Raw genomic sequence first — 72,089 nt, forward strand, 5'->3', positions numbered from 1 at the left:
TTCCATCATACTTCCTGGTCGGTGGTCCAGAAGTGCTGTGCTGACTGTAATGTGGAAATGACACATTTGTCGTTAAGGTTTGAGTTTTATCTCTGGCACGTCTCTTGCATGTTTTCAGCGAAGTTCCTTGCTTGGCTTCAGACCCGTCTGGAGTTGCTGTTCTGAACACTTGCTGTAACAGTATCCTCAGAAGCCACATGGTGTCACTAAAACAGTGCTTAGGCAGCTGGCTGGGAATTCGCAGCCTGAAACTGGAGTTGGAATCAGTTTGGGGGAAGGAAGACAGCACCTTTAATTGAAAAGAGGTCATGAGATGAGCTCTCACTCTCAGGTGTAGCTCCTTCTGTCCTCTCAGCTGGGTGAGCAGTGATTGAAAAGAATTATGAGCTCTCCTCCCTCTCTCCGGCTCTAGTTTTGGAAGTGTGGCTGCAAGTTCTCACCTCTCCTTTTCTTTTTCCTCCCCACTGGTGTAGCCTTGTCTCCAGACTCACCTGGGAGTAGCCATTAGGCTCATGTGTGGCTCAGGCTCCCCTTGGGCTGGAGCTGGCAGAAAGCAGCGTGCTGGTGCCTGGGCTCGTGAGTGCCCGGGGGAACTTTCCTGTGGGAAGAGCCTGGCAGTGCTGGGCCCTTGCAAGAGGCTGGAGCTTGCAGCACTGACAGCCATAGCAGCTTGCACTGTTGCCATAGCAGGAACATGCTAAAAATTCTGCTTAAATAGCACAGAATAAAGCACAGAATAAAGGCTGGTGCAGCAATCTGCACACTTCTAAGAAGGGGGTTTTGCCCCAGGCCTTGCTTTGGCGATGGAAACAGTTTTGTACTTTTAAACCAGTGCAGATTAATTCAATGTAATTGTTAAGTTTTCAGTGTCAGATACCCCATTGGTGGTGTTACAGCCCAAAGCCATCCTGCCAGAGCAGGGACGTGCCAGTGGAGACTGGGCTTGGCTCCTTTCTCTGTGCTGCTGTTACACAGCGGCTGCATGCACACCCAAGGGAGGGTGTCTGAAGGCTGCAGTGATGCTACTGCCCATAAATAACTGGGGAAAAGCACGAGATGGCACTGGCAGCTGAGGTGAGTACCTTGCCCCTGACCTGCAGAGCTCTTGGTGGCCCCTCCCCAGCCCAGCAAGTGACATCCCTCAAGGGGACACCTTCTCCTCTGACTGCCACTGGGGCACACGTCCTATTAGACTTAGGAGACCAGAGCCAGGAATACTGCGGTTAGGCCACAGCCACGTACATGTCAGTTGTGGCTGCATTTAAAGCTACAGTGTTTAGGGGCAGGCATCAGCAGTGAGAATGTAGCTCAGCTGAAAGCCCAGTCCATCCTCCTGGGCAGTGCTGACACCCACGTGCACCAGGCAGGGAGTGCTGCCTTCTGTTGTCCCAGGCTGGCTTCACAAGTGCTGTGTGTTCCCACCCACTTACCTTCAGGGAGAGGTCAGCAGTGAGTCAGGCTGCAAGTGAATGTCGCCAGGCGTGCAGGACGAGCAGCAGAGTGTGAGTGCTGGTGAGGAGCACAGGGAGCAGCCCGCGGCAGTGACACCTGCAAACTCCCAGCCCACGGGTCCCAGGGAGCTCCTGCTCTACTATGAGATGATGTGTGACCACAGCTGTTGCCAGCAGCTGTTTGGCAATGATACCAACACCCTGCCCAAGCACTTTCGGTCACCCTGTTCATCCCAGCACTAGAGAATCCCACTCCTTTGGGTGGCTCCATTGCACTGATCCTGTTCTGTAACAGGTGATCTGAGCTCATCTGTAGAAGGATGTGTTTGGCATGCATCCCTGAGGAGTGGGGCAATGCACTAATAGTCTCCTGAGAAATTCACTCGCTCTAGGGAGTGGGTCCAAGCCACAGGGGAGTGACCAAGTAAGACACAACCATGCTGTGACACTGAGAAACCATCCCTGAAACATGTGCAAGAGAACAAGCTTTTCTGAAATGCCATTGTAGCCAAGGTAATGTTTGACTGATATTAAGATACATAGCTGACTACACAGGGATCTGTGTTACCCAGTTCTTTTCAGTGCAAAATTCAAGCCAAAGAGCATTTTTATCTCAGGGACTAACCCTGTTTGGGATTCTCTCATTACTGTAGGTTTTTCTGAGCAAGAATGTGAATGGCATTATAAAAACTAGAAATCCCAGCTGTAATGAGCTGACCTTACTGCTTCCCCTTGACTTCACTGGAGGTGTGTTTACCTCAGTGCTGAATTTGTTCTCCTGGCTTCCATCCCAGTGTTTGGATCCAGCCTAGCAATTACATAATGGGGCTGTGATCCTTGCAGTGTTTGCTGCCTTCTGTTTCTGTTCTGTTCTGAAGACCAGTAGTACATGGTTTACAGGAATGCCTAAAAGTGAGACATGCAGCATATTTAAACTGTGAAAGGCGTAAGCTTTTCAAACATTGTTAAACAACAGAACTGCCACCAGAATGGGTACTGGAAAACAGGTTTAAAAATATCAGGAGGAAGAGAAACTTTGTTTTTCAGGACTTAACCTCTAACTAATCTAATTCAATTAAGATTAAAAACAGCCTTCTCTTTGGGGAGAATACTTTATGAATACTTAGGGCAGAGCACAGATTGAGATGATACCACAGACTGCTCAAAATACCTTTTCCCATATTCTTCTAGCTGCATTACACTAAATTAAATTAGTGTAAATGGAACACCCTACTCAAAAAAGAGACTTTGTAGAGTTTTTTAAAGCATGTTTATGTGACTGCACATAAATGTTTGTGTAAAAAGGGAGTTATGACAGTTTATACCACAAAGGTTACAGTAAGAAAAAGCACTTCTTTATGACAATAATTCACAAATTCACAAGAATCACTTTAATATACAAAGCAATTACTACCATTCTGAAACACAAAGCAGCTAATATGTACATAGTGTTAATAAAATGCATTATAACCCAGTACAATTCCTTTTAAACACAGATAAAGCAAAAAAAAAAAAAAAAAAAACAAAACAAAACAAAACAAAAAAAAAAAAAAAAACACAACAGGGATGTTTCTAGATTTTTGGGGAGATGTAAAAAAGCCTTTATTTTCCCCCAGTGATGGATTTTCATTTAGTCTTTTTAACTTCCACAAGTATGTGGGAGTCAAGCTCAAATACCCTGTTCTGTGCTGACATGGTTTGGGTAAAGAATCAGAAATGCAGATGAGGTGAACATACTCTTTCCAGCTTACACTACAAAGGGAGAATAATACCCTCGCTCTGGAAGCTTCCCTGAAAAACATTGTTTCAAAACAATTTCAAATTATAAATCCAGAGTAGAAACAACTAATTTCTGAAGTGAACAACCAATCTGTGGAAAAAAGTCTGTGGAGGGGCTGGCTGCCAACTAGCACCTCTTCTTGTCCTGTTCCCATCCCAAGAAGTCCATTATAAGCAGCACAGTTTCAAATCTCATTTAAACTTGAAGTTGTAGAACATTTTAAAATTAAAGTTTTAATATAAATAAATGTAATTCAACACACAAAAAATGGAGTGGCACCTGGATAAAACACAACTTGTGGAGAGCACCCAAACATCCTTAGTTGTTAAGAGTGGCCATTTCCAGATAAGCAACTGGCTCAAGGCCTGCCATCCCCATGCTCTCTCTCAGCTATCCCCTAATTTAGAGGAATATGCAGCTGAGGCTGAGTGAACTGCTCGAGTCCTGAGTGCAGTGAATGCTCAACTTATGGACTGTGCCAGCCATGGGTCATTCCAGCCTGCCCCTGGCCCTTTCCCTGCCAGCACACAGCTCCCGAGGACAGCTGCCTGCTCCTGCTCCTCCTGCTGAACTCAGCACAGAGCAAGCCACAAACCTACACTGCAGGGCCAGAAAGCAAACAGGTCACTCCCTTCAATTTGTGCTATGCCAGCTAGCCCAAGCACATCTCTCTGCAGGCCACAGCTTAAATACATTTTAAAAACACATTCCAAGGCAAAACACTTGAAGTGCAAACCCTCTTTACACCACCTGGATCTGGTCCCTTTTCCCCAAAGATTCACACACTTAAGTCTATCTGTCCACAGACCTGAACCTGCCACAAGCACACAGAAGGTGGATTTCAGCACCCTCTCTTCACCGGTCTGGCTCCTTCCAGACCAACTGAGCTTCAGGATACATTCAGGCTTTTGTAAAATCAGCTTGCAAATTAGCTCAGACAAAAGAGTTCCCAGCAGACAACAGAGAACCATCAATGTACTGTATGCTTTTTAAAACCTGCTCACAATAACAGACTTCAGGGTTAAATTATGATCATTCCTGCTAAAGAAAGCTGGTTGTGCTGTGCTTTTCTTTTCAAGCAAGGTGACACATTGTCAATGTACCTTTACTTCCTGGTGTTAAATTACTGGAAAGCCTTTCGATTTATTTTCTTGGAATGCAGCTTGTAAAATCCGCAGACAAATCTCAAATTAAGAAAAGGGGAATAAAGTGGCTGAAAAATAATTCAGCTTTCCTTCCAAATTAACCTCCCTTTCCCATATGGGATCACTGAACTAGTTCTACTCTAAAAATAATTTCACATCCATCCTCTACATACTGCTCCAGACACCACACGCCTGATTCCTGCCCCTCTGCTCTCCTGCCCTTCAGCAGCAATGCCTGCTGGGCACCAGGTGCTGATCTGCAACTTCAATTAGCCAAGGAGCCAACTGCTGTGGAGGAGTGAATTGTGTGCAGGCAGCAGGATCACAACAATTATGCCAGAAATCTTCTCAGGCAAACCAAATTTACCCTAATTTTTCTTTCTCTGTGTTTTGTTTGTTGGTTTTTTTTTTTTTTTCTTTAAAAGTGCACATTTTAATTAAACATTTACAAAGAACATAGTGTAACAAAAATAAATACATGACCTTTTGGTTGGATCATTGGCAAATGTTACATCACTAACTAGGCTTCAGGGTAAAAAAATTACAATAAAAACAAGGTCTTAGAAAATCAATTAAATCCTCTATGAACTATCATAGATTTGCAACCACTGATATCGAACTTGCTTTGATGGGTGGATTTGTCTTTAAACCACAAAAAGCACTGTCTGCCATAAATGAAAAAACAAAATAAAAAAGCAGGTGCCAGTTTTCACTAACAGATGACTAGTTGCTGCTGCAGTTTACTGGAAGCCCAGATTTAAAAAAAGCAACCTGTGGTACAAATTTAGGTCAGAAACTATCAGGGCTGTTTTTCCTTATTAAATCTTTTTTTTTTTTCCTGAGCCTCTTAATGATTCCAAACACCCCACCAATTTTCTGACCAATGTACAAGTACCAGAGAAGACAGTGATCTCCAATGCAAATGCCAGCTCCAGGCTAGCCAGAACTACAGGTGTCTGAGCAGTCCTGACGAGCACAACAGGCAAAAATTGTGCTTTCAAATACAAGCAACGGTGCCGGCAACTACCCAGTGCTGGTGAAATTGCTGCCTAAGGAAGAATGCATCACCACTACCTCAGGAGGAAAACAGAAGTCTTACCAGTGGTTCCTTTAGAAAATAACACCTTAACAACCTTTCCAAATGTTTTGCCTTTGATATATAGCTGCCAAAGAGAAAAAAAGCACAGAAGTGAATTACTCTGGGTGGTGGTGGTTGTAAAACAAACTGTTTACATAATTTCAAAAATCTTCATCAATAAAAAACAAACTTCACAAAAGCCACAAAAGATGAAATAAAATTATTGAAAATGGGTAACTGAGAGACAGCACAAAACAAATCAGTAATTAAGAGCTAGAATAACGCAGCCCAGAGCTACTGGGGTGAGGGGAAGCTTTCACACACACACGCACATCCACACACACCCAGACACACAGAAAAGTAAAAATTCTTTTTCTGACCTCCATATACTATAATACTCAGCATTCCTGACTTAAAAGCTCTCAGAGCTGTAGATTATATACTGTGTGTATATATATATATGTACATATATTATACATATGTATTTTCCAAGAATATCTAAATTAAAAGAGCACCTTTGACAATATCTTAACTGCCTGATTGGTGCTGTTGTTTTGCAAAATAATGACATTACAAAAATTATATTTCAAACCAATTCTAGTTTATTATGAACGTAACGGATCTAGCCCTTTCTAACCCTCTCTTCAGGTAAAAGAGTCTATCAGTTCCTGAAAACTCACAACCGTGAGATATAAAACTAATCCTCCCTCCCCCTTGTCAGCATCATTTCCATCCTACTTCCAAACAGCCTTAGTCTATAGAAGCTTATCACCCCAACCTCACTACTTGGTAAATAACATAGGAACTGATTCCTGTGTCATATTCTTTCCCTTTTTGGGTCAATATGAATAGTAAAGCATGTATGGGTAGCCTAGCCAGCCCTGTACTTGGTCTAATACATTTTTTATTATTGTAATCTATAATTTTCATTAAATAAATTTGTGTCCCATAATCCTCAGTGCAGCATAAATAAAAATAAAGATTCTTGCAGACCCCTATTTACTTTGAATTACATTCCTTTTCTCAGTGGAACTTTACTTGCTAATGAAGTCTAGGCTAAAACCACGACAGGCCACTTGCAGACCACACACAGACAAACGGGTAACACAGTTCTCCTCTCGCTGACACACACGTTTGCACAAACTGTGTGTTAGGAGAACCCCACCTGGGCACTGTTTTAGGCTCCCATGCCCATCCAGCCCCCAGGCTTTGTGCCCAGTGATTACCAGCAAGCTCTGAACAGTGTTCATTACCCACTAGACACAGCTCTCAGAGCAAAACCTCACAGTTTTTGCAAACAGAACAGCCTTAATGTGGGCATATACAGCTTTTTCTGTGTTCCTCAAAGCTGCAGGAACCATTCCATGTAACTGCAAATGAGGCCACCATGAGCTTCATGCTTTACAAGAATGACTCCTGTATTACAACCATTTCTACTTCAGTACTCGCTGTGGAAAATGTAACTGTTTTATGTATTTGTATTCACTGATTTTAAGAAACAGTTTTTTATAAAAGCACTGCTGAGAACTTAGGGTCTTCTTTAAATTTGCACTGCTAAACTAACAGATTCATCTCCCATTAAATAAAAACAAAAAAAATCAACTCTCTATGCCAGATAAAAATAGACCATTTATAAACACCCACAAAACTTGTGAAAGTGAATATTTCATATTTCTGATGCTTACATTTTTTTCTTGAAATGCAAGTGTAATTTGAAATTCTTGATAACTCTAGATGTAACAATAATGCTGTAAGTTTAACCCTGCCCCTTTTAAATTAAGTCTCTTGGAAACTGAATGCCCCTCAAATGAGAAATCTAGAACTTTTAATACTGCTTAGGTGTTTGAGACTCAACTGCCCAGAGTCTTCCAAGTATTTTCCTTATAACGTCACACTGATTGTACAACCTTTTAGAAGCCTGTGTATGAAATTTATCTTAAATAGATATAGAGTGAGTGGGAAAAAATATTAGCTAATACTCTGCTAGGCAAGGCATTGGTATAGACCAGAGCCTCATCCATACGTTTCTATACATAGAAGTTTGACCAGAAGCACAAAGTAAACTTACTCCATCAAATGACCCGAGTTAACACAGTGAGAGACTGGCTTCAGAGGGCCAGTACACAAACAGCACATGATTCTTTCGGACACATTCTTTTTGACAACTTCTTGATGATCTTTTTTGGTTCTTTTTGAGCATGATTCTTTTGAAGTCCTAATGCTTAGTACAGAGGTTTTTTTAAATATGAACTACCTTTTTTAACACCATAAATGTGGGAAAGACCACAGTTCCTCAGTGCACAGAAAAAAAACCTGATCTTGCAAACATCTGAGGCATGTAAGTAATTTCAGTGGCAGGAATAGATTACTCAGTAAATCTGACCCTTTCCATGAAAAAATATCCCAAACAAATTAAAAGTTTAGCTAATCTGGCCAGGTTCAAATAATCAGTATTTTCCCTTTCAAAGCAGGAGTTGGAATATTCGTGTTTGAAGTCCTCTTGAATATTTGAGGTTGTCCTAGTAGTTATACTGAAATTTAATTTATGTATAGAAGGCAGCCTCAAAGTTCAAAAAAGAATTTAGCAAACCAGGCTGATATTTCTATTGAGCACAATAATTTCCATTGCATAAGACAGTGGTAGGGAAATAAAGACAACCTCATTGCTTGAGAGGACTTGGGACACAGACCATACTGTCTTCAGGGAGTACTTAAGTGGAGTTGGCTATGCTTCAACTGCTTAGTTGTTGTGCATACAAATAGGTAGTGCTGTAATGTGCTACCCCTGTTTACAGAACATCACAACTGCATCTTTTTTAAAATTTTCTTTCCCATCCAAATATAATTCCCCAACCCATATCCTATGAAGTTGGTGTCTGTTTTCCGTGCATTCAGAATGCTGAACGCACTTGCACACATAAGCTATGAGAATCAACAACTGACCAGTGAAGCTCATTTCTCAATGCATTTGTTTCTCAAGTATGGAGAATGTTTTACTAGTCCAGGAGGGCTTAATACAGATAATAATTGCAGATCAAAGCCCCTCCTGGGCTAGTCTGAAGAAGGTGTGTTCTCTCCACACCAAGAACGTGGCAGTGAGGTGCCCTTGGTCTGGCGTGCTGCTCAGCCGTGTATTGGTACAGCTCAGCAGGAACGTGTCAAACCAGTGTGGCAACCACTGCTTCTTCATTGCACCAGGCATGCTCCACCTGTGTGGCCACTGCTCTCTGGACCAAGAGGCTGGGGTGGCTCTGTCTCTAAGGCAATGGAAAGAGCTCAGCACAAATCCTTGACATTTTACAAAAGGACCCTCCCCACAGTAACTTCCCAAGTGACCATTGTTATTCCTTGAAGAGGACTGGGAGACGAGAGAGAAGCCTGTTCTTCTTCATGCTGAGACTGATGATGAAATTCATCTTGTAAGGGGAGAAGTGGAGGCAAGTACTTGAACATTCACAGTTTGATGCAAAGCACAGATGAAGTATATCCTGTAGTTGCTTCAGGCAGTTTTGCGCATAGAAAAAAAGAAATGTTTAGAAAATAAAAAGTTTACTTTGTCCTTCTGGGTATAACCAGAACCAGTCTCTATCCCACCTGGACAAGTGAAAATGAGAATCCAAAATTAATCTGATTTGTGGCAGTAAAGGTCCTTAAGTGCTTTCAACTCCTCAATCAGTGTCTTGTTTTGGTTTTCAAGCACAGCCACTCGATTTTCTAGGCATTTCACATACTCCTTTTTCTTCCTGCGACATTCACGTGCTGCCTCTCTGCAAAGCAAAAAAGTCCATTCAAATCCAGAACAATCAACTGCACACATGGGCTACCTAACTGCTTTCAGGCAAACCTTTACTAGTACTGCCATTTTCAGAATATGGAGGTATTGCTAAGAAATGCAAGTGAGGAAAAAACACTGAGTTCATAGGAACTGCTCCTCACAAATCACACACACACAAGATCCACACATCATTTCAACACACAGATCCCAGTAAGACAGCACCAGTAAGATAATAATAATATTAATAACTATTATTATTATTAGCATAGGATCCTAATCAGGGATAAACTTTTGCATGCAGGATTCATATTGGAACTTTTAGGCTGAGTAAAATGCTGCTGCAATAATTTGACTTTATTATAATCTATTATTCTTTTACAGTCTTTAACTTTTCCCTGTGAGCAGTCCAACAAGATGGATCAACTAGTGTAAAAAAGTGCTGTATTTAGAGCATTCATGTATTTTCTCTTGAGCAATGCTTTTATTTTAATAATTATGTCTGCATCACTGCAATGATACTATTAATGACTCAAATAAAAAACAAAAAAAAAAAATCATTCTTTAGTCCCTGTCAGCTATGCCAAAAACAGACCTCAAGACAGTCAAACTTCTAAGTCTTGCTTGTAAAGAGTGAGCTGCCTGTAGGTAACTTGGTAACATACCAAGACCACCAGTGAAAAATACCAGAAGGTATTAATGTGCTGCTGAGCATCCTGAAGCAGGAACAGCAAGGCAGGAACTACCCTACACAGAAATATAATGGCACCAATGTGCAAAGCAAGCACAAGGCTAAATGCCATGGGCAGATGGGAGCCCAGGCAGAGGGCTCTGCTCCTGCAGTGCCCCTTGTCCAAGCAGCACTCTGCAGACATAGGGAAATAAACACTCATTTGCCCTGAACCTTTAGGTGCAAAGCACAACAGCTCCAAAAAGAAGAGTCTGTGTGCCCCTTCATTGCAAATACTGCACAGACTGGTGAGACAGTCAGTGTTCTGGGAAATGAGAGGACAAATCAGAACCCAGTTCCCTCCCTTATTAGATAAATAGGAGCTGTAAAAACAGAATGCATTCCAGGACCTAACTGATAAGAAGCCTCTAAAAGTAACTTCTGAAATTCAGCTCCACAAATGAGACAGGATGAAGAAAACATAGCCTGTAAGCCCTGGAAGGACTCAGGTATCCATTTGTCACTCCCACAAATACAATTTCACATGCCTGCAGTGCTTCAGTAAACCATGCGTAACATTTAGAATTTAAGTAATTTTGGGCTGTTAGCAAAAGATTAAGTACTAGGGGATCAGGAAGTGCCTCCCAGTGCAAACTACTAACAAGTCTCCTTGAGTGACAACATTTTCTTTCTGTGATTTTTTTCCCCTTTAGGCTGTGCATATTAAGCCACCTCAAGTCTGTGTGTGCTAGTTGTTTATTATGAACAGCCAGAATTTTACTGAATTACAACACAGCTTTAAAAATGTAAAATTTATACAGAAAATTTGCACAATAATATCTATGAATATTTACACTATAATCCTCCAGTAAGTACCACCTTACCATCTGCCTCGCTATCCTTTTTTCCCCACTTTGCTATGGAGCTTAGATTTGCAAATATCTATTAAGCAGACAGGCTAAAAGCACCACATGCAACATGATACTGTTGCAAAAGCTGTCAATTTAACTCAAGTGGGGTAATTCCCCATTGTTTTTCTTGGCTTTCACAAACACAAAAGCTTTCTTTTACTGAAATAAGACTGATGACTAAATGAGGGTATTCTGTGATTCTAATTAATTTTTTTTTCAAATGCAGAGCCTGAAAGAGTGATATCCACTATTCACTGGTATGAGAAAACGATATAAAAAGGGAGATGGGTGACATTCTGTACAAAAACCTTTTAAAAAAGTGACCTCTGCTGTTCAGCATTATTTATTTCATTAAAACCCCTTGTATAAGCACTGCGTCTGCTCAAATAGGTTTTCATTATGTTCACAGCACAGCAACCTACAGAAGAGGAATGAACCTGCACAACATCAGTTTTTTCAGACTGACAGATGAAGTTAATAAGGTTTTCAGGGGGCTTCCCCTGCTCAGAAGGGCGGGAAGCACTGGGTTCTCAGTGTCACAATGGAACACACAGGCTGCAATCTGTGGCCCATGTAAGAGTTCAAGCTTGGTGTGATGGGCCAGTTCAGGCACACCCCTTCCCATTCCCACAGCAACAGACTTCAGGAGCTCAACTTCTCCCTACAGCTCCCTTCCTTTGCTGCCTTCACCCACTCCCACCTCTAAGCTTACACTGGATCCTACAGGACCAAGTCTTTACCTTTCTTTTAGCCCCTCTGCTGCCACTACTGGCTCCACAGGACTTCAATCAAAGGGAATAGCTGCTCATTTAGCCTTTGCTTGAGCCTTTCAGCCCCTGGAGGAGAAAACTCAAAGCGGCTAAAAGAACAAGTGAGACAATCAAGAAAGTACTCACAAGGAGCACACGTGGGCCAGCAGCAAGGCTAAGGGAGAGAATCCAGCAAAGTAACCACATGAATGTAGTAACTCAAAAAAAGCAACTCATCTTAGCGTTTGTAAGAATATATCTGCAGTCATACAAGTATCTCACTGAGTGCTTTTCTCCTTACCGCAACAACCAAATTCACACACCTCACAGAACGAGTCTGACACTTCACTCAAGGTTTCACAGTCGCAACACACAGCATTAGTAGATGTGCATTTCTGCTTTGCATTTTTTAAAAAAGGCAAATTCTTCATAAAGCATTTCATAGCATGGCTAAGAAAGACCAGCACTCGACACTCTAGGCCAGCGCAGAGCTGTGAAGGTACGTGCCTGTTCTTCATCAGACGCACTTCCCTCTTGCGCGCGGCCTCCTCTGCCGGCTGGGTGGGCAGCGCGGGCGAGGACGCCATGACCACTCCTGGAGCGATGGTGCTGGTCGGGGCCGTGCGGATCTGGTAGGTCTGCACGTCTCCTGAGGCAGCTGCAGGGACGCACAGGAATGGGACATCAGTGTGGTGACAGCACTGTCACGCATGCTGTGGAGAGCGTCTACTCACCTCTCTAGCCTGTCCTCTCCCTGACACAGCCATCCCTCTGCGACCCAGCCATCTCTCTAAGCATGCAGCCTAGGCCACAGCTCAGCAGGGACAGCCATCATCTGGGTCACCACTGCCACCTCAGGCTCCCTTTATTCATATATGCAAGGTTTTGGGCATTCCTGCTGGAGAAGTCTTCACTTGTGCTTGGTAACTTGATTAGTCTTGCAGTTTAGCTGTGCTTCTTTCTCCCTTACTACATTTTTTGTACTGCCCTGGTTTTTGGGCAATTCTAGCATTTTTCTAGAGAAGGATGGGGGTCACTATTTCTAGCTATGCTCCAAACATCTGCCTGGAAAAGGAAGAACTGCAGGTGTAAGTATCTAACATAAAAAAAAGGTGTAAAAATGCAGCATGTACTCCCACAAGCAATGAACAGTGCACTCTGTTGCTTCTCTAGAATGAGCAAGGCCTTGGCTTTTTTTTTACTTTATTAATTTTAATCTTAGGAATGTGTTAATTTTGCCTGAGCTCACAAAAAACCACAATACCACCTAAAGAAATCATATGTCCTTAAGACCACAAAAACCCAAAGATCAATTTAACAACAGTACCCTTCTCTGCTATGCATTTTTACTGATGCCTGGTAAACTCTTCACTGGATAGCTTTCAAATCAACTACTTCACAGTCACAGAAGCAGGGGTGCACTTTTGCTATTTTCAATGAAAATTTTGTAATAATCCTCAATTTTTAATAAACCAAAGTATGTATTTTGATACAACAGGTCCCCATAACTTACTCTAAGTGCAAGTAGCTCTGCCAAGTTGCGGGCTAGACCAAACGATCACTTAAGGCACTCTCCTAAATTGTTCTGCGATTCCAAGACTCACTGATTGAGTCACTCACTCAATGACTACTTACAAAAGTCACAGTAGGAAGAAATTATGAAAAAAGGGGAAAATTACTAATAAATTAAAGTGTCCCTTTAGAAACAATCAAACATCCTTCTCTCCTGTCTTTAATGTTTGCTTGAGATTTCCTATTGTTACGCATATGGGAGAACTCAGAACTCTAAAGTGGTATTAGTTTTTGCAGAAAATAAATAAATTATATAAATATATATATATATATATATATATATATATATATAAATATAAATAAAAAGAAAATAAAAAAAATTGCATGGACAAAATGCAGGCATGGAAAAGCAAAAATAAATATATTAAACCTCAAATATCCACAGTTTTACCAATCTAAAGGGAAAGGCTCAAAAATATATGACAAACAGCTTTGTCCAGAATTTCAGTAATTTTATGGACTTATCTATGCCAAAGCTGTTAATTCTGTTTCCAGACACATTTGAAGGAGTCAGGCTGGCAACTTATACCTGCACAGAGAAAATGTTACACAGAATGAGTGGCTGTGAGGTTTCTCACCTTGTACAACAACTTGGTTGCTGGGTACAAGTATCTGCTGTCCGTCTGTGGTCTGTGCATATTGTAAAATGGTGGTGCCAGGCTGGGTTGCAGCTGCATTGGTCATTGTCAATGTCTGGAGACCTTGTACTCCATCTGTGCCATTGTTAGACAACTGGATTGCTCCTCCTTGGGTGATGGCAACTGCAGACCAAAAAAATCAACCCAGCATTTAAGACACTAATTCACTCATTAACTTATAGTATTAAACCTAGGTATGGAAGAATACTGATCTAAGCTAAATCCTTTGAACCCTTACACACCCCCAAATCAGACACATGGCTTCAATGTACGTGAAAGAAATCATCCTTTGAAAGGTAAGTTTTCAAATGTTTGTGAGGGCCAAAACCCACAGCTAAAATACAGATTAGTTTCTCTAATAAAACAGAATTACATGGAAGAGCTACAACCCACCCCCAGGGAATACTTTTTAATTTAAGATTTTCTTCTTGGTTGGTTTAGGTATTTTTCTCAGTCCTTAGTTTTTCTTGTCATCTGAAATTCCTCTCATCTTCTGCACTTTATGCCCTTCAGTCTCCTCTGCTGCTAGTGCTATCCATCTTGTGCTTCACTTTCTTTTTTAATTTGGCTTTTTTTTCCCTTCTGATTGTGTCCCCCCTTCTCCACAACTTCTTCAGACCCTTACTAGCTGTTTTATCATTCATAAAGGTACAGTTTGGTGCAGGCAGTCTTAACTTTGCTGGTTTTTTTCGTTTCTTTCCCCCAGTCCTGTCATGCAGGTATACTGGGACATCACCCCTTTTGAGTCACAGAGTTCCACTATGTTCCTATATACAGACACACCAAAACCTCAAGTGTCTGCACACACAGTTACTGTACAGTTATAACAGGAATCAGAATTAACCACATCCATTTCAATAAAATTAAGCAGGGTACAAAGCAAAGGGGTTAAGGAGTAAACAGAGATACAAAATTTTACGGAGATTTTAAGAGACAGATATAAACAAGTAGTTCTTTTTCCCTTTTGTCTGTGTTGTATGTCTCCTGCTCTATGGTTAGTGTGAGACAGCATGTGTCTTATCTCTAAGGCCATATTCTCAATCATTCTTCAAGTCAAAACACTGTATCTAACACAGAAAACACAGAAATATATACTTATGACATATATTAAGATTGTTTTTTTCTAAAAATGTAACTGCAGACCATAATGTTTTTTTCTAAGGATGAGGTTACAGCTTTGTGAACAAGTGTTAATGATCCACCAAGAAAAAAAAAGAAACTTCTGAATTCCCCCATCTAGTTCCGGAAGTGAAGAAGTTTATAATAGCATTATAGTTAGTTCCTGTTTTCCCTCAGGATGCATGAGCTGCACCAAGGGGCAAGCAGTCCCAGAATGTTAATGGAGCCTTTCAAACACTTACAATAGAAATGTGTTCAAAAGGCCTGGTTAACAGTCAAAATAAAGTGATCTTTTTTTCACCTCCTGCTTTGTCCTAGTCCAAACAACAGTTACAGAAATAATAGCTCTTCATCTTCTCATCCCCGCTTACTAGCACCACTGAGAAATGCAGACTACATACTGTACTGCCCACTGCTGGTTTGGTAAATGGGAGTTGGCACCGTGACAGTGGCGATGGCAGGTGCTGCTGTTTCCTCTTCTGACTTTTCTTCTTCGATCCTTGGCACTCCTGGGGCGTCTGAGGACAAGTCATTCAAAATTTTTCTGGCAAAGACAGTGTGTTGTAGAGATTTTAATAAAAATTGGGGGAGAAAAATAGTCTATCTGATACACAAGGCTGGGGAAAACTGTGAAGTGCAGCAAGCCAGCAAGGAAAATATGAGTGGAGAATGAAAACCACAGACTATCTCCAAACTCTTATTGGAGAGGATTGCTCAAAATGCCAAGGACTGATGAGCAAGGGAGCCAGCACAGAACAGCTGTGCTTGTCAAAACCCATGATACAGCTATTACAACCCTTCCTTTCTCTTCAGAGCATGTTTCTCTCATCCATTTTTATTTGTTTCCTGCTTTCAGATATATAAATATTTGGAAAAAATAAGTCAGAACCTGTCTCCTCACTTACACTGGGTGAACTGCTCCATTTCAAAGACTATAAACACCTCAGCCAGAGAGCTGAGTACCAAAGGAGTTAGCAGGAATACTTGCAGACAGCCAGCAGTTCATAATTTAACACCTGCCTGGGAGACAATACCCAGTGCTTGAGAACAGTCTCACAGTTATGTTCACAGGTGCTCTGCCTGAGAAAGTTCATGGGTAAAGGAAAGAACAGACTGTTTCATTATTTCCATGAGCTAATTATCCAAAGTCAAAACTTTTAAAACATCACTGCTACAGGTCCTACTGAACATGACTGTAGACTGACCACAGCAGTCACTGCAATTTGCATCACTGAGATCAAACATGTCCTTCCTCAGAGGACTGTCAGGCTCCTTTCACTGCTGGCATATTCTATTATGTCACAGCAAAATGCAGTAAATGCCCTTAGGTAAAGGGCAATATTTTTTGTAACTCTCCTCCTATGTTTTCCAGTGGACTGGCAAAGGAACTCGGTGGCAAAGCAAACACAGCTGTAGACCCCAAGTTCCAAGACAACATAACTCAGACAAGCCTCCTAATGCTGTGTGGGCCAGAACAGCTGTATGAAGCTATGTGGGGGGAAGAGCACTCATTCTGCTCAGCACCTGACAAACAGAGCTTTGCTGTTGCTGTTTTGACTTTGTGTGCATGCAAGAAACCCCAGCACTGGGCAACACTGTATGAATAACCACTTGCACAAATAAAAAATTTCCATCGCAAGAGTTTGCAGTCTAGGTGTTAGATCAGAAACTAGTGAATGAAACAGATGAAAAAATATGGAGACAGCCGGGATGATGAACAACAAAATCCAAGGAGATTAAAAAAAATCACTTTTAACCTCATGTCATTATTAAATCGTGGTTAAAACCTACCTTTGCCATCATAAAAATGGATTTAAGGTAAAGGATAAGGTGGCAGCTTTACAAATACAGGAGCTATGAACTGATGGAATACATGATGTACTTGAGTGGCAGAATCACAGAGGAGTTTTTGTGGAAGAGGTATGGCTTTCAATGCTGTGGACATTTCTGCCCCTATCTTGTTTTGGGCCAGTTACAGCAGGTTGAGTAATGCCAGATGGGAAGTCTCTAAAGACAGCAGTGGTCTGGCTCAGCCTTTCTGACCTAACCACCACCAGCCTGGAGTCTGAGCTGCATATACAAGTTCTGCAGCTAACAAATGTTGCTGTGTCACCAGGATCTGGTTTGAAGACAGAGGCTGTGCTGTGGCACCAGTGCATGCAAGAGAGTCCATCTCAATGAGAAGTCAGCATGCACAAGCACCCTCTTCTCAGTTCTGCTGCTTGTTTACTTAGCTCTGTTTTCTCACCATATACAGCCACTCTTCCATATATAGTAAAATCAAGTGTCTTGCTGCAGAAGCAGACTGAAGGGAATCTGTGGCAGCCTTGGAGTTAACACTGCTACTCACAAATAAAAATATTTTTCCAGATCTATTATGGCTAGAAATCTTCAGCAATGATTTTCACTATCTTTGGCAGAACAGCCTTGAAGGCTGCTGGACAAGGTAGACAATCTCCCAAGTGCTAAAAAAGTACCATGGTTGAGATATGCTCAGGCCCACAGCCCAACTTCTATTTCCAAGAAAAGAAAAAAGGAGCATCTGAATTTTCTAAAGCACCAGCAACTCACAGGTCATTTAAAACCTACTGAACTCCAGAGCTGTTCCTTAATGCTATTTAGCGTATTTTAAGAAAGAAAGTGGGATTTATTACAGACACAAAAAGCTGTACAAAAGCTTAATGAATAAAGTAACATGACACACCACGTGAAGGAGAACCTCAGCTGGTTTTGCCATGAGAAAGAGACACTAGATACCTTTCACTATATTCTACTCATATACTGACTTAACTTTAAACACAAACTATTTTGCTCAAGCAGAAATTTTCTCTGAGCTATGGAACATCACAGCTTCCTTAAGTCTCATGGGAGAAAGGAATTAAGTTTGATTGCTGCTAGCATTTCAGCAATAATGAAAACCAGTAGAGTTGATTTTTTGTAGACTACAGATTACACAGAAGTCCCTTTTTGCAAAGATTCAGTGTATTTTGTATATTAAGTATTCATTAAAGCTATTTCTAAGGCATCTATCACAATGATATCTCAATTTTCTGAAATGTGGAAATTACCATATTCTCAGCTCACTTCTCAGTTACACTTCAATTGAGTGTAACTGCTGAATTTTCTTCCTTCTCCTGCTTATCTCTTTGCATCCTATTCCACAGATATTTTCTATACTAAAATTGCAAGACACGATAGAAGAGAGATTTCAGTTAAATGGTAAATCTAAAAATAATAAAAATACAATCCCACTGCTTGTATCTCCATGTCAACACACCCATCCATCAAGAAATGCTTCTGCTTTAAGCTCCATACCTGTAGGAGGGTCGTCTGGACAGGATTTCTCTTCGTTTCTGTGAGTCTGTGACACTGTCTACTGATTCCTGTGAATCTTCACTTTCTGCTATAGTGGAGATCTGTAAATAAGAACAGCAGTCAAATTTAACAAGACACTTCCAATGCCTTCATTTTAAGGAAATGTTGATATCCTGTGAAAAACACTACAATGCAAGTGCTCTATCTAGATAATGAACAGAAAGTTACTGCCTAGTAATAGATCCACAAAGAATGACCACAGTCAGTGATCTACCCATCAGAATGATCTTTACAATTTCAATACTCCAGTAAGAAAACCTAAACATTAATATCATACAGTTTTTGCCTTCTGTGATGTTTTGTTCTCATCCATTGCAAGGAAATAAAGATTTTTTTAGTAAAATTTAAGGAGAGAATAAGTAAATGAAATTAAGGTAGCAGAAACATTTGGAAACAAACAATATAATAGTGAAAAAACATCAATTTATAAATAATGAGGTAGATTTGTTAAAGAGACATTGTCTTTTATGGGGGAAATTGCCAGGAAAATGTCATACATGAAGATATTAAAAAATAATGCAGTGCTGTAATTCTGGGTATCTGTGCTAAAAAAGCAGAATGTTTATGCAGGAAAGCTAAAATAAAATGATTGAAATTATTTTAATATTATTTTAAATTCAAAATGTGCATGACAAAATATATAAAAGCTAATTATGTTTATGTGAGAAACAGAGCTCATATCCTGATAATTTATGCACCGTAGAGAAGATTCTTAAAGGCTCAAAAATCTTTCTGGCACCCACATCTCATAACTGTCAGATAGAGGGCCTGAATAAGTCCAAGGCTGACTGTGAACTACTGGGCTCTGAATATCAAAACATGATGGATCTGCATTGAACCAGGTGAATTCCAAGAATGGCTTCATTGTCAGTCCCTTATCTTCTACCTCCAGGGTAGCAACTTGTGCACTCATCTCAAAACTGCTCACCTCTGATAGATTAAAACTCTGAACTTTTGACTGCAATGGCTGAGGATGGTAGAGCCAGCCACAAACTCAGCACTGAAGCTGAGAAGGAAAAAATAATGATTATTATCACAATGGTCTAGTTTTAATTTACACATGCCTTATTTTTAAAAATAATGCCCAGCTGAATATCTCTATCAAAAAGTCACATTACCTACTTTTTGAAATGAAACATTTTTGAGGTAATTGTTCTAACAGCAAATGAATAATGTGCAGTCCTTGTCCTGTGGTGTAGCTGCTGTACACCAAAGAATTTCTGCATTCAGTAACACCGAACTTCAAGTGGATAAAAAGCAAGTTAGAAGTTGTACAGATTTCAGACTACTTGTCTCCTATCTTCAGGCTACCTCACCATATTGCATTACCTGTCTTGCTTCAGAGAAGAGAAAATGCTAAGGCTTCACAAAGCACACAACACTCAACCTGCACATTTTAAAACTATTTCTATGTAAGGACTGTTAGTTTTATTTAAAAGAACCAGTAACATACAGAGACCTTTATTGTAAACCAATGCAAATATTTCTTACTGAGCAAAGGCTCTCATTCTAGGATACTGGTCTTGTTAATTATGAAAATTACAGTATTAAAAAAAAATCATCTTTTTGTTCACTTGAGAATAGTATGAACTCTTACTCAATAAAAATATATGGAAATACAGGATAGAGAAAAAGCAGAGTAATACTGTAGGAAAAACCATAAAGCTGCTAAACTCACCAAACAAATTCTAGAGGGAAATGAAACTCAGCAATGTTTGAAAATGAAAAGTGGTTAAGCCAGAAAAGAAAAAAAGTCAGAGTAGCAAATACTGTACAAATTTGCAAAAACACAACCCAGGACACAAATACAGTGCAACAACAGGCCTATTTCAAAGGCCCAATTTACATTTTAGGAATTTCTTCAGTCAGTACCTGAACTGTCTGGACCTGTGGAGACTGAATAACTGATGGCTGGGCAGCCTGAATCACTCCATGCACTTGAACCGTCTGCCCATTGGGCAGCTGAACTAAGGTCACCGTGGGGGCAGAAGATGTTGCATGAGCTGCTGGCATAGATACCTGCAAAGAAGAGACAGTGAGCATAAATTAGGTTATTGCAAAATCTCCTTAGTTCAGTGTTTGTTTTTGTGAAAGAACTATGCCTTTTCTAGACCCCAGTCAGATGACCCAAATGTTTCAGCGTCATATAAAACCCCCTGAACTGCCTGAGTCCAACACCTGACCTACTTCACAAAATAATCTAATGCAGAATTTCTGCAGGCTCAAACATAATTTGTAAAATCACTGACAAGAAGAAGAAAAACACAACTGCCTCTATTTTGAGGTAACCTGATACAAATACATCATTACCTTTCACTTACTTCACTTGGATACTGCTCAGACTCGGGTGTACTCCTACAGACACTGCTGAGTCAGAGGCAGAAACATATGGCAGTGGAGCTATTTTTGTTCTCACTCAGGAAAATGCAAAGAATTTGCCAGATGTAAGAACTTAACATTTTTAGGGAATCATACCTTTCACTTTCTACAGATAAAGCCATATGAGTAGCTGGCAAAGTGCATGTAAATGAGGAAAACTGACCATGTGTTCACACAGAAAAACCCCATGAGTTTGCAGCGGAAATAAGTATTTTGCAGGCAGTCACTGTGATTATTGTGTAACAGGTCAACACAAACTCTACTTTCAAGAGTTATTTCTATGAGGAACAATTGCCCATGTTTTAAACCCAACTGTTTCCCCAGGCAGACCTGCAGGCATGGCCATGCCAGCAGGGATACGCTGATGAGCTCAGCATGGCACATTGTGGCTCGGGCTCTGGGGACAGCAGTAGCCACACACAGCTGCTCAGGCCACAGTCTCACCCTGGCAGGCCACAGGAACTACTCTGGGTAGCTGAATGCCATGCACCAAGGCTGCTCCATGGCTGGGCACACGCCCAGCACACCCAGAACTTCCAGCTGTCTGCTGACAGGATGCCTGGCTTAGGGGCTGGGGGCTCCTGAGGGGCTGCAGGGTGCAGCACACCCTGCCCCAGCGAGTGTCCCTCCCACACCCCCTGGCCTCAGGGAAGGACTGCAGGCAAGCCTGAGCTGCTCTGGCAGACCTCAGCCAGGCCATGGCTCACTGACTCGCCAGCTCTCTTCTGGTCACCCAAGTCTGGAAAACCTAACAATGCTCCAGGGTTCAAGAGCATTTAAAAAATATTCAATCCACATAGCTGCAGTGCAAGAAAGGGCTGCACTGCTGTCCCACCTCATCTCAAAGTTTCCTGCTATGCACAGGATGCAGAAAGAAATCCTCTGCTGTCCCTGTGAACACGTGATTCTCAAAAAGCTGCAATAGCTCATCTCTGAATTTTCATAAACATCCATCACTTACAATGAAATCTTGTTTAACAACAAAATTAAAGGGAATTACATGCAGACCTCTCTCCTCCACAGCTGTCTCTCCCTAATCCACCAATCTGCATTTGCTTTTACCTTCCTTTTTCAGGAAAGCAGATGCAGCATTACATGGTGCTACTTAACTTGCATCTGAGAGAAACTGGGCTGAGATTAACATGAGAGCCCTTTCCTCTGACAAATTATATTCCTTTGCCAAGTGACCTTTCTCAATAATGCATGTCTGACTAAACAGTCCTTGGCAATGACAGCAAAGCTGATCAACTGGAGGCCACTGTGGCTGGATTAAGCCCACAGCAGAGTGTAACTTCCGCACATGTCTCTGACTCATACCTTGTGGAACTGGGACGAGTTTCCTTTTGCCTCTGAAAGCTACCCTGAACTCACTAAAAAATCAGCAATTAAACTAAGCTTGCAAGAGGGGTGACCTTACAAGAGATAATGGAAGAATTAAATTGGTATAATTAGTTATTTAGATTTGGCTAGGCCTCTGAGGGCACTCCCTAATGCCAATTACTGCCACTTCACTTATTAAAAATATCATAGTAACATCACACTGATGTGAACAACACAAGGAATTATGTTTAGACTGTTTTATCAACTCCACAAACTCTGCACAGGCTGGGGAAAAGCCAAGGTGCAGATAATATAGTGAATGACAACATGGTGGTTCATGTGGATTTTAACCATACTTGTATAGTGTTTTCTTACTTGGAAAATAAGTCTCATTCAAGCACTGGGGCAATTATGTCCAAGTAAAGTGCATGCTACCCACTACATACTTTTAAGTTCAGCTCCCTGGAGGTTAGTATGTTAACACATAAATGTAAAACACTCTTGATTCTCTGGACTAAACCTCAAAGCACATCAAGTGAGCAGCAGTTAGCTGGTTTTGCAGGAGAAATAAACTACTTCCACTCAGTTCACATTGAAGTGTTATTCACACCACCTACATCCTGTGCCTAAGTTAGACAGTGAGAAAACTGCCCAAAGAGGCAAGCTGGTGCAGGGCAGCTGGTGGCTTGTAAATTCACACTAGAGCTTCACCCAACAAAATCATCCCATGCATTTAAACAGCTACAATCCCTACACTATCACTGAATGGAAATGTACCAACTACAGAAGGCAGGACATGTTTGTCCTTGTTTGGTAGTCTCTGGAGTACCAAAAGGTGCAATGACTTTAAAAAGACACTAATCATTTATAGAAACTAAGTGATTTAACTGTGCCACTTAAAAGACACTCAATTCCATAAACTATGAGATCAAAATCACCTGTTTGGTCTTTGCAGACTACAATTAGTTTTCAAATTAAATGGTTACAGAAGAGAGCTAAACATATTCATACAATGGAGTTGCTTCTGCCAACCATCAGTGTATTAAAAAATGAAACCCAATCCCAAAATCAGAGATAGAGCTGGGATTGTGTTTCTTGTCTCTCCAAAATAATTTGGGGAAAACAAATTATCTACTTCTGTCTCTCTAACTTGCCAAAAATTCTGTGAAACTCTGGAGACAACAGGGTAACGAGCTGTCAAGTGCCAGATTGTTCCACTTGATTGTAATGCTCATAACATTAATCCCATATGATAAAATATTTTATTTGCAGCATTATTTATCTGCATATTAGGTTTGCTTTCTTCAGAATTAAACTGACTACTACAGACAAGTTTTTAACAGAAAACACAACAGCAAGACAGTAGATTACACGTATTGAAATGAATACCTTTCAGTGGTATGGTTGTGGTAAAGAATGCTAGAAATATTTTTATTCATTACTGTGTTAACATTACACAATTTACACACATACAGTTCTCCAGAACTAACACAGCCTACTACTCTACTGTACTGCTTTAAAAATGTGAAGACAAATATGATAAGAACTATACATCACATGTGTTTCAGAATGTAATCAACAAAATCTTCTCTCAGCCCCGTGAGCAGACATTATCCCTCTTAAAAATATTAACCATAAGTAAAACTATTACACCATATGATTTTTATACCTGGGCTAACGTTGCAATCTGTGGTTGTGCCTGTACTGTCATCTGTTGGGTTTCTGCCTCTGTACCGGCTGCATCTCCACTCTGCTGGTTCTCTGCTCCAGATTCCATGGTCATTTAGTTACCTACAATCACAATATTTGTTGTAAGTCTGGGTTGGTATGCAAGTCCATTACTCTTGGCGAATCTGGCAGTAATCACTGCAGCTGCATTCCCATTACTACATACTGTTTTAATTTGCTTATTAAATGTTGCCAAATTATTAGTATTCAGGCAAATTCTCTTCATGCCAGGTGTTTGCCTCAGGTTGATTTTTCTGCATGTAATGTTTCTGAAAAACAAGTCCAGTCTCCTCCAACAATGAGAACAGGAAAAAATGCATTTTGCTCATCCTAAAAAACCTGAGCAATTGCACTCTGATTACCTAGTACCTCTGCAATTTGGAATAAAGACCTGTCAGTATGTCAGGAAGGGCACTCCCTCAGTGCCAAGGTGACAACATGCCCTGTTACACCCCTCCCTCTCCCCCCAGCTGCAGATATCCAACAGCAGTTGTTCCTGTGCTGGGCACTCAGTTCTCAGTTGTCTCTGCCTCAACTAAATATGCAACATCTCCATGCAAGTTCTTTCCATCCCCATGCTGGGTGTGGCTCTACATCACAGCAACTTGGCCTCTTCCACCCAGTGAGTTTAAAGCCAGTATACAAAATGATGGAAGCCGTTTCTACTTGAACCTTACCACAAATGTTTTTATATTTAGAGGTACACATTAGTTTGCCATAACTTAAGATTTTATGATATACAGCTCCTAATACACTAATATTTCTAAACACTAACTGAGCAAACCTAGATCACCAGAACATACAACTCTATAAAAAGAGGTTGCATAACTTCCAAACCCATGCACGTAGGCAGAGTGCAATGCCTGTTAAATTCTGCACCGATCTGAGAAAATCACTTTTCAGTTCTTCTCTAAGTACTGATATGAAAATACTTGATATTAAAAAGAACTTCAAAATACAAGGAAATTATATAGCAATGCTACTGTATTATACAGAACTCCAAATACCAAATATTAAGAATTAATATTAAGAATGGATATTACCTCCATAGCCACAACACTTATTCTGTGTACCACCTCGTGCTGCCCAATCTATTCTGGCCTCTGGCTACCCCAGGGCACCACACCTCTCTTCAGAGCTGGTCCAAAACAACCATTAGAGCATTTCTGCTTTGGGAAGGGGCCTGGAGGCAGAGGATGCTCAGAGCAGAAGAAAGGTGGAAAGATGCAAAACAGCCCCTCTCCTTCCCTGGCCCCCTGAGGAAAAGATTTAGAAGCATTAAGACAGGTGGTGGTACCACATCCACACTCCAGACATTCCATTTTAAACACAAAGTCAGGGAAGCTTCCATTTCAATGCAAACTATACCTCAGTGTTACAGGAAAGAGAATACCTTTTATGCTGCCTAAAATAGCAGAGTCACACTTCAACCCTGAATATGCAATGTCTTACAGTAAGCAATTGATCATCAAGAAAGATAAACCAGCTTTTCACAATAGTAACTGCATCCTACATTGAAAGAAACCAAGTCAGTGTATATAAATCAAAATCTGTATATTTACTATTGAAAGTGACCATTCAAATGAGCTTGTGTGTGTGTCAACACTGAAATGTAAAGTATCCAATATTTAGTTCTAACATCAGTAAAGGAGAAAAAGAATTAAACCTGATTTTCCTTGAAAATTAACAATAAAAGAAAATATAGAATTTTTTTTAAAAAGCAAATTAAACTATTCTAAGCAGCGGAATTTTGTTATGCCTCTCTCTCTAGCCAAGATTTCTGTACGACAAACCAAGTCTTTCCCACGTTGCATTTCATATTTCAAAAAGCACGCAAGAAAACCCATGCACTATTAGTATCTGCAACACATTTATCCAAACAGCTTTTAAAGACTTAATTACAACAGTTTACATGGTTTTCTATCCCAACTTTAACACACAAGTCACATTTTAACACTTAGACCTCCATGCTATGTGCCCATTTTTCTTTTGAGTATTCTGTATTTTGAAAACTACAAAACAGATTACCATAGGTTTCCCTTTGATTTTTACCATTATTTTAAATATTTCTCCAAGTAAGCAAATCAACAACTCTTCCCCAATTCCATGCATGTATCATGGTGACTCCAGTCAAAGGACTACCTCACTGGAACCATTTCAGAAGCAGATCTTTCACATCAGCAACATCTCCCAGCCAAGTCTCTCCAAAGAACTTTTGAACACAACTTTCCAGCTACAAATCCAAGTATATTGCAAAACTAATAATGCTTTTGTTTGCTGACAGAAATTGTGACTCCAGCATGGAGTGAATTTGGATTAGAAATGGATGAAATGTGCAAGTATCAGGTGTTTAGCAATGATCACAGAGGTAAATGTGTTGCCAAATTCCTGCTGATAAATGCAATGTTTTCCTAGGAAGAATTTCCAATCCTCTCATACACCATTCAGCAAAGGTCCTCTGTCTTTACAGGCTTGGCTTCCACTTGCATCATCTTTTGCATATGTAATCAGCAAAAGGATTAACTGCTTGAGATACTCCCTGTTCTGCAACACCAACATTTCAGAAATCAAATTATTAACACGAATTGCAAACACCTAAGAGGAACTTCCTCATTTTGCAATGTAAGAACCAAGCAGTGCAGGAAGCTAGCTGCAAGATTTACATATTGACACATGCAGCTGAAGTGAGTTTCCAACAACCTGCAGCTTTTGACAAGCTCTCAGTCTCATGTTGTTTACAGATTCTAAGGACTCTGGTTCAATTTAACTTGTACTTATACATCACAGTATTTGAATTCTAACAGCTTTACTACTATCTTTTACATTAATTTGTGGGAAAAAAGAGGAATCAGATTTTTGAGCATTAAGGCATCATATTCCAGAGATACTGGCCACTGCATTGCTCCATGTTTGGGTATGATCCAGATTGCCCAGACGACTAGGACCATGCACACAGAACACAAACACTTACTAAGTTGCATGTATGGGTAAGGTCAGGACAGCAGAAATTAAGGTTGCCAATTCCTATTCTTGCAATTTACAGTGAAAATATGCTTGGTTTGAAAACTTAACCTCCCAACACATATAAATGAATGCCAATCTGTACATCTTTCTGAGCTTTCAAACCCCTAGTCTAGACAAGCTTTGCTGACATGTATCCCAGCATCTTTCTGTTCTTATGGGTGCCACCTCCTCCTTTTATTCCTCTGTTCACAGAGGCCCACCCTGCTCCCTGGCACTGATTTCCCTGGCAGGCACACCAGCACTTCTCAAATGAAGAGAGGGATCTGAAAAGTGTCCTAGTGGGGACAAATCTCCAGGCAGGGACAGATATGGGAGCCAAGGGAGTACACTTCTCATTTTTCCTTGCTTCCAGGCTACTTTCCAGATTGTCAGGAGAAGACACCCACATGCACATACTTTGAGGAAACATTAGTAACTGCAGTATTGCACCAAGTATTCTAAATGAAACTAACTGAAAATAATAGCTATTAACAACCAGAGTTGGAAAAACAGAGACTGCCTGCCTAAAACATCTTGGGTATGAATTCTGAACACCAGAAAGCTGAGGAGACTACCTGGTTAGAGATGGTTAACTCATGACTTTTGCAGTGCACAGCTTTCTTCTTTAGTTCAAAAGTGGCAGCAGTATTATATTTACTAATGTTTTTTCCTAATAACTTACTTACTAATGATCTCAAACTCTGGAAGCAAAGAGCCAAACAGTGAAACATTCAGCTGAAGATGGGGATTTATTTTAGCTAAACCAAGACTGGGAGAAAGGAGTTCAGCAGAGCAGAACTAACTGTCCCAGCTGAATTTACACCATGACCAAAGAAGACAGATTTTACTAAAACAAACAGTTGCAGAATGCAACTGAACTACACACACTGCAGAAAAATCCAAATAAACCTGTCTCCTTAGTTGCACAAGGCTGGAAGGGGCACTTAGCTAAGGACTGCTGCAGAGAGATCACTTCAGATTTCCCCTTGATGTGCATTTATGAGAAAAGATACAGTCAGACTGCACCAATAATAAAAAACAGGGTAATCTTGAACTACTATATTTGTGTAGCTGGACCCTACACATCACCTGGATTACAATGCAGAGACTGGGAGCCTGTATCAAAAATGGGTTCTGTGAAATTTGGGTATTCAGAGAAAACAAGGCAATGAAAACCTGTTTTGTGAAGAGACTAGATGGATTTTTACTATTTATCCCAGAAAGGAGAAAAATGTTTCAGAATCATCCAGAAAATATATATATTTAAACTATTAACAGAGTAAGTAAATTAGAAACATGCATTGCCTGATTATAAAACCAGCAAAGCTTAAAGATGCCAAATTTTAATGTATAAAAATGAGAAATAAAAAACGTATTAAAATTATGAAAATGGATACTTCATGTACTGCATAAATGGAGCAATGAAGCTACTGATAAGAAATTTATTAAGGCTTAAACATGAGTTAGGCACTTGGGTAAAAAGAATAATCAAGAATATGTTGAATTAGTACTTTTTTTCATGCCAAAAAAAGTGCTGAACCAAAAGGAAGATAAAAACCTAATGAGTCAGGATTTAAATTGATTTCTAATCTTTAAAAATTCAAATAAATGCTTTTACGAGTGGGGAAGATTACATCCCAAGTAATTTTTGCAGGTTGTAGTAGTCTTTTGAGGTACCTACTGATCTTCACTATCTTGGAGACAGGATGCTGACCAGGGTGCTACAGGTAATGCTAACTCCTGTAATCCCAGTTAATTAAAGTGACCATCAATGCTGTGCATCCAGAGCATGAGCTGTTAGTTACCTCCTCTCCTACCTGCCTCGAGTCAGGATAAAATACAATTGTCTTCCAACAGCTCTCATCTCATCTTCTTCACTCTTCAGTATCCTTCTCTTGGGATGTCTGGTCTGTCTGCTCTATTTTGCTTCCCTACATCGTCTTTTATCTCCTGTCTGATTTACCCCCATGAATTTTAGCATGTGTCCTAAAGATCAGGCTCTGCTCCTTGGTTTCCCCTTGCTCACACAAGCCGTGGAGCTTTCCTGCTCTGCAGACAGGCTGCTTTTCACCTCCCAAGGCAGACTGGAGAAAAGAAAGGTGGAGATCCTTTCCCAAACACCATCAAATCCAAGAATCAAACCACATTGTGGCTGTTAGCGCAGATAAAACTTCCCATCCACTTTCATAAGCAAAAGTCCTTAATACCCCAAAGCTTTCTATGTTTTTCAGTGGACAGCTGGCACAGTAAAACAGAGCATTTTTCCCTGCAAGCCTTTATTTTCTCTCTTTATTAGCACTGTGGTGGCAATTCACTGCTAGAAGCTCAAGCTTACACTGAAGTTAGTGCCCAGCTGACATTACTGCACCTCCAGGAAACACTGGGAGGCACTGTCCCACCTGCTGCCCAGCGAGCACAGCTTCACCAAGGGACACGCTGGGAAGAGTCCTGCTCTGACTTCTACATTTATTTTATTCAAGTATACACACAGATTAGGAAGAAAAACAAGTCTCCAGAAACAGTGCAGAGCAGAGACCCAAGAGACTCATGCCCATTCTGAGCCTGACTTGTACCACACCCTCTCATCTGCTCACCCATCACCTTCAGGTCACTCTACCGCCACATGAGGCTCCCGATCCAGGGCAATATCCACTCACCCAGCTGCTCCTGGCAGTGAAGGACCAGAGCAGCTGAGGGAAGGGAATTGAGGCAATGCCCGTTTCTCAAGCCCTGTATTCACAGCAGGTGTGCCAGCACAGTTGTTCAAGAAGCAAGCACAGCTCCGGTACCCAAAGCTGAGGAATTTGACTCATTCTGTATTTAATGCATGTGGCTTTATAAAGCCACAGATCCACCATGAAAGCACTGAGAAGACCATCAAACACCACTCTGGTACACAACTGTTTTCATGGTTCCAGCACAAAGCACTGAGAACCCTGACCTGCAATCTGCAAACATTTCCACTGTCACCTTGCAGAGCAGCAGCTCTTTTAGCCACAGCTCAACAGCCACTTTATGAACTCCATTCAGTGGCTGCCAGACTGAAAATGTTCAGAGAAAAATAATTTTATTTACAGCTAACACATGGGACTTCAAATAACCAGTAATAAATGCTTAACAGGACAAGATGGGCCCATAATTATCTCTCTTTGTCACTAATGACAAAGTGGCTTGGCACAAGAATTGCAATTTATACCACAGCTTCTTTGTCATCCCAAGCTGGCACTGCCATTGCTCCTGGGTATTTGCTCCTTGTGTCCTCTGCCTTGGGTGAGCAGTCTGTGTGTCACACTGTGAACACAACCTATGTTTGCTGCTTCATCTGAAATCCACCTTTTAGCACTCCACAGAATGGGTTCTCCACAAAGCCATTCAATGATCACATCAGCTTCTGGGTGAGGGAAGCCCAGAGGTCAGGAAAACCAAGAGGAAGTGCAAATAAAAGAATGGGTGCAACAACCAATGCCACTAAAAATGCCAGAAATGAAGAACAGTCTTCAGATTGTGTTCTGCAAATAATCTGCAATAAAGCGATCTGCCAGGCAAACTGAAGAATAAAAAGCTGGAAAAATTCTTCTTGTCACTGAAGTTAAAATATTTCATCTTGAACATACAAGAAAAATTTAATCTCACTGTAAAAATATCTCACACAAAGCAGAATCATTCCTTCACCAGAATGTGATATCTGTAGTTCCACCCTCTGTCTCCATCAATGTGACATTGAGAGCAGTGTCTAAAAACTCTCTGCTGACTGAATGCAGCCTGTAACAGCCACTGTAAGAGATGGGAACAAGGTAATATATTCATACGGGACACAGAAGAAATGCAACCAGGACCCTTAATTAAAATTAACCAACTTTTCTGGATCATGACTTTTTCAACAAAACTTACACTACTACAGTCAGTGAAAATTTCTCACACCAGATTTAAATATATGAGCGATGAAAGCATTGGAAATTATTTGTGTTGCACACTCAACTTCTGTTTTACTAAAGAAAATGCCATGGCAGATTTTAAAACAAGGGCAGAAGACCAAAAATGTAATCTCAGAGCTACAGTGGTGAGCACCCACACCAGCAATCTCCTCTAGATTTTGTTCTCTGTTGGCATAGCTCAAGCAAGCTGATATTTACCAGGCAGATGGTGAATCAGTAGGCACAGTTAAGGTGTATGAGTGAAAGTTGCTTGAACCGTCTCCACTGCTCTGTCCTCCTGATCTGACTCCATACTCCTGGCATTGTACTAGTATCTAGTATTTCTGCCTTCAAGCTTTTTCAAAGGAAAAAAGGCTCTGACAGCTATTAACTGCAATTAGTTCCTTGTACCACAAATTACACTAATAAATACAAAAGCATACAGCAAGTATTTGGTACACAAAATTTAATTCAAGTTTAACCTATACTGCCTTTTTTTGTTCAATATAAATAAATAACAAATAAACAAACCAGCCACCTCTTTTTACCAATCTTATCTAATAGCTGGGCTAGGCCTTATGTGAATACATGAGCAGAGCCCAGTAAAGCAGCCAAGGGGAGACACCAGAGCAAGCATTTCCCAAGGCATTAACAGTGAAAAGCAAACAAATGACTCTCCACTGTCTTATTCCCTCCCCTTTCCAAAATGCCCCCAAAATACTGCCAGAGTTCACTCAGACGAAACAAAATGTCAAAACAAATTCCAGGAAGGTTACAAAGGCATTAGGTAACATTATTATTGAAAACATAATCCATAAATATGTTCTATTTATAAATGCTCTGTGCTCCTATTGAAGACACTTAGGGTATTAAAATACTAATTCACATGCTTTAAGTCTGTGGTCCTCAACATGCAGAACAGAACTGTGGTAACTATTTCTAAACACCTTTATTAGCACAGTAAAAATAACCAAAACCCACCAGAAGAGATCTGCAAACTTAATTTTAGAGAACCAAGACATTTTCAAGAATGTTCTGGCCAACATATCCAATCTATTCAGAGACACTTCTAAGAACTCTGCCCATTTTGTCGTTCTTAACACATTCATTGCCAATATCATATTTATGCATTTCAGTTACTGACTGCACTTTACTACAGTTTACCATCTGTTCTCTGACATTATTTTTAGGGCATAAAACTCACCTAATTTTCAATCTAGGCAGATTTCTTGCAATTGTTACCAAGTGTAGAAACTTTCTTTTCTCAAAAATGAAACCATATGAAATTGCCAAAATACATGCCTCTTTTCTCCCTGGGACTGCTGAAAGTACTGTGGCTCACCTCACCACATGTAGCTGCTGGCTACTTAATAAAATCCATCACAACATTGTATCTGAATGGTATCCTTTGTTGGCAGGTATCTTTAGTGCAATATAAAACATAGGCACCAAATGATTTTTTATCATGCTGTTGGAGAGCTAAGGCTCCTGCTGAATACACCTCAACTCCAGGAACAGGCTCTGCAATTGGTACAGGCCCAGCAAGTCAATAATCAGCACAGCCACTTGTGATGAGCTTTAATTTCTGGCCTAATCAAATTCTCATTTTACCTTTGACTGAAACAACTGTGGGTAGGGAAGTGAGGGATCCATGATTCCATGGGATTGAAGCTGACCTCAGCCCAGATGGGGGCAGCTACCTGAAGACAGCCACTTCTCTTATTTGCTCTTCTCACTGCAGAGTTGAACTGTGACAGCACATCAGGCAATGTTAAAAGGATAACATGATTACATCTGTACCACGACAAGCGAGGGAGTTCTGCCCAGCCAGGGGGAAAGCTTGCTGGATGCAAACAGCAGCCATCTAAGAGCCTGTCAATGCAGCCTGACCCCAGGCAAGGCGAGTAGAGATGGGTACAATAAAGTAACCCCTTTCTGCTAAGGAGGCCCTGTGCCCGGGTGGAACACCCTGCTCTCAGCTGGCCTGGGCTCAGCGCCCACCGGAGCAGCTCCACCAGCCCTCGTGAGCAGGCAGGCTCTTCCTGGAGTGAGAGTTCAGAAACAGTTCTCTCCTACCAGCCAGATATCTAGATATGCCAAATAAATCATTCACCCTGCTGTACTGGTCAACCAGCAGAACATTTTGAGCCACTTCCTTTCCCCTCAAACACTGACACGTGGAGGTGTTCCAGCAGAAGAGCCAAGGCAGCCCAGTGACAGAAAGGAGAGACAATTCTGCAAGGGTCAGAGACCGTCTCCTTTCCCACTGAAAGGGAGAAAAGAGGACTGTCACTACAATAATTAAAGGAGTATTCAGAGCAGAAAATGATGCCAAGTTAGCAAGGCTAAGATGCATCTAAAAGAAGGTGCATGTGTTCCTTTCTTCCACTGAGTAGAGCTGTCAGAACTTGAGATTTCCACCTGACCTGCCAGAGTAATTCAGATGAATATTACATTTGTTCTCCTCCATATGCACTTCTATGTTTTATGGTCTTTTACTGCCTCGCCATTCATTCTGGCAGAGTAAGAACCACCTAAATGCTGCATGACATATTTTGACAACCTTGTGATATGTTGTAAGGATCTTTGTCCACTTGCCAAGCAACCATTACGCATTCCAGGTCTGAGGCACTGGCTGGAAGAACTGTTGCAATTCCAAGCCTGGGGCAGCCTGAAACTCTGTAGGGAGAGCCTCTAAAAATTTTTATCAAATAAAGGGTTATCTCTGAGGTGAGGGAGCTACTGAAACTTCTCAGCCAACAACTACAGGAGCGAGGAGCGACTGCTCAGCAGAGTCACCCTCCTGAAGTGAAGAACTAAATGTTGTTAGGACAAGGATATTTAATATATGACTGCCTCCTGCACAGGCTGCACTCTGTAGAGGTGCTAGGGAAATCCACAGGCTCAGTCCCTGGGTCTGTGACAAATGCTTATGTGAGCAAAGCTAAAGCTACTTTGAATCCATACAGATGACCCAGCTCTCTTCTGGTGCTCAGAGCAGATCAGGAACAACTTATAGAAAGATACAAATAAAAACCAGAGCATTACAAAGGCACACACCCATGGTTAACCTGAGTGCTCCAAGCCCAAGGGACAAAAACACAACATGTAGTAATCTCAGACCTGTAACAGAAAAAGGAATCACATCTATATAAGTCTTTCCTTAATTCTATTAATTTAAATTACATATCAGGTATGATTTAATGGAGTAATGTGATAGAGCCAGAGAACCAATAAACATGTTTATTATTACCTGAAATCTTTCTATTCCAAATACATGTTTTCAGAATCTCTGTTACTTTTACAGTGTGAAAATATTAATAGACACATGTAATTTATCAGAATAGAGTACTGTAAGACTGGTCCGAAGGTTCTTAAGAGATTACACTGATTAAAAATCTCTTAAAAGATTACACTGAATAAATATGACATGCTAAAGTAATATGAATGTAAATGTATATTCTGAAACCAAATCTTCTGGGAAGTCCCAGACATTCAGGGGACTTTCCCATGAATAAAGTAAATGTTTCCTTTTCCACCCTATAATGAAGGAGAGCAACTCTCAGTATTTAAAGATTTTTTTATCATCTCAAATGTTAAATTAGTGACCTGAATTCTATCATCCATTTGCAATAATATAGTAATGATAATAACAATAAGCCTGAGGTACAAATAGCATAGGTCACTTCAGCAAAATACTGTACACTGAAAAGGGTCAGACACCGGAATCCCAAAGTGACACATATCACACTTCCTTTCACATCATTCTTCTGTTGCAGAGGACTATCAAATCAGTTGGGGAACTTAGGGCAAGCATGGAGTTTCAGGTATTTATAAGCTGCACACTTAAACTCGACATGAGGATTTCAGGTAGAATTTGTTGTGTCCGTTGAGATTTTGTCTGCTGGTGAGAAGGGACAGCTCCATGGCTAATGTTTCTAACCCACTCCTGAATGTCAGTGGCTAAAGCATCAATTCATAAAAAATATCACCTGAGATATTTACACTGCAAGCTTGACAGACATGAACTATATAAACAAACAGTACTCATTCTGATTGATGCTTGGAACGTATGTAGTATTTCTAGAGTTCAACCTATAGTATAAAACCATGAAATTTTATAACTTGGTAAATATTGGAAAGTCTTGTTTAAAAAAAAAGAACGCTTCTTATGAGTTCAGAAAGAAAACACAACAAAATGGATGTTTCAGACCAATGCTTTAACAGTTTTATTAATAAGTATCTTTAGAATCGGTCACCTGAAAGTAAGACTGAGTTATTCACACAACACTGATAATTACCAAATATCAAGTCTCTGAAAAAAAAAAAACAAAAAACCCTGCAAAGCAACGTTGTTTTTTATTATCATTATTATTATTATTAAATACCTTTGTTTAATTTTTAACAGGCAGTATAGAATGTTTTTTGCTTTAATGCCCTCCAGGAAGTGAAAACCCTTGCATTCTTTCTGAGGTTGGAGTGCTAGATTACAGTATGCCCCAGTATATACAAGAAAAACAGCACTTCCTTACAAACCTTGCCCTTGTCAAATTTCTGAATGCATCCTAGTCACAAAATTAACTGCAACATTAAAACAAAACATCTACATCTTAAACCACAGCTTAGACTTGGAAATGCTTTTAAATCCTAAAATTGCTCTGGCTTTACTAGTTTTATTGAAAACATTGTTGCTTGAAGGATCATCAGACTATGTTGCTTAATGCACCAAAATTAAATCTATGACCCAGCCTCTCCCTAAAATCCAACTGAAATGCAACAGTGATCAAACTCTGTAGTAAAATAATTCTGACTAACATTATCAAGCAAGTGGATTCTAGTTTATTTTTCATGTATCTCTAAAATTTGCCTGGGCAGTGCAGGAGAGCCTTTCAAAGGAGAAAGATCACTCACATGCCTGCCAGGCAGATCTACTCTGCAAAAGCACCATCTCCGAAGAAAGAATAATGTTTTTGAAATACTTTACTGGAGTTTAAGACCTCCATTACCTGTGAGCAACATGACTGTCCCCACAGAACAGGGGTGTGATTTGCTGGTAATGCTGAAGGTCTGCAATGACCCTGATAAGCAATGGGAGCCACTGATGAACCAGAAAAGACAAGAGAAAGAAAGATAATTCATGTTTCACATCAATGTGTTGCACACAAAAGAAAATCTCCATTTTGCTTTCTGCAACTCCAGTTTTGCAAGCACTTCTGCTGGCAGCACGGCCAGCTCAGGCTCTGGTTTCCTCTAAATTCTTTCTTATTTACACCTTTACACTTGTCTGTGAAGCTGTCTAGTAAATGGGACAAGGCAACCAATTTGCACTACAGACAAGGAAACACAACTAATTCCTAGTCTGGACCAGTTCTCTGATCCAGTTCACAGGCAGTCATACTGGGAACAGAAGCAGGAACGGGGAAGGTGGAGCCAACTCTACCCTGCTGCTACCAGGCCTGTCCATGAAAGCAAAGGAAATCAAGTCATGGGTATAGGTGTCACAAGATTGTGGGAAGCCAACAAAGATGCTGAAAAAAATACCTCTATTCTGTAACTTGATTACTGTTGTGATGACTCTGGTTAGGAGTGGGAGGCTGGAAACAGGATCAGTATTTTTTATATAATCAACATTAGCTTTGTGAGGATTGGGCAGAGATGCATTTTTCAAACAGCCATGCTGCTGACAAAGCAGCTATTTGCAGCAGGTAACACACTTCTTCCTCTCCCCAGTCCAGGGTAATGTGCACTGGTTACACATCCACATTAACTTTACACTACAACTTCCAGGCCAGTAGTTTCAGTCACCATGAATTGTTTTACAATCTGGTAGACAGGCCAAGGCAGTTATCAGTTTGTAGCAGCAGTGGCACTACAGAGAGCTCTCTGCCAAGTGCCTTGGGCCCACTGACAGGATGTGCACCCAAGGGCTGGACCTGGACCCTTCTGGAGCTTTGCATCTCAACTTAGGCTTCACTACAGAGGCGTTACACATAATTCTCCCCTGCTGAATGGGCTTCTCATAATGAGAAGTACCTAAGAGGTACACTGATCTAACCTCTTGAGAAGACTGAAATCTGCCTCTGATAAGGAGCAGTTAATTCAATCACACAGGTATCACCAAGCTTTTAAAACAAGGAAACTTTCCTCCTTTGGTTCTTTTTGTTGTTGCTGTTTATTTTTCGGCTTACTGTGTTCTTAGTTTTCCTAGCTGCAAAGACAAACTCATGCGGCTCTGATCACTGAGGACAGAGTGCAACTCTTCCTTCTTTTCTCCAAGTCATGGATATGCTGCCATTCCCCAAGATGGGTCTGCTGGCACAGCTTTCAGCTGCTGTGTACCCTTCCTTCCTTCCTTCTTTCCCCTACCGCCACTGCAAACCTGCACTGGTGTTTGTGCTACCAGCACAAACAGATCTCAATCACAAACCAATTCAGCTCACTCATGCAGGAGAAAATTACCTACTAAGAAAGCACAGTTCTCTCCTGGGTTAGTGATCTGAACTGGGTTATTAGGTTTTGTATACAATCAACGCTACGGACAATGTAAAGGGATGGTCCAACACCACACAGCCAGGAGCAGGAGGAAGAGCAGGACGGTCTCCTGAGAGCCACATAAAGTTGTATCAGCTCAGACAACACCACAGCAACACATTACTTTTGTTGGTTATACTGTGGCATTAGTACCCTTTCTCACACCTTCCCTGTCTTTTATCTCCCAGAATTTTCCTATCAGTGCAAAGGGAAAAACTGGATGAGTTTCACAAAGAGGGCAGGCGTCCTACACCTACAGTAACGCACTGGGCTTTTTTTTTTTCAAGAGAAGGAAAGCTCTCTACAATTCAGAAAGGTGTAAATTTACAAAGCCTGCTCATACTGTATGCTACTTGCAGAAATGGACAGGCAGCAGTGGATTTTGCGACCAGGCCAGCTACACACAGCCAGATGCTGTGTCATCAGGGAAAAAAAGGCAAGAAAACAATGCTTCCCATCCATTATTTAATGGGGTGTAAAAGATGATGAGAGAGATTTTACAGATGAGAAGAGATTTTAACATTCAAGCCCAAGAAAAGGTGCAAGGGGAAGTAAAATCCAATTGACACTGGAATGGCATAGAGAATGAGAAATTTAGGGTAGCACCTATGAGAAAAAGTGCATGTAATACTGGGCCCAAAATGTCACAAGAGGTTGTGAAGTTTCTGAAGAGATGATTAAAATATTGCAGCAAAAAGCTGCAGTGAACAGCAACAGGTGAACTTATAATGTGAAGAATAAAAAAGGAAGTAAGGGAAGTGCACAGAGAACTTGCTAAAAAACACACACACAAAGGGTGTTTCAGACAAGTAAATAAGCAGCAGAACAAATGAGTTTAATACATGATATTGAAGTTTGGGAACAGCTGTTGCCCACGTTCATTTGCTCATGGTTAGCACATGTAATAACTTAGCTGAATGATCTAGCTCTGTGGCAAGAACCCCAGCAGGATCTGTGTCATCCAGCTTAGTTATAAACACAGCGATAATTTAAAAATTTTTACAAAGGCTGCATTTTCTCCTTTAGCAGCAGAGCTGACTGAGCTGCCCTTATCTCCCTGCTCATTCCAGCCCCATCCCTTCCCCTGATTATGCTGGTACAGCTCCTGTGCAGCCATGCAGCAGCCAGGGGAAGGGATGATCCAGGTGAAAATGGATCCACACCTCTCAAACAGCTGAACCATTTCCCCACGCAGTAGCCCAAGGATTTGTGAGAGTGCAATGGAAAAGACATGGAAGATGCTTTGGCCAGTATCATTACCAAAAAATGCTATGAGGAACTATGGTTTCAGTTCATCAGCCAGGAGATAAGCTCCAAGAATTCCCACATTTCTTAGGCTATCTGCTCTTTTGTAAGTTTCGGAATCTATCTGAAAAAGTTTCTGCCTAAAGAGGAAAATACAACCCAGCTTTAGTTCTGCCATGTGCAGGGAAAAGGAGTTTTCATGATAACCTCACTGACTAACAGGCTATCACTGAACACTTAGAAGATCAGAGATTTTTACAAATCACTTTAACTCTGCCCTCCAAAAAGTGTGAAAGCATCAAAACCAGAGATTTTTATTCTAGTTTCCTGAACCAAGGTGAATTCAAAATAGTTCACTGTAAGGCTTCCTGCAACTGTGTCCCAAGTAGCCAGTGTAGTCTGTCAGAGAACAACTGAAATGTAACAAAATCTAGAAAAGCAATTGGCAGGACACTCCTATCTTCAGAACTATTTTTCCATCTTTCACCTAATGGTCTTTTTTTTTAACAAAATATCAACTCTCACAATATTCTTAGGACAAAAATAGGATTGCTTATTATCTTAGGATAATATCCTGTACCTCTCTGCACTGTACTCAAGAATCACTGCAAGTAACTAACAAGTATCAGTGCTGCTTTAAACTTGTGTGTATGTACATGGTAGGTAAACACATACATGCATCCAAACAGGAACAGGATGTTTGGATGCATCCTCTAAATTCTTTATCCTGTCACTTTAAAGTGGCTCTTCCAACACTGAGTTTTCTATTCTTTCCACTTGACACCTAATACTATAAATCCATCACTGCCAGACAAAAACAGCAGCAGAGAATTCTTGGCTGTTTTTGAGTGCTCCTTTTACCTGAAAGCCAACTAGAGCTTGGCACATTTTCACCTCCTGTGCAGCTGACAAGGCTGTTTCAAAAATACGGAAAGCTGGAAGGTGTTGTATTTGTTCTCACTCACCTCTTTTAATTGCAGTGATCTAAAAGCTTTGAAGAACAAAATAGGTATCAATGCCTTCAATCTGGGAGATGTACATAGATGATTAATGGCAGGCTGCTCAGGTTTTCACAATCACTATGAAATATGACCTCAGACTGCAGATGAGGCAACACAATTTTTGGTTCAGTAAAAAAAAAAATCACTGCTTTTTCACGAACTTCAGCTGTATGCAGGTAGGAAGCAGAGAGAGCTCAAAGGAAATTGGGTAGGGTTGTTTCTGTAGATGAGGATTGCTGTCACGTCCCATAAAACTAACTTTAGTCAGATTAGTGGCAGAAAGCTAACACGGCCTTCTCACTGCACAAAAGCCTTGAGAGGTGTGACATGAGTAACTGATCTCCCCTTGCTTCCAGAGATCCAAAAATAGAGGTGAAGTGTGAATATCCCATTTGTTACAAAACGGTGCCAACAGAAATTCCCAGTTGGGGCCTTGTCTCCTATCAAAATATGCACCTACAGAGCTGTAGCTGCACTTAGGCAAGAAGAGGCTGCTTCTCACTGCAGCAGAACAGCTGCTCTGCAGAGTAACATCTACAGGACAGTTTGTACAGCAAGCGCTGTGCTGGTGCAGGTTTCCAAGAAACAGACAGGGAAATGATGTGACAGTCTAAATGAGATGTTTCTAAATGTTCTGTATCAGCAAACCCGTCTACCCTTTTCAGACCTTTGGAGTGTTTTTTGTGTTGGACTTTTTGTTTGACTGGTTTTTTACTATTTTTACCCAGAGTAGTAGACACACATATCACCAAACCTATGAGAAAAAAATAAATTAGATGCAGACTGTTCAGTGCAGATCCAAAGACCATATTGAGAGCACCAATCTGAATACTGGTGTTCTCTCAATTAAAGCATTAAAAATGATTACACTCTTCTTTACTACATGCAACAATTTCATTTTAGGTCACATGTAAGTGATGCTTAGCAAATACACAACCACCTCCCTGTTCCCTTTCCTCCCTGACCTGTGAGGGGACAAAGCTGGTGAGAGATCTGTGTTTGAAAACATGGATCTGAGAGTCCTCCACTCTATTATGAAATAGAATAAAATTAAATGTTTTTCTAAAACTACAAAAAACAACAAGCAAGGATTTTCTGTCCCATTTCTGTATTTACAATGTAGTGCGTATTCCATCAAACCAAGAATGAATGAAATACACCAACAATTACACTCTCTTTAATCACTATCGACAGCTACATTGCTTACTGAAGTCCTCAGACGTCTATTAACCACTTTAAAGTTTATAAACTCTCTTCTCATGTTGGTATTACACAGTGAAGTGATGTAGAGCATCTTTGGCCTTCATTTCAAAAGAGGTGGTGGAAGTGAGAGAAAACAGAAATTCACATACAAGGAAGTATACGTGAGAATTACAAAAATTCATTTTGAACAAAACCTATTTCAGTGACTTCATATTTTACTGTATAAATCCACATTTGTTGATACAAGCAAGAAAGGATGCAAGCAGAGTCTCAAAATTCCTGTATTCTAAAATCGTGTTTAGTGGTGGTCAGCAGGGGACTAAACAGGGATACATGATATTTCTAAGAAGTCTCTGGTCTTTTATTTAAGAAATAGGAAACATGTTTCTAACCCCAGGGGGGAAAAAAGAAAAAAAAAAAAGAAAAGAAAAAGACAGGTGTTATTCCAGAAGCAGACTGTGAGCCAGCATTCCAATATTCAAGAGAAAGAAACAAAAATTTTAAAAATGTTTCATGGAAAAAAAAAATCATATGACCATTTAAAACTTTTTATCCCTGTATACATTTAAGAGGTGTAACAACCTTTGCTTAAAAAGTCTGCCAGGTTGTTTTTGCTTAATACTGTAAAACAAAAAAACTGCAGATATCCAGGATTTGAAAGTAGAAAAAAGTCAAAACACTGTCTTCTATTCTAGCAAAAAAAGAGAGAAAAAAGCCCCCCAGCTGCAGCAAGGCAAGGCTGGTGTAAAGTGGAAAAAGGCATTTGAGCTGACATTTGCTACTAAAGCTGGGAGAGAGGTCAAATCCTGTTCGCTGTGCAGCACCCAGGTCTGTGGAAAACTGGCAAAAGCAAATCCCAAACCGAGATTTACCAGCCGCAGCCTGGCTCAAGTTCACTTTGGGTTAAAAATACTACCGGGGAGCAGCAGCGCGGCAGGAGGGAACCGTATCCCTGATACGTGACCTGCGCGCCGGCTCGGGCTGCGCCCGCGGTGCCGCCCGGAGCGCGGTGTTGGGTGACCGGCACCTCTGCCCGGCGCGGCCTCCCGGAGACTGAGTAACAGCGAGCCGCCGGACCGAGCGCTGCCCCGGCTTCCGAGCACAGATTTTATTAAAAGCTTCTCGTTACAGAGCCGGGGAGCGCCCCACGCACTCGTGTCCATCACGGCGGGAGTCTGTTTGTTTATCCGTGCGGCGCGCTCGGGGCGCCTGGGAAGCGGAACTCCGGCGGGCGCGGGGGCCGCGGCGGCCCCGCGGGAGGGACCCGGGAGCCCGGCGGGGCCGGGGGCGGCAGCGGGGGAGCGAGAGCCGGAGCGCACACGGCGGGGAGGGGGCGCGGGCGGGAGCGCGGCCGCCCCCCGCCGCCGCCGCTCCCCCTCGTCGTCGTCCTCCGCCGCCTCCTCCGGGGGCCGGGGGGCGCGGCGCCCCTTCCCCGCCGCGCTGAGCGCCGCCGCTGGCTGCCGACAGAGCCGCCGCCGCCCGGCCGTGGCGGCCGCCGCCGGGCCGGCTCCCATCCGCCATTATCCTTTGTTCGCGGCGCGGCGGCGGCGGGGATGTTGCAGGGCTCGGCTCCATCTTTAAGGCGGGCGCCCCTCCCGCGGGCGGTGCGCGGCCGGGCGCCCGCGTCCTGCCGCCCGGCGGCTCCCCTGGTCCCCGCCGGGCTCCATTTCCTTCCCTCCCCCCCGCCCCTGTTTGCTGGGCGCCGTCCTCCTCTTACCGGTTACCAGGCTGCTCCGTCACTGCTTTCGTTCGCGCCTGGGATCTCGCCGCAGTTTTATTCTCTCCCCCACGTAACACACCGCGTCAAACTACACCTCCGCCGCGTCACTCACACACACAGGCGCTCCCAGCCCGGCGACAGGCAGGCAGCGGCCGACTGAGGAGCGCCAGCCAGGGAGCAAGCGCCGAGCGCGCCCGGCCCCGCACGGAAACCGCCGAGCACTCACGGAAAGCGCCGAGCGCCCGCCAGGCGGCGGGAACGGCCGAGCGCGCCGCCGGCCCCCGCGGAAAGAGCCGAGCGACCGCGGAAACGAACGAAGCGCCCCGGAGGGGGAGGCGGAAAGAGCCGAGCGGGCGGCGGGAAGGCGCGAGCGGCGTTTCCGCCCCGGGGCGGCCCGCGCGGGAAGCACCGAGCGGGGCTGCCGGGGGGGAGGGGGAGCGCGCGCTCACCCCCCCGCTACCCCCGCCCCGCCGTGCGCGCGGCCGAGGCGGCCGGAAAGTCGCGAGCGCTCACGCAAGCCGCCGAGGGCGGCGGAGGCCTCAGCCTCAGCGCGGAGTCACCGAATCCATCGGGCTGGAACGGACCTGCGAGATCGTCGGGTCTCGCCTGTGACTGAACAGCACCGTGCCAACTAGATCATGGCACTGAATGTTTAAGTTCTTGAACACCTCCCGGAACGGCGGCTCCACCACCCCCCTGGGCAGCCCATTTCAGTATCTAATCTCTCTCTGAGAAACTACTCCCTGATGTCCAGCCTAAACCTCCCCGGGCTCAGCTTAAGACTGTGTCCCCTTGTCCTGTTGCTGGTTGCTTTCCTGGGAAAGAAACTGACCCTCCTGTGGCTACACGCTCCGTTCAGGCTGTGCTGAGAGCGGGAAGGTCCCCCCGAGCCTCCTTCTCTCCAGGTTAGACCCCCCTCCCTCAGCCCCTCTTCACAGGAATGGTGCTCCAGCCTCTCCACCAGCTCCATTGCCCTTCTCTGGACACTCCAGCACCTCAAAGCCTTTCCCGAGCAGAAGGGCCCAGAACCGGACACAGCTTTCAAGGAGTGGCCTTATCTGTGCCAAGTACAGGGGGACATTCTGTCCTGGTCCTGCTGGGCACACAATTCCAGATACAGGCCAGGATGCCACTGGCCTCTCTGGTCACCTGGGGACACTCTGGCTCATGCTCAGCTGCTGTCAACCAGTGTCCCGGGTACTTTTGTGCTGAGCTGCTTTCCAGCCACTCTGCCCCAGCGCGTAGAGCTGCATGGCTTTGTTGTGACCCAAGTGTAGGACCTGGCACTTGGTCTTGTTGAACCTCATGCCACTTGTCACCACTGTTTCACCCTGCCCAGATCACTCTGCAAAGCCTTCCAGCACTTCAGCAGATCAGCACTCTCACCCAGCTTGGTGTTGTCTGCTAATTTGCTGATGGTAGACTCAAGCCCTCACTCAGATCATCAGTAGGGATATTGAATTGAACTGGGGCCTATTCTATCCTTGGGGGACACCACTGGTGACTGGATCCCAGGAGCATGCAGCACCGTTCACCACCACTCTGGGCCCACCCATCCAACCAGTTGTTAGCCCAGAGAGGAGTGCACCTGTCCCCATCATGGGCTGCCACCTCTTCCAGGAGTATGCCATGGGAGATGGTGTCAAAGGACCAGGCATGTCCCCACACACACATTGGTGCCATGGGGGGAATGCTACCCCCAGCTCTGTAGGACTGTATCCCTCCATGGGCACCCCCTCCCTTTGTGCCCCACTGCTGGGGCCACTGCCCAGACCCCCTTCTTCAGCCCCCAGTGCTGTTGCCCGATTGATAAATGACACAAAACTCGGATAAGTTTTGTGGGTGCTTTATTAAGGGCCCGGGGAGTTGGGGGACTCACGTCCCAAAACCCTGAGCCCCCAAATTCACGTATGGGTGCTTCCCTCTTATACATGCGATTCACAACAAAGTCTCCAAGAAACAGTTCCCCCTTCCCCTTGCCTAGTCACAGACCCCTTGTGATACATTCCTTGGTTCACAAACAAGATCATTAATCTTCTGCTTATCTTATTCTAAGAGCATTGTATGCTGCCTCCAGACAGTTTAGCATTCTTACTTTCTTGCACTAGTTTAAATATTTATTAAATCCCTAAGACCACCTGCTAAGTTACACACAAAACCCAACATACTTTCAACAGCTACAAAACTACCTTTTAACAAACCAGTTCACACACAACTCACTATAATTAAACATTTTGCTAAATTTCATTTCTTTTCCAACAGTGCCACCCCAAGACCCAACCACCCCCTCCCTTTTCAGGCACCATCTGGCAGGTGAGGTGCCATAGCCAAGCTATGCTGCCCTTCAATGCACCTTGGCTTCCTGATGTCCCTACTGTGCCCTCCCCGTGTGGCCCTTCAGGTTATTCCTCTAAACTTTCCTCTGCTGCCTTGTTCTTACTCCAGCCTGTGACTCCCATCCTGCTGCCCTCTGGCCCTGTGGCCAGCCCTTGCACCCAAAGCCAGGCACAGGGTGACTGCTGCTCCACCATGACACAATATCCCCATGGAAAACCCCAGCCCTGAGCCACTGGTGCTGGAAGTGGCTGAGGTGTGGCCACCAGGCACCCAAGCTGTCAAACCACTATGTTTACAGTAACTGGGGGCAAGTGGGGTTTGCACACATGGCTCCAGCTCCCTGCATTGCCAGCTCTCTCCCAGGAGGGACAGAAGTTGGCTGCACACGGCAGAGGAGCAGCTGCGTGTTTGTGCCTTGCCAAAGAGGAGCAGCCATGTGCTGTGGTCCTCAATCACACCTGCAGTCACAGTGTGATGTCTGTCACTGGGGGTTTTAAATACTGGATAGGTGAAATGTTTCTGGGAAAGGTGTTTCAAAGAGCTGCTGCCACCAGGGAGCAGGGAAAGAGCCAGTGGTGCTCCAGCCAGGTGAGTTCCTGTCTTCTGTTCACAAATCCATCTGAATGTGCTCAATCATACACCCTGAAGAATGGACTGCTCCAACTACAACCAGATAAAAACTGTCTGTACTCAGAAAAGCTGCTTTTCCTTTCCCGAGACCTCAAGATGGCACTACATAACAAGATTTGAAGCTCCAAAGCCGGTTCATTTTTGCAGCTGGCCCAGCACGACACCGCTGCCAGGTGCACCGTGTGACATGGCATTGCTGTGCCATTTAGTTCAGCTCATCTCCAGTCTTGTTTTCTCTAAAAGGTTGAACTGATTTTACTTATGCTGAGTTCCATCTAATTCCCCCTAAAATTGCAAGAGATGGTGCAAGTAGCGATAACAGCTGTACTTTGCCTTAGATTTTGTTGATTACAGTTATTCTAAAATAAACCGTTGATATTTAAAAACAAAAAAAGGCATCTCAGGTTAAACCGCTAAAACATTGTTTCATTGTAAACACGTACCATGGCTTGGGCCACAGGTCATTTTCTGTTTCTGCTGCACTTTTTCCCTCTGCCCTGCCTGCGGACAGGAGCTCCAAGGTTGCAGGACAGTGTAGCCTTGGCTGTCACCAGTTTTTGCTCCAGTTGTTGTGAATCTCTGCCGTGCCTTTGGCTCATACCCGTTCCTGTCTGCAGTGTATGGCTGACATAACTTTTGAAAATTATTTTTCCTTTTTAGAGTCTGCTAAGATATGAAAATCTCCATGCACTAAATAGGTCTTTTACAACTCCTTTTGGGAGCAGAATGTTTCTTCCACTTAAAGCTTTTGAGACAAGCAAGAAATCTAATCTCAATGGTCTTGATTTGGTCCATTCATTGGCAGTGAATGGAAATGCTCCGAAGCACCAGTAGAGGTGAAAAAGGCTTGTCTTACCATCACATCCTTCTCATTTCACAGGATACCGAGGCAGAGGGTTCTTTTTGAGTGTTTTGACATTTGAACTCTAGCCCCATTGTTCAGTTTTAGTATTTTAATGTGTTTAATAAAGTATCTTCTCTGCATTTTGTTATCATGTACACATGTAAATTAAACTAGGTAATTAAAAATCTGTTTTAATTTGTCTAAAACATGAACATTTTTACATGTTGCTAGAACTTCTGCATTTCCAGAAGTGGTTCCAAGATCAAAGCATAAGGATTCAGCCTTTGTGTTCTTTTTAGTAATAAAGTACTTTGTGTGAGAAAATATTTATTATGAGCAGAACAAATGTAGCCATCTGAGTGTCTCTTGTTTGACTCATGGATTTCTCTAACTGTTTTCTCATCCTTCTCTTTGCCCTTTATGTTAATGTTTGTATTTTATCAGGTTTTTTTTCTCACACGATTGGCAAAAATCATGTACATGTACCACCCATACATGTTCCCCAGAAACTGAATTGCTTGCCCCTGTGCAGCAAGCCTAAAGAATCACAGTGATCGGAATTTAAGTGAATAAATTCTGGTCCTTGAAAGGTCAGAATAAAGTGTATAAAGGCGAATAAAGTGAAATAACCAGATCTCAGCGTAAGGCTCCCATAAAACCTGGGCAACACTTCCAGCCTGAGCGATGGGAGTGCTGCTGGTGTTCCTCCAGACCAGGCAGGGCTGCCTTTGTGCAGCTGCACAGCTCCTTGAGTGCCCCTGATCCTGCTGCCCCTTTGACACCCTGCTGACTCTGCCAGTCCTGCTCTCACAGCCCCCTGGCAGCTCCTCTGCACTCTCCTGAGAGTCTGCCAGCTCACGGAGGAGTTTGCACAGGGCATCTTGAGCAGTGGCTACGTCTCTGCCAGCCAGTGTAGGCTCCCCATAGAACAGCTCGACAGAGCAGTTGAGTCTAACTAAAACAAATGCCTCCGATAGGCCGGATGCCTGAAGGGTGTTAAGGTTACACCCAGTGTTTTGTATCTCCATCTCTTGCACCGTCACAGAGGCTTAAACCATGGATGGATGTGAGCTGGATTCATGCTTGCTTCATACTGGCTCAGTGGCAGGGCTGTGTGATCTCACACACAGCTGCTGTGGAGCCTTCTCACAGCTGTTTTGCACATTCCTCCTTTCCTTCTGAGCAAAATCGGGGCACTAAGCAAACTTGGAACTTCTTTGGGAGAGGGAACAAAAGTCTGAGTTGCAAAAGCCCCTCTCTCACTGACATTGACGCCTTCCTTTCAGGGATGCCTCCTGGGGAATGTGCAGAAAATAGGATAGGAACGATGTGCCAATTACCTACAGAGTCCAACAGGGAGAGGCTGACTTGGAGAGTGAATTGGAATGCTCAGCAGTTTTCTTCTTCATCAGCAAAAGTTTGCTCGACGATGAGTGAAACCTAGCAAGATTAATTACTTTTCTTACAATTAGGCCTCAGAGGCAAATTCATTAGTTTTCAGCTTCCAGGTTGGTTACCCTGGGCAGCAGACTCCTTGCACTCCTTGCAGCATTGCAATTGAGGGCCCATGGCCCAGGGTCCACAGAGGCCAACGAGTGACATGGAGATCCAGAAAGGTTTGTGCTTGGCTCTGTGGTGTGCCAGTCACAATGCACACGATGTCGTCTGGAGCAGTCAGTGCTGCTGCACTGGCAGCACGAAAGACAATAATTACTGTGGAAACACAGAAGCACATCTGGTTTTAGTCTACATACAGCTGTAAAGACAGCAACACAAAAGTATTTTTTGCAGGTCACAGGGATCTTTGAGAGTGATTTATAACAAAATAAGCTCTTGGTATCAAGCACTCACTGACAATTTCTAGAGGACCACTGTGCTCTGCCAGTGCAGAAACAGAGAGTGTTTTGTACAAATATGACATTAAGCACAAGTAGTGCTGGGGAGGAAAGAAGGCAGAGAAGGTGAGATGTGCTCTGGGGCTTTGCAGCTGTATACACTAATGGATATTCACCCAAGGAAATGGAGAGTATTTGCAAAAAATGAATGTGGAGGGTGACAGATATTACACTAGGCAGTAAAACATCCAGCACTTTTCACTGCAGAGACCATTACATTGCAATTTCCAGCCTATACAAACTGACCAACTGATTTTAAAGCAGATGTAAGAGAAGGCAGGGCTACATCCACACCCCTGTGATGGACATGACCATTCTGTAGCACAGACAAAACTTCTGAACTGGTGCTGACTTTCTGAGGACAATGAAGATAATAAAGAGGTGTTATTCTGAAATCCAATGACAAAGGCATGCCAATCCTCCATTTCAGCCTCTGCTTCTGATAGATGGAGGCTTGACTCCAAACTCTCATACAGAGCAGTCTTCTATCATTTCACAGCCTCTCAGGATGAGCTAGAACTGCTTGCTCATCAGGATATGGACAAAACCCTACAGGTTTAGTATCTGCCACAGAGAACAAGACTCACTGGACTCCCTGAGCACTTTATTACAGAACTAGGTCTAAATTCACAGTTAACTCAGAACAAAGTAACCGATAATAGAAATGGTTCGTCAACATCATACCACTTAAAGTTAACGATCTGCAGCTCAGGCCTGCCCTTACTGCTCCAGGACATTCATCATTACTAATAGTAATAAATCTTCCTGGCCAAATACAGGCTTTACAAGCAGGCAGATTGCATGCTCAATTAGCCCAAGGAAATTGGTCACTTTGCTTAACCTCTGCTGTTTGAAATATGGAGTCCCCGTGCTTCACCATCCTGCTGGAGCAGCATCACATCTCTTCCACTGATGGAGCAGCTGGGGAGGGGAAATCCTCTGCTCTGAGTGGGCGATTCAGCTGTTCCCCACCACATCTCCTTGTGTGGAGCAGAGGACCTGCCCAGCTCTTAGGCTGCTGCAGCAGGGCCAGCACAGCCATTACTTAGGGAGCTCTGAGTGCTTTGGTTACATTTTGTGCTAAATAACAGCCCATTTCTGAATTATCAAATATCACCTCTCCCAGAAGCAGAGGCAATGTTTCAAGGGCAGGAGTGTGGGAACAGATAAGCACAAGCAGCTTTTTGACACTTTGACAGTGTGCTGTGGTTTCTAAGGGTAGCCAGAAAAATAAATCTGGCTTTTTGAGCACACTGCAGAAAGCCCAGCCCAACCCACTGTCAGAACTCCATGCAGATTAGGAAAAAGTCTAGACTCTCCCTTCAATCCATGAAAAATGCCACCTGAATATTTTATTCCCCTTATAGATTCACTTCTCTCTGTCTTCCTCATTAAGCTGAATTTCTTCTCACTTTGCTTGAGGCCTGTTTAACGATTTCTCATTTTGGTTACTTTGTTCTGATAATTTAGACCAGATTCTTCACACAGTCTTCTTATTGCAGAGACATGCTAGCTTATATGACCCAGGCTTCTGAGGACCCCCTCTCCTTATCCAAAGATAAATGATGATGTGTGCTCTCACTAAACCCCCTTGTCACCAGGCTGCCTCCTTTGCTGGTATCTCTGTCCCCTCTGACTTAGGGAAGATGTGACTTAGGCTCAGCACTGCAGGGCCAGCTCAGGTACTGTTGGCCTCCCTCTTCTGTGCTGCTTTCCCTGTGCCTTGGGACCGACAGATGCTGGCCCTGCAGAGCCGTGGTTGTTGTTGTTGTTATCCCATCTTATGGCAAGTCCCTCGTGTGCCAGATGTCAGCAAAACTGCTTTGGGCTCAACCTCTAAAGGTCACATAAGCTTTAAAGAGCATCTTGTGTTTTCCTGTGACAGATTGTCACACAGAAGGGAGAACTGCAATGAATTGGTGACCAGGGAGGGGCTTAGACATGCTGGAAATACCTGGTACCTCTCCAAACAATGGTGACTGTTTTCTTGTCTATTTAGCCCTTTTATCACATACTTCATGGCTGGTGACCCTGGGTGTGCTCAAAAACTTTATATTGCTTCAAGAGCTGGAAAAAGCTATGGTTGGTATAATTAGCACTCAATAAGGTACCAGGCATGGCAAATATAACATGAATGGGTTACTGACCTGGCACTGCAGTGTGCCTGGGACCCTGCATGCCATGAAGCAATTGCTGTCATGAGGCCACATTGGCCCTACACACGAGGGAGAAGGAGTTGGGGCTTCTCAGTAACACACCAGTTGGAGATGGGAAGCTTTTCCTTTCAAAGAAGAATGGGATTTCATGTACTGCACATGGAGAAAAAGCTGCTGGATGAGACACAGTGGAAGTGAAAGCCAAAATGAGAACCAAACCAAACACAGTAAATTCTGTCAGGGTGAAAAGGGAAGAGAAGGGGAAATTAGGGAATAATTCCTGGAAACGCTGCCCCCAGCTTTGGCCTACATTTTAACTCAGAGATGGATGTTGAGACTGGTATATTCTATATCACTCTGATGTTAAATACCCCATTTCCATCTGCACAGCCTGCTGGTTTTGAGCCTGTTCCTACCATATAGAAAATATTGCTTAGACTGACTGCACAATTTGAAAAAAATAAATCGTGCCCCTCAAGAAGCTAGCAAACACTAATTTGGTGAATAATTGTGGTTCTGGAAGAAAGAAAAGAGCTGGTGTGTAGTGTTTGGTTTCAGTATCACTATCTCACAGTCTTGGTTACACAAAATTCCATGTACATTCAGCAGCTCCATTTCTTAGCATGTCCAATTAGTTTAAACTCAGGTTGCAGGATTTAGAGAAAGGAGGGAGAGGTTGTTTAAAAAGGAAAAATATAGTGGAAACATTGAAAAAGTAGTGCAGGTTGATCTGAAACAAAATGCAGGCAAAAAAGAGGGTGGGTGGAAGAAAATAATGATTACCATTAGCCCTCTTTGGTTTCCATAACAGGCGTGTGCTATCTATTACTAATTTAGCTGACGAGAGAGCCACAATTTCTTTAAAACGTGCCAGGACTCCAGTCTGTCTCTCAGCCTGTAATATCCAAACAACAAATTGGGTCCCATCTGGGATGTGTTTATCAGCTTAAAAAGAACTGATTTTCTCTTCCATAGTCAGAAGGAAAGCGTTGTCTGACAACATGAACCAAGACCAATGCTCTCCCCAAACTCCCTGCAAATGGGCAGTTTGGGCTATTGGTTTATCCAGATACTGATTCTGGCTCTGCAGCTTTAACTCTGCCCCGTTTCTGGCAGCCCATCACCATTGTCCGTCCCTATCATCCATCCCACCAGCAGGGTCCATCATCACCTTTCATCCACCTCCCACATCTTCTGCAGAACTAATTACGCTTCTGCCTCTCCGCCCAGAGGCACTGGCTTAAGTGAAAATGAGTCTAAGCTGCTTTGAGTCAGAAACAGGCAAGCAGGAAGTCTTGGTCCAGAAAACTGGGTTTAGCCTTTTTGTGTGTGTGTGCTTATTCTTGCCTATTGTCTTTCAGGTTGATTTTTATGGACTGCTAACTATTAAAGCACAGTGATTTGTACAATACTTCCATTAGCCTCCCTATTATGTGTAGGTAAGAATGAGATACTGTATCTAATCACAAGTATTTATTTATCCAATGATATAACATATTTACTTGTGTGGCTATATAACATACAATTTAATTTGTTCTATGAAAATAGTGAGCCTTTCTTACTAGATTTGTGTCAAAGCATCTGAACATAAATTGGAATTCAAATAAAAATACACATTACTTTAAAGTATTCTTATTTAAGTATTGATAAAATAGCTCAGATGGGCACAGTGTAAATGACAGTAAAATTGGCATTTACAACAGCCCCATTAGACAAAAGGGAATTGGGCTGAGAGAAGCAAATCGATTTTTTTCTACTCTGTGCTTGAAGCAAAAACTGTGTAGAGAGGAATATACTAATTTAGAAAATCTTAGTCAGTTAATTGGGGTACAAATGTTTGCTTTCTCCCTCTGTCTGTCCCTCTGGGGGTGATCTCCCTGGGTGTAGGTGAGGGCTGTGCTGGGAAGTGGAGGGCTCTAGCCCTCCCCCAGACCCTGTCTGCCCTGGTGTCCCCTCTTTGAGACGATGACCCTCAGTGCCACTGAAGTGACCCTCACATGCCACTGCTGGGAGCACACTCAGCAGCATTTCCAGCTCTGCCCAGGGTTCCTGATGCTGCACCTGCCTTGTCTGCTGCTCCCTGGCAGCCCCAGAGAGAGCCGGGGAGACGGCCCTGGGCTGTCTGCCTGAAAATCTGCACCAGAAATCAGCACCCCAAAAGCAGCTCCTCACCTCAATTTATATGCAGAGCATGTTTTTTTTTTTTTTTTTTGACAGGCCCTGCTCATACCATACAGCTGTGGAAATTCTTGTTAATGCTTGTTTCCCTCACGTCCTGCAGTTCCCCCAAAGCCCAAGGATAGAAAGGTTTTGTGTTCCCAAGCCCCCAGCCACAGCCAATGGCTGGCTGTGATGAGCTCCATGGGTGGCCAGCCATGGCTGGTACCTGCTGCCCAGCTGTGGGTGTGCAGCCATGGGATTCACAGCACCAGCCTGGCTGGGGAGCAGCGAGTGGGAGCTGGCTCTGCCTGCAGGAAAAGTGGAGGCTACTGACTGCAGATCCCCTTGGCAAGATAACTATTGATTGCCCCCCTTTCCTCCTCCCTTAACTGGTAAGGTTTGATATAAATGAGTTGCCATGCAGAGCTATATACAAAAGGATATTATACGGTGGGGAAAAGGCAGAGCCAAGCATTTGGCTGAGTTTAAGCTGTTCTGTGCCTTTCCAAGCATGATAAAATTAACAGAATTATCTCTGTGTGTGCTAGTGCTTGTGGAGGGCTAATGGTGTCAAAATGGCAAAAGAAAATGAGAACAGGTTTGGGAAGGCAGCAGTGTTATCTCTAGGTGAGAAGATTTGTGGTTTAATTTGAATAGCTTCACCTTGGAAAGATTCTGCTCTGAATGAAGAGTAAGTCATTCTGGGAGAGGAGCTCTCCTGACCATTTCTACCAGTAGGAAGAGAGTAAAAAGAAAAGTGGGAAAGATGCTGCTGTATCTGGATGCAGCACATGGAGAGCTGATGTTCCTTAGCAGAGAATATTTCCTCACTTTTATTTAGCTCTGGGGGATGGGTGATCTCTAGCCCTATGCCCATCATACCTGTCTCAATCTGCCAAACACATTTAGCTCTTTTTGGAACATAAATACACAAGCAAAACCAATTGAAAGATCCAGTTCGTTTTAATTTATGGATGCTTTTAGCAGAGGAGGAACAAACTGGATGCTACCTGTCCAGGTTTCAGTTTGGAGTTTCTGCTGAACCTCATCTGGATGAGTCTTGATTTCTGCAAAAGGGAAATGCAGTAAGAGCTTTGTAGTTTGCAAAGCTGTAGTCAGGTCTGCTCTTGCTCCTGATGTCTCCCACCACTGATTCCCGTGGTGGACATGAGACCTGCCCTGAGTTACAGCAGTTTTTGTGTTTCTAAGCTCTGAATTTCACCCTCCTCTCATTCTCTGGGCTTGCCGTCACTGTCACTTTGGTCATGTCTACATGAACTATGTGTCCAAGAGGAAGGTGGGATAAACATCCCAGAGATGCTTTTGTCTTTGAGGCTTGGCCACCCTCATTGTAACTGTGATTTGAGAGGAACGGGAGGGATCATGAACTGCAGAGTGAGAAAACAATGCAACTCTGCACCATTTCAGTGCCAAATTTCCATGAGCTGGCTGACACAAACATCACAGCAAGGCAGAATGTGGGAGCCATGGGAACCTGAAAATGCAAGAGAAAGCATCAAACTACAGCACTGACTCCTAGTGAACAGAAACAAGCTGTTTCTGTAAGCACAATGCCAAAGCTGCATTAGAGAGTGCCAACCACAGTCCATGAGGAATAACCTCAGGTTGAACAGCTGCACAGGCCAGATAACCTGGGGTTGGCTTCATTGCAGAGAGCAGTGGGCTGGGTGCCAGTTACTTGAACAAGTTAAATTTGGGTGATGGTGTCTGCTCTGTTAGGCATGCTCACGTGAACTACCCCAGGTCAGACACCTCTGGGGAGGAAGTCTGGTTTTTCCCAGCACTGATTTCTTTGTGCAGGATTCCTGCTTGTTAAGGACATCTCCCTTAGTATGGACAGCTGTGCAGCCATGGGTCCATCAGTGCTCCAGAGCAGTACCTGCCATGCCTACATTTGGGATGATAGCAAGCTGCCAAAAATCCTGATAAGAGTGTTCTTTGATCATTCCTTTTCCCATCATTTCTCTCATGTCATCTCTTTGGGGAGGTATCTCAGGTGATGGAAGGTTTGTAGGAAGAGGTGGTCTTTCTGATCTGAACAAAGAATTCTTGGGCAGATTTTGGTGAGGCTTTCCTCCATGCTGCTGTGCAGGGGTGGCTGCCAAGTGGTCTGTGGGATACCAGCGGTTCCAAAACTCCTCCATCAGCTTTTGCCACAGCAGAGGGTTTAACAGAGGATATCACCTTTCCCTGCAGATCTGGTCTTGCTTTGGGGATGGAAGACAGGGTTTGTGTGGCAAAGTCTTGGTAGCAAGGGGATACAAGGGTGACTTCTCTGGGAAGCTGCCAGAAGCTTCCCTTGGGTCTGATGGAGACAATACCAGCTGGTTTTATGATGGCTGTGCCTCTGCCCAAAGCTGAACCCATCAGCAAAGGCTGGTAGTGCCTCTGGGATTACACATTTAATAGCTACAGAGACACAGGTGTTACTGCTACAGGGAAGAAAAAGGTTTGGTTAATCATTAGATTTTCCTGTGACTACCTGCAACTAAAATCAAACTCTTGGAGTCCTGTTTAAGATGGGCTTAATGCAAGAAATATTGGAGTGCCATGCCCAGAAGTATGTAGGATAATATAAGTATCTAGGGTTTGGAACACACCATGAGAAGCTATATGTGTACCTTGAGTTACTCTGATAATTCTCTTTGAGTGTGCCACCCTGCTGGGACAACAGCATGATTTCTCTCCCCAGCCTGAGACAGCTTCTGGGAGATCAAGATTGTTATTTTTTTTTCTCCTTTTATATCTTTCTGCACAAGAACTTATGTGCAGCCTGAGCAAAAAGTCCGGAGGCTGCAAATAGCAGAGAAAGGAGATATAATAACCATATATGTTTAATGGCAGGTTGTAAATGACTGGTGATGTTTCAGCTGGAGGTCTTCAGCAGTGGAAGACTTGATCTCAGAGTGGTAGCTGCCACCCATTATCTGCAATGAAACAATGGAAAGACTTCTGTGTCTTTGCTTGATGCCTTTTTTATGTCCCAGGTTTGGAGATTTCCCTTGTTCCCGTGAAGCAGACTGTGCTGACAAAAAGGAGAATGGCTGGCAGCCGTCTTCAGTGTGGGAGTCCTGCTGCTAGTGCAGCCTGCACGTTCCCCGACTGCTCTCTGGGGCCTGCATTCTGCTGCCCTGCTCCCATTGCAGGTGGGAAAGACAGAGCCAAGCTCCTTCACCCCTTGGTCCTTCCTAATTCCTTGTGTGAACAATCCTGTCCCAAGGGGATAACACTGGCCAGCTGCTTCAACCGAATGTGGGTGCTGGTGAAGGCATCTGCTGTAACCTTGGTCAGACAAGGTCATATCTGTTCCCTTTATCTGCCTTCCTATCTTTGACCTTCTCCACCTGGATTTGTGCTCATAAAGAAAACAGTAATTTCTCACTGTGTGTTTTTTTTCCATGCAGTCTGGGGAGTCACACAATTTCTAACCAAATCAGGAAAAAGATGTAGTTCAGATCAGTCTAGATTGTTTAGCTGGTACAGACTCTCATGGCGTTATTTCACCCTTTCTAAAAAAATCCATTTCTATCCAATGCAACAGCAAAAAAAAAAATCTGTTTTAAAGAAAAAGCAAAATATTTTGATGCCTTGCTCTGTCACTGTGAATGCTTTATGAAGGATACACTTCTTGGGATTTCAGATGATTTATCTATGGAGCGTTGATTTTGGGGTGGTGTCCATGCAGTGCAGCCAGCACCCACTCCTGGCAGCACCAAGTGCTCTTCCCATGAGCAGCCAGGACAGGGATCTGTCTGCCTGTGGGAGCCTGGGGGGCTGTGGGTTGCCCAGTGTGCTGCCCCTGCACAGCCCTGCTGCAGTGCATTATCAGGGCAGAGCTGAAGATGGCAGCAGGAATTTGGTTTCTCTTCCTGTATTTTGTCTCCTTGGGAAGCGCAGCGCAGAGCTGCTGCAAATGGGGCTGTGATATGGGTTTAATGACATTGTTCCTGGGGTCACTGAGAGCACCACGTGGGTTTGCAGTGCACAGCTAGAAAAAGAAGAAAAGAAAATCCAGACAAATCTGCATGTGCCTGCTGGGTGCCTTGCATGCCCACAGGGCTGCTGGCCGAGGGGCTGGAGGCAGGTGCCTGGGGAGGGGGCACTGCCAGGGGAACTGGGGACTGGGGCTTTGCCTTCTCTGCCAAGGGGCAATCACAGCATAAGATCTGCTTATATTCCAGCAGTAGGCAGAGAAGGGATGCCTGGTGCTCTGCCAAGTTTGCAGTCGTGAGCACTTGACTGTCAAGCCAGCAAGAGAGAGGCCAAGGAAAACAGCAGGAGCTTTATTCTACATCTTAATTTATTGATGTTTCCTTAATCCTCTCACAGACCTAATCTGTTTGAGAAATCAGGTTCATATGTCACCTGTAATGTCTCCTTCCAGACAAATAGCACTGCAGCATCTGCAATTTTCATAAGTGTGTTGCACTTTGAAGACGAAGATACATGGGACACTTCAGCACAGATTGCTTTTAAGTGCTGCAGGATTTGCCTCATCAACATGAAGGTCTATTCACTGTACAGTGCATGCTGGTATTAGTTTCAGGTTGCTCAGATGCATCAAAAGCAGAAGAGTCCGTTGCTCCAGGCAGGCACTGTCAGCTGAAGCATTGCCCAAATCCTCATTTAGAAGGCAGAAATTGAGAGGAGGCCTCAGAAAAGGAAGGGAAAAAAAAAGAAAAGAAAAAAAGAAAAAAATAGCAACTCTGTAAACTTTACATAATTTTCTGGGTTTCATTCATTTTACTGTAATTTTACAGATGTCTTCACATTAAGAGCTTATATTGTCAGAGGAGCACTCAGGATAAGTAATGTCACTCAACGAGTCACAAATGGAAGCCATGTCGGCTGGCATAGCAAAATGGATCTATAACTGGCTTTTTGTCCCTCAATTTGACATGATTTTATTCGATTTCTGTGATTTATGGCTGGGAGGAGGATGTTTCTGTTCCCCCATTCCCTCCATGCACCCAGGCTTGATGCCTTCTCCTCTTCTGAATATCCTGGCTTTTGGAGGTAATGAGTGTCTGAAAGGGCAGTGCATGTGCGTCCAGCCTGAACTGATTGTTAAAGCAGAAACTGGGAGAGAGAATTTTTTTACCTGTCCTCGCTGACATCCCAGGATAACACGTATCACTCATGCCAGTCCTGAATTTGGAGATTATGGCGAAACTGCATTTGTAAGAAAAATGAATGAGGTGTTTGGGGTGAGTTATGGAGACCTGCAAGAATTTACTGCCACAGCACGGAGCTGCCAGTGACAGCAGCAGCACCCAGAGCCACGCCAGGCCACTGCTGCTGGGAGCCTCCTCTGCGTGTTTATTTACTCTCTGAGCTCTGACACAAATCCTGCCACACTGGTGAGTTTCCATGGGCTTCAGTGGGATCAAAGCTGTGAAACACCACATGCATCTGAAAGCTGGGGCTCTTTGCAGCTCACCCCAACTAGAGTCCAGAGCATCACTGTATGAAATCCATTTGCTTTGACATCACCTCTTGCCCTGTGCCCCTGCTGGCCACTGCAATTTCCTGCCCCTGGAGAGCAGCAGCGAGCCCCTGGCTCCCAGCCACCAGGTCAGCACCAGCTGTGCCACAGCTGCTTGCAGGCTGTGGGCTGGTGTGGTGTGCAGGGCAGGGGCCAACCATGGGCTCTGCACTCACCTGGGCACTGCTGTGTGCCCCACACCCCTACACGTGTGCCCACGGGTGCACACAAGCACTGCTGCTCCAAACTGACCACAGCTGGCAGCACTGGCACAGTAAATGCACACTGCCAATGGAAAACCTCTCTTCCTGCTCACCACATGCAGTGCTCTCCCTCTCTTGTGCTGTGACAGGTGTGAGGATGAGCTGCTGACAGCTGTGGGTCCCAGCAATGATGATTTTGGCACGCAAGGAGGTCCTGGAGCTGCTGGGGTGGAAGGCACCCCATGGAAGGAGAGGTGATTATCCCTCACCTTGCTCATCCCACAGACACTCATGTCACTAGCTCTGTGAACAGCCTCAGGTAAGCTCTGTCCTGACCTTGCCAGTCAGGATTTTAGGAAGAAAACACACAAAGCTACTGTTGTGCACCCTTTGCCCAGGCCACTCTTCAGGCCCCCACACTACACATCCATCAAATTTGGGCAAAATTTACTGCTGGCCGTGCAGTAGTAGGACAGACAGACTCCTGCCATGACCCTGCTGGGTCATTCACAGCTTCCTGGTACCCTCTCTCCTTGCTGCATTATGCTTGAGTCATGAATATATGTATTAACTACAGAATAGTCTTAGGCAAACGTTTATCTTGCGGAGCAAAGGCTGTTGTTAAAGACACTGGGGATGGATGTCTAGGAAAACAAGCCCATTCGAGCATAGCTCTGGAAATGAGGACGTCCTCACAATAATTTTTTCCTTGGGTTAACAGTTTCCAAATAAGCAGGTGAAATGGTCTGAGGTGATTAAAGCAATAGAGAAGATTAGTTTTGTTATATGTAATCACCTTTGCTTCTCTTTTATGTGTGGACTGATTTTCTCAGCAGGATGTGTTATCTATTTTAGGGAATGTTAGTCTTTTTGTTATTCCTTTTTTTTTTGATGTAAATCAGCTTTTTAATCTTTTTGTGTCAATTTGATAGACTGTAATAGCAAGTCTGTTTGGTAGTAGATTCCCCCCCTCCCCAAGCACTTCTTTGCCTTTAATTGCCTTAATTGTTCTAATTTGAATAAATCTGGGATCACACCTTGGCTTGTGGAAATTTGCTGCAGATCTACAGTGTTCTGTATGGAGCCACTCCTTCATACTTCTCTGTCAGTTCTCTTGAGGATGGAGGGAAGGTGGAGAACTCAGGTGATGCCTGATCTTGGCAATGAGAGGGTACAAGTGCTCCTCTAGGCTGGGCTACATCTTCATCTCAACCCTATTTCACTCCTGCTCCTACAGCGAGTGGAGACCTCATCCTGCTCCCTGGCCGCCCCCATTTTCTCAAAGAGATGAAGTTTTGGGTTAAATTAGGCAAACCTCAAAATACACGGGCTTTTTTACTGTTGCAGTTTCTTCCAGCAGTATGTGCAGTGCTGGGGCACTCGTTTCTGCAGGATTTCCTCTCTCTGTGCCTCAGAGGAAGGCATGGATATAAAGTGCTTATAAAGTGACACAAAGCAGTAGTGGCCTTTTCAACAGTGCTTAGCTCTGTTGCCCCCAACGCTCTCCTCATTTTGGAGTAAGGATGCTCCTAGGGGATGTTCCTGTCCAAACCCTGTGCTGCTCATTGCCTCGGGAACCTGCAGACCTTGAGCTGTCGCTCCCCTTTGGATCACAGATAGAAAAAAGGGAAACGTGTAACCTGGCATCCTTGTGCATTTCATTGGTGAGCTAATTTTACCCTGACAAAAAAACATATCTCCATCAATCCCTAGACCTAGGTGAGGTATCCTCACTGAAAGATGCAACAAGGAGATAATGCCTCCATCAGTACGGGATCTGATCATGGTGGCGTGTGAGCTGATACAGCCTGTCAGGTACATGACAGGGTGGAGAAGAGCCTGAGAAATTATTTCTTATAGATCACTTGGAAAACAGTCCCTGGAGCAGCCCAGATGAGAAGGGCTCCCTTGGGAGCACTGGGAAATGAGTGTTCATCTGTCAGGGATGTCTTCAGGAGGTGGAGATGGCTCTGGGCCTCCTCCTGTGCTCCCTGGCCCAGGCACGGGAATGGTGATGGGTCCCTGCGTGTGGGGCGTTGCCTGCACTGGGAAGCTCCAAAATCAGTGAGGAGGTAGAGGGGCTTTATTTCCAAGGAAATTGTGCCCAGAAGGCACAGGGCAGCACAGAGGAGTCAGTCCTCCTTGCTCAGTCTGTCCCCATGACATCCAGCCCAAAAGCTGCCGGGACGGGGGAAGTGCTCTTGGATTCAGCTGCCACAGGGACACTCGCCAGCTGCGGGGTCACTGCCTGCTTGCATGGAGCACTTACACGTTATGGGAAGTAGAGAAGGACAACCTCAATGATTACTGTGGAGAAAAAAAAGGTTACAGTAAAAAAGGAATTAAGGGAAAATAACAAGTTGACCATTATTAGGGAGGGAGATGCAAAGAGATAACGGGGGGAACAAACATCTAGTACAGTATATTAGACTTGGGTGCGGATGTAAGTATAAAATGCTCCACAAGTCCTGTAATTGAGAAAATCCATCAAACGTCCTGACAGCTGTTCCAGCATTTCCAGAAGCGATAAAACTTGAATTTATTTCACTTCTGGAAAGGGGGCAGTATCACCTTCTGGCGGCTCTAATGAAATGCCATAAAATTTGAGGAAAAACTGTGCTGTAATGTAATAAAAAAGGGCAGTCGGCAGCGAGTTGTTTGCTGAGACACTGTCGTAGGGGATGCGGTGGGGCAGACCTGCTCCCGCTGCTCACAGCACCCACGCTGGGGGATGCTCTGGGCCCCTACACCCACGGGGCTGGCAAGCGGCCGCAGCAGAGCTGAGCACGGCCGGGTCTGGGCCCTGCTCGGGGGGCACAGAGGTTACAGAATAACCACAGCCTGTGCCAAGCTCAGGCAGGGCTGCAGAGGAGCCGGGAGAGGCTGGTGCGCACCCACCCACCTGGCCGGCCCCAGCCCCCGGGCGGATTCGGAGCGGAGGAGGGCTGCAGAGGGCAAGCACGGAGGAAATTGTCTTAATTTGGGTTTTTTATTAACTGAGTCATTTGGTGACAGCAGAGAAGGTCATTGCTGTTTACCTCCTATGGTAGCTGCTGGGCAATAATCTCGTTTTCCCATTCAATTCGTTAATTGAAACTAAATTTGTAATACAATGTTTAAGTTATTTGAAGGCTCTTGAGCTCTGTAATTTAACCCTAATTTGTTGGCAGGAGAACTCACCTTTTGCATACATTTTTCTTTTTGGCTCACCATCATCTCTCACGTAATTGCTGAGACGGTTTTCTTCCATTGCCTAATTTCATGTAAATGCCGCAGGCACCTTGGGAGCCAGTGTTACTACCCCCAGCTGGCAAATATTAGGGATCTAGGTGATATATTTAAACAAGAGTGGGAGGAGACATCTAAAAATGAAAAGGAAGGAAGAGAAGTGCTGGTTGTGCAGAGGGACCCCTCTCCTCCTCACCTCTGTCAGGGGTTGGGCACAGGGGTGACCAGTCACACCTTGTCTTCCCTGGGTGACACAAGGGAAAAGTGGCCAGGAAAACAGACCAAGACCCACCAGTTTGCTCCCACTTAAAGGTTAGTAATGTAAAATCCTCCATGCCAGATGAAAAGCTTTGGATGAGGTCGTAAAGATGAGCTGGCTAACACATCCCGGTCATCATGAGCAGTAAAGCACTGTGTACCACTGGTTTCTGTTCTGTGAAACTCTGTGCCCAGGCACTGTGGCCATGGTCAGTGCTGGGCTTCCACCAGCATCTCCTACTCTTGGACACCTCCTGTGACTGATGGACCTTTTGGGGGGTAGCTGGGACAATGGCATGGGATGAGAAGTCTGTACTTCGGTCAGACTGTGGTTCCCAGTAGCTCGGCTGGAGGATGAACTGTGGGAGTCATGTGGGAGCAGGAGTCTGCTGCTTGGAGGGGGCCAAGTTGAGGGAAGCATCTCATTGCCATTGTGCTGCTTGTGCTGTGCAGCACGCTGAGCACTTCACAAACCAGAACATAAAGACAAAAAGGTGGTCTGTGAAAGGATTATGAAATTCCTAAGTGGGCTTGTCCTTTACACACACTGGTGTATATTGGCCAAATTGGAGAGGCTGAGCTCTGCTGATAACCTGTGTGCTTTACTCTGTGTCCTCAGCCCAAGTCCCTGCTTCTTACAGAGGTGTTGAAATGAGCAAGGGAATGATTGTCTTCAGCCCATCATGAGAATTCAGAGCCCTTTTCTCCCAGCAGGCTGCTCATGGTCTCTGTTCTCTTGCTTGGCACTGTGTGCAGTGGGAACCAGAGGCGCCCTGTGGTGTCTGACCAGGTGGCACAGACATTTCCTAGATTGCTTGTGGAAAAGAGCTTTCTCCACAAGGCGTACTCTGGGGCAGCCCAGGACTTCCAGTAGGAATCGCCTGAGTGCTGGGGAGAGGATTTCCCAAAGCTTAGGTGGCAGTGTATTAGAGTCAGACACTAAAACACCCTCTGGCAGGACAGAGCAAACCCCTTTGAAGGGAACGGTGCTGGCACTGCACGGCGGGGAAGCCCAGCTCCTGCCCAGCCATGGGAAGGATCCTTCTGACTAACCCAAAGTCCAGATTTCTACATGAGGGTTCCCATGGCAACCAGGCTGCATAGATTAAATATTTAAAAATATGGAAGCGATGCTGTTGTGTGAGGCGAATGCAAGAACTTCAGGGCAAGTGGTATCTCTCTGTTCCATCCACGTGGATGGGTCGCGGCCCGTGCCATTGTCCTGCAGCCCAGCTGCTGCCATCTCACCTGGCAAGGCTTCTCCAGGCTGGGAGCAGCCACTCTGCCCCTCATCCTGCCCATCAGCATCGCTGCCCACAGCCTCTGTGGGACAACCCCTCTCTCCAAATGATTTTCCACACCAAACACTTCAGGACATGCAGCCGGCCCCTTTTGGCAGCTGCTTCCTTTGCTACCAGTGCTCTTTAGAAAAGAAAGATGAAAAATGCAATTTAAGTGCTGAACAAACCTTCTCCAGGCTTCTGCCCAGTGAAACATTATTTGGAGAACTTTAAAGTGGTTGCCAATAATTTGGGGTGGGAGGGGAGCAAAAGCAAAGAACACTGCTGATTTTCCTTCATTGTACAGCTGTTGGAAAGCACTTACTGGTACAAAGCAAATGCTCTGTGGGAAGTGATCAGCTTAATGATATTTTGATGGAAGATTTCTAATCTACTAGAAAGAAGTAATCTGCTTTGACCTTGTTTTGTGTGTGACATAGTGTTTTACACAAGGTGTGTGGCTCAGGTGGCACTGGCCCTGCTCACTGTGCTAAGATTATTCTGCCAGCTCCAGCAGTACCATCCTGTGCTAAACAAGAAAATACCAATCACAGCAACACAGCATCTTCTCTGGGAGTTGCACATTTCAAGCTCAGCGTAGTCATGTCTTTTCCCACTAGTCAATGTTAATTTATTGATCCAGCAACTGAGTAATAGTGGCAATAGGGAAGGAGGGCGGTGCCAGCATCGGGGCATCTGCAGGGAGGTGCAGATGGCATCTCCAGGCACGGTGGAGGCTTAACGGCACTGCAATTCCAGCTCCTGTCTTTGGAAAGGAAATATCTCATCTCTGAAATGGCTGGAAAGTTAGGGAAGTTGAGTTTTTAATGGCACCCACCATACCTATATCCACTTTTAACATTTCAGCCTTGTCTCTAAGGTAAAGAATAGTGAAGCTCATTAGAGCCCTTTTCTTAATTAGCTGCTGCAAACAGATTTTATTTTATAAATGCCTGAATGTAAAGTTATTTGTGTACCTAATTTCTTTTTTATGTTACATTTATTTTTAAGTGTTATTCACAACGGCTTCACATTTATAATTCTTTCAGGGGCATTACAAACAGCGATGCACATTTATTACAACCCCTTAATTTGCTGCATTTTATTTCCATATGCTTTTGAATTGCTATTGAGCTTGTTTCATGCTCTTCCCATCGTCAAATTGTATTTTTTTATTGTACATAAATGGTAAATAATTGATACCTGCCATCTGGTGCTAATCATCCTGCCAGCCCTATGTCTCCACCCTGTCCTTTCATTCCTTGCTAGCCCTCCCCACCAGTTCTTCCCCTTTCTTTCCCAATTTTCTCTGCATCTTCACCCCTTTGCTCCCTGGAGGTGCTTGTAGTGATGTAGTGCCAAGAAATGTGCTGCCCTTCATCTCTGCTCAGTCCAAATACTCCTGACACCTTTCAGGGGAGGCAGTTTCCCTAGGGATACTCAATCTGCCATCCCTGCTCAAGCTCCCCTCATCCTCACGGTCTGTCCAGTCCCATCACCCAGGGATCACTGCAGACCCTCAGTTGGAGCCACTCTGCCCCAGCAGCACTGGGCTTTGCAGCACATCTCCTGTGGTACCCATGCCACTGCCTCCTTGCCAGCATTTCCTCCTGCATGAGACCCCCCAGAGATGAACACTGAACTGCCGGGCTGGGTTTCTCTCAGTATAGACTGGGCTGGGTAAAAAAGCAGCCAGACATTAGAGATTAATGGCAGCAAACCTCCAGTGCTGGTGGCTTCACAGAGAAGCAGCAAGCCACGATGCTGTGACTACCTCCTGCCCTGTCACAAAGTTCCTCTGACTCCTGAGATTGCTCAGCAGTGAGTTACATGGGCTATGTACTCCAAAAATCACATTTGCAAAGTATCCAATTGCCAAAGCAGGGAAAGCCCAGAGCTACCTAAAACTAGAAAGTGCTTTCCATGAGCAAAGCCATTTCTTTGTCTTAGCCTGAATCTTTCCAGACATAAATAAAACCTCCTTGTAGGCAGATTCTTGGGATGGAGAATGTCTGTCTAAATGGTTAAGAGTTCAGCAGCCTTGTGAGTAACCAAAAGCAAGGCTTCAAGATGGGGAATACTTGGGAAAATGAGGAGCCAGCATTACTACCAGCCCAGCCGATAATAACAGCTGGCACTGTGCAGATATGTGACCATCCGTGCTGAGCTAATTGTTGATAAAATCCTAGGAGTTATAATTAGCCCCTGTGGGACTCCTGATGCCACTAAAATGAAGCACATGCCTCCCTGTGTGCAGGGGGGAGCTGCAGGGCAGGGGGTGGCCCAGCACCCTCAGGGCACGGGCACAGCCTGGCACAGACTCTGCTGGGCACTGCTGCCCCCAGGGCAGGGAGGGCTGGGGCTGTGGGAGGGCATTGCGAATAAATTAACCAGCGCCTCCCACCTTTCCACAAGATGGCCAAAAAGGGCTGTTATAGGAACACTCTTTCCCTTGCCAGAGCACAGGCCCTCCCGCTGCATCTACGGCTGCAGGACACAGATTTTGGGATGCTGTTCCTGTGCGTCCGTGTGCGCTGGGGCTCAGGGCGAGCTCTCCAAGGGGAGGGCACTGCCGGCCGTGGGTCAGCAGCAGCAGCCTCTGTCGTGATGGAAAACGGGCTGAACGCTAAAGGCACCACTCCTGAGGGACTGATGCCTGCAGTGTATTTAGTGGAGAGCCAGGCTCCTTCCATTCTGCCTGTATTTTAGCGCACAGAGAACAGCCCTGCTAATGTGCCTCGAGCAACTAACACCCAGAGAGACACAGATGGGCTTTGCTCTGTCCTGAAGCCTCCTTTTTGGCAATCTCACTTCACTGGGGGACCAATCAATCAATAATTAAAACACGGGGTAATTAAAATCTCATAAAAACCTTCTCTGAGTCTTCAAAGTGAAATATATCGGTTTTCCACTAGCTACGCTGCTTGTCCTGATTTTGTGACATCCCCCACACATGGTGATCTGACCACAGTTTCTCGCTGCTGTGGAGAGCAGGAGCTGACAGCCTCCAGGAGCACCAGTGGCTCCCTCCTGGGCCCTGATGCATTTCCAGCCATGGTTGCATCATTTGCAGCGTGGCTGCGTGCAGTGTGGGGATGTGCTCATGTGTGTGGCATGCCAGCTTTTGGATGGCAAACAGGGCGGTTTTAGCTGCTAACATCCACCAGAAACTGCAAGCTCTGGGTCCCCAAGTAAAGCAAGTGCAGCCAAGTAAAGCCCCCACCCGACCTGAACAGAGTCACTGTGGGAGCACAAAGTGAAATCCCCCCATGACAGAGGAAGGCTGAAGGCATTTTACTGCCAGGTTAAAAGTGACCATTCTAAGAGCTGAACTTGTAACATGGGTCTATTTTTATGTGTTCATAAAGCTAGTGATGGCAGTTTCCCTACAGAAGACACAGACCTTTTCCAGGCATCTAAGGGTTAAAACACATCAAGCACACTTTGAACCCTGAACCCTGGGCGAATTCAGGCCTCTGACACGCTCTAGCTAAATGGCATTCATTAGCTCAGAGGAATTTCTTTAGACTAAAAAGCCCTGTACTGGAGCCAGGTGCTACCAACGTGTGATTAATAGCAAGGGGTGGGGTCTGTGCTCGTCAGCTGAGCAGGCGAGCATGGGGGATAGAAATCTCCCCAAATGTCTTTGGCACAAGCCTCAGCAGCTCTTTCTAAGCTTTTCCTGAAATGTAGCTCACTTGTGGGATCAAGCAATGCTGCTGCATCACTAGCTCTGCTCACGGGAGCAGGTGAGACACAGCAGTGACATTTCCAGGTTATCCAGGCAGGACAGTTCCTGACTGGAGGTTTGCCGGGATGCTAACGCTGCCTGCCCGGCCGCATCCCCGCATCCCCCAGGCACGCCGGGGACGAGCTGCGGGCTGGGGAGCTGTCACCCGCTCCAGCCTCAAGGCCACTCCTGTCTGTCCCCCGGAGAGGGTCCCTGGGGCCGGCTCTGTGTGCCCTGCAGCCTCCGCATCCCTGAATCTGAAGCAATGGCTGTCACTGCCAGAGCTGCTGGTGCCCGGAGCTGGCACGAAGGCAGCAGCCGCGTCCAAATCCTCCCACGCCCCCGGCGAGGCTGCGAGGCTGGCACGGTACCCGCTCGCGGGGAGGGGACGTGCCGGCGCACGGGCCTGCATTTCTCACTCGTGTCTGATGGGCTAATTATTATTGATTGACATTTCTGGAGTTTTTGGGGCACTTTGGGGAAGCGTAGAGTGTGGGAAGAGGAATATGTTGACAACTTTTTCACGTAATCCTTTCCAGCCCCCTCATTTTTCAGTCAGCCATGGAACGCATCCAAATATCTGGGATTTTAATGAAATTAAAAGCAAGCGGACCCAAAATCCCTTCAAAAATGCAACAAACTGTACACAAATTTCTGTTTCCTTCCTCTCCAGCCCCCATACCATAAGGCTGGGATGGATATCCAGGGAGGTTTGGTGGTGATCTAGGGAAGCTGCCCTGGCCCTTGTTCCCAGCCCCAAGCTATTCTGGAGCCATGGCATTGCATGGCCACCCTACCTGGGTGATATTGTGGTGTTTGGTGAGAGCATCTTCCCCTCCCTCCATGCTCTGCCACCAGGTCCTGGGATAAGGACTGTACTAGATTTATGTGACAGTCCTGCCCACACCAAGAACTGCATGGCATCCTCAATCGTGTTCCAAGAGAATGTCCAGCACCCCTGTGTGCTGAGCTGGCTTAAGCAACATTTCAGGAGTTGCAGCTGCTGGTGTGTATTTATCCTAAGCCCTGAGTGAAACCCCAGCGGGAGCTGCACCTCAGTGCACGCTGCTCAGGATCCCCAGAGGGCTTCAGGCATGTTTGTCACAGGGAAAAAACACAGCTCTTGATATTAATAAGTAACAGTCTGGCTTAACTGAAGTGAAGCAAGCAATTTGTACGGCATGTGCTGTAACAAAGCAGCTAAAGGTGCTTACAAAGGACGAGCAATCCCAGGCTGCAGGCAGCAGTGTCAGCACGTGCAGCCGCCACCTTGGCTGCTGGAAATGCGCTCGCACAGGTTTGGCCACCGCTGCAGGAGGCAGCTCTCACACTGCATTGTGAACGATGAAAACTGCTGTGCAGTAAATACCTCACTGGCAAGCTGGATTTTAAACAAATTTTCCTTGGAAATGGCAACCCAAGCTGCCTGCATGGCTGGGAGCATTGCTGCTTCCTCGCTGCCGTGGCTACCGGCGCCAGGCAGAGCCAGCATGGCAACGTCTCCAAAAGATGCTCCCGATGCGTGCTAACACTGCGAAGGTACAACCCAGACACAGCTGGAGCTCTGGCTCCTACAAGATATTCAAACCTCAGCCTGCAAACACACACTCTTTCTATTTTCCCCGGGCAGCTTGCTTAGCCCTTAGGCTTCCTGGGTTTTGAATTGACTCTGCCTTTTGAGTGGGAGTTTTAAGAAAAAAAAACCCCAGCAGGTTGAAAGCAAAGGAGCTGGCTGTGCTGACTAACCTTTTTGATTTAAGGCAAATGTGGGGAATACTGAGGGGAGAAGCAAAGCCTGTGCTTTGTGAGCAGCACAACAGCAGTGCAGCACGCACTTAAAATGGATCCCGATACCTGCCGTCCTCAGCTCAACATTATTAATATGATTTAACCTAAACAAGACTGGTCAGGAGGATTTCCCCCCAGCATGGATTAGTGAGTCAGGAGAAAAACAAAATTCAGCAGAAATCCTCTTAGTCATTTTTATCAGGAGTAGATTTTCACATCTGAATCTCAGCTGCCAATTTGCATGGATAATCTCAGATTAGCTTTAGTCCGTGGTTCATTTTTTTGTTTCTCCCCTAAATAAGCCCACTTTTGCAGTGACAAAGGAGGCAAGCAATTTTTTAGGAGAACGGCTGTGACATCTAAATAACAATGATAAAAAAGTCTATCTAAAACCGAGCAGCTCGGCACTTTCGGCTCCCCCCTCTTTGCTATGCATTATTCATGGTAGACAACAGGACCAAATGTGTATGCTCCCTGTGCAATTACCAGGAGAACATATTCAAAGACATATGCTAGTGCCTCTTAGTGAAAGGAGATGTGCAAGTACCCATTATTTACTAGGCACTGTTATAAAATCTGCAAGTTTGACTCCAAGGTTGCGGCTTAATTGACTCCCCCTGGTAGCTCTTGTCATCCATCTAATTCAAGCCATGTGAAAGCCTGGTTGTTGTTTTGTGTGTGTACAATTCACTGGCTGCTTTGGCACATGCTGGTGGAAAAAATGTGGTTTGCATCAATTAACCTTTTTTATAGCAAGGAGAGTGGCTGAATGACAGGGCTTCTGAGAAGCGTGTAAAACTTCAGCGTGTCACTCACAGCAAATCGTCACTGAGGTCATCCCTGTTATCGTCATGGCTGCCTTTGGCCCCGCTCCCCCAGCACAGAAGCCTCAATAAGGATCATCTGCTTGGTTTATTGCCTTCTTGATCCAATAAATATATTTCCTGTGAGAAAACCCTTCTGTGGGATTTATTTAAATCAGCCTCCCCAAATTCATCTCTGCAAACTTCCTTCCTCTTCCTCCCACACTGTTTCCCTCTGCGTGCCGTAAGCTTTAAGGATCTCTGCGCTGATTCCTTTCCATATCCCCTTCCCAGGCAAGCAGTAACCTCTGTGCACATGGAAACAATTTTCCTCTAATCAGACATGGCAGTCCAGCTCCTTTTCATCCCACAGTGCATCCCTTGAAGATGCATGTCCCTTTAGAAATGGTATGCTGAGGGCAGTGGGAATGGCCCAAAAAGGAAGGACAACAGTTTTGGGAAGAGACTACAATACTGTTCCTTACCGAGTCAATTTAACAGGAGAATCTGTATGGAAACCTTCATCTTAATTCTGAATAGGAACAAATTCAAATAAACAGGTGTATTTTGGAGAATATGTGTGGAATACACACACTTTTTCTTAGGCAGTCCCACTGTCTGTGAGGTGAGGCATCACTCCCAGACTGGCAGCAGTGACAGAGCAGCAATCTGGTGTTCTTTCCACACTAACCCTCAATGTGGACATGCTGCAGCACCGCAAAAGGGAATTGACTTCACTGCAAATGAAGCAAGGCCTTAAGTGCTTTGTTGAACAGCAGCCGAGCTCTTTGGTAATGAACAGCAGTGACAAAAGAAATAAAGAAGCAAGCCGTGATAGCCCAGTGTGGTTGCAGTGGAGTAGCTGTTGTGATGGCTGCTGGCGTGAGATGACATGTGAGCACAATCTATCTCCACACGCTGCTGCAGCCTTTCACCAGAGGCTACTTGAAAAACCTTGAAGACTTGGCAATTAATAGGACCTCTAATTGAAACAGAACAACGGTAGCATTTTAATTGCCATGCAGCTCCCCTCCAGAGCATCTTGGTCTAGTAGAAATTCAAGGTTTCCACAAGCAGGTTTTAAAAATCATACAGAAACCATGTCATGTGTGCTTTGCCTCAAGAGCCATTTGACTCCTTGGGGAAGGGATTAGTTACTCCACAACACCAGAGCCACACATTGGGGTAGAAAAGACACGTTGCTTCAGTGGGTGACATGTGCTCTGGAAACCTTCTGGCTGGAGGACACAGACACCAGCTGCAAGTACCAGACAATTTAAAATGCATTAAACCATGTGCTGGAGCCCAGACTGGAGCTTCCTTTAAAAAGAACACTGGCTGATAGTGATTATCAGCTGGACAGGGAAAACTCATTGATGTCAGTGTCATGCAAACTGGGATGGTGGCATTCTGATGTGCCCTATTGGGGTGCTGCAGAAGTTCAAGTCACATAAAAAAAACCAAAACCAAAACAACAGAACCAGAATTCTGGATATTCCTTCTCATTACCTGGATTATCCTATTGTTTGCTGGCATTGACACCAGGCCCTTCAAGGAAGGGACATTCCTTCCTCCTATAGCTGGGAAGAGAAACACTGCAGGTAGCACTTAGAATGACAATAAATGGAATTACAGCAGCAGTCTCACCCCAGGGCAGAGTGTGGACAGGGACTCTTCAGGGAAGGAGGGAGATGCTGGAAGTGCTGGGAGCTCTGCCAGCTTCCCCTGTGGCGGGTGCCAGGGCCTGTGCTGGGCAAGAGCCACTGGCAAGTAGAGGTTGTAATATATATTAATATACTTTTATAATTCCTTTAATTTCCAAGAGCCCCGAGACACGCCACAGCAGATAATCCTGTTGATTAGCCAAATCAAAGCTTTGTGAGCAAACCCCACACACTCTTTAGGGAGCTGTGCAACACGAAATCAATGTATTGAAGGAGCACTCTCCACAGCAAGTGCTGCTGATTCGCAGCCCTCATGTTCTTCCCATGTCAGGGTAAGTGACATCCAAGGAATGGTCATGGTGTTGTTTTCCATTATTAATCATATGCTGGTCCTGATCTGTAGAGATGTGAAAGACACCATCTCTTTCCCAGGGAGATGAGAACCTATGCAGAGGGAAAATCAAGGCCAGGAGTGGAGGTTTCTGCTGTGCATCTGTGGGAGACACCCGACCTAGGCTGAAGCAGCAAATGCGTGTTAGGAACAAGTCTGCAAAAAATGGTAAGCAGGTGTCTGGCACGATGAGGAGAGGAAACACAGAACAACAGATGAAGAATAAAGGTCTTTTCTCTAACCAAAAGCTGTGTGAGGACTCTAAAACCAGTCAAAGCCAAACCCCTTGCTGGGAGCTGGGCATTCGCCACTTGTTTTTCAAGAAACCCCAGTGTCAGGTGCTCCCGCCTGCAGCTGGTTCCCAGTGCTCGCTTCAAAACTCGATCTTGGTCCTCCCTGAGGGAAACAGCAGTGCTGGGGGGAGCAGCACCCTGCAGGACCCCTGACACAGCCCCCCTTTCCATCACACCTGGGGAGGCTACAGCAGAGCCCTGTTTTCATCCCCCCAGCCCTGGCAGCACGGAGGCAACCTGACGCTCCGCTGCAGGAAGGGCCTATTAGATAATTGACTGCATCCTCTGCCAAGGCAGCAGGTAGTCTCCTGACAGAGGCTGTAACAGATATTAAACATACTGCTCTTGATCTCAGCAAAAAAAGGCCACTGGAGTAATTTTTTCTTTAACCCACTAAGTAAAAGCTTTCTAGCTCATCTTAATAGGTTTTATCTGATGAAAACGGTACATTCATCATGGAAAGGCTTTGCTTTTTTTTCTTCCCCATTAAACTTTCGAAGAAATGTTTTAATTTTTTTAAGCTGTCATTGATTTTTTGTAAGCAAAAATGGACATGTTGAAGCAGAAAAAAAATCCATTCCATTGTAAGCCAATTTTCATTTAGAGAAACATTTCAACA

At 44.2% G+C, this 72,089-nt stretch overlaps 1 protein-coding gene across 2 annotated transcripts; it reads right to left on the reverse strand.

Moving 5' to 3' along the window:
- Positions 1 to 4,764: 4,764 nt before the first annotated feature.
- Positions 4,765 to 42,520, reverse strand: CREB1 (cAMP responsive element binding protein 1). Of its 2 annotated transcripts, XM_058809101.1 has the most exons (8): positions 42,302 to 42,503; positions 23,629 to 23,750; positions 20,133 to 20,279; positions 18,201 to 18,301; positions 15,287 to 15,429; positions 13,707 to 13,889; positions 12,064 to 12,214; positions 4,765 to 9,221 (listed from the first exon to the last, which is right to left on the reverse strand). In XM_058809101.1, exons 2-8 carry the CDS (start codon positions 23,740 to 23,742, stop codon positions 9,077 to 9,079), a joined length of 984 nt encoding a protein of 327 aa, XP_058665084.1. In that variant the 5' UTR covers positions 23,743 to 23,750; positions 42,302 to 42,503; the 3' UTR covers positions 4,765 to 9,076. The 2 variants fall into 2 exon arrangements, with proteins under 2 accessions (XP_058665084.1, XP_058665085.1); XM_058809102.1 differs by lacking the exon at positions 23,629 to 23,750 and having other exon boundaries at positions 42,302 to 42,520.
- Between the last annotated feature and the right edge of the window lie 29,569 nt (positions 42,521 to 72,089).

The sequence above is a fragment of the Ammospiza caudacuta genome, chromosome 8 (genome assembly GCF_027887145.1).
Source record: "Ammospiza caudacuta isolate bAmmCau1 chromosome 8, bAmmCau1.pri, whole genome shotgun sequence".
Taxonomy (NCBI): domain Eukaryota; kingdom Metazoa; phylum Chordata; class Aves; order Passeriformes; family Passerellidae; genus Ammospiza; species Ammospiza caudacuta.

Bases quoted from the DNA above. Each gene is read 5' to 3' on its own strand.
- CREB1 (XM_058809101.1), bottom strand. From the start codon at position 23,742: ATGACCATGGAATCTGGAGCAGAGAACCAGCAGAGTGGAGATGCAGCC. The intron at 20,280-23,628 runs GTATAAAAATCA...TCTTCTTTGCAG, and splicing joins AGATTGCAACGTTAGCCCAG to GTATCTATGCCAGCAGCTCA. The intron at 18,302-20,132 runs GTACTGACTGAA...TCTTATTTACAG, and splicing joins CACAGGTCCAGACAGTTCAG to ATCTCCACTATAGCAGAAAG.